Raw genomic sequence first — 72,089 nt, 5'->3', positions numbered from 1 at the left:
GGGAAGTTATAGACTTAGCTCAATTTACATCATTTTTGAGACCTAGATTCCATAAAGGCTAATTTTGGAGAGCAATTTCTTTCCAACTTCATAAGTTAGTAACTTTAACGTATTTTCATTAAATGTTTATTATTTTTTCGTAAATTTCATTATCAAATCTAGGATTTATAAAGTAGAAATTGGGAGTTTTGGTTAGAAATTAGGGATTTTGTAAAATTATGATTTAGACCTCAAATTGAGGTCGGATTTCGAAGAAAATCACATATTCGGACTCGGGGTGAATGTGTAATTGGGAATTGGTATTAATTTTGCATTTTGACCATGTGGGCCCGGTTAACTTTTTCAATTATGTTATAGAACGAACCTTTTTCGTACGAAGGTAGTTTCTAAAGCTTGTTTTGACTTGTTTGAACAATAATTGACTAGATTCAGGTGGTTTGGAGGCTTGTTCAAAAAGGAAAGCCGTGTTGAGTTGTTGATATTGTTCCAAAAAAATATAAGTGTCGTGGTTAACCTTGATTTGAGAGAAATTAGGACTTGATTGGTGTCACAACCCAACTCCCACCGGAGCTACGGAGGCGCCTAGCACTACTTGCTAGGCAAGCCAACAGTCACACAACAACAATAAATTTGAATAATCATGGTTTAATAAACTCAACAGTGGAAATATAATAAAATAACTGGTGAAAACAACAACAATACTACTATAACCATCCCAATAATCAGGTCTTAACAAGTACATGAGCACAACTGAATAACAAAATACAAGGCTGAATCCTCAATACAATTGTCTGGACAATAGATCAGTAATAAAGGAAATAAATGAAAGAGAACTTCAAGGACTTCGGACGACATAACGGCTACCTAGTAGTCTCCCAAAAGCTGGTAGCAACATAACACTAGAAATCATCTCGTCTGGAAGTACCTGGATTTGCATATGAAGTGTAGAGTGTAGTATGAGTACAACTGACCCCATGTACTTAATAATTAACAAATCTAACCTTGGGCTGAAAGCAGTAACAAGCTTAGAAGAAACGGTCAGAGACCAATATCAATAACCAGTAATAGCTCAGATCATAAAGAAAACAATATAAGTAAGTAACTCAATGATATCATGTTAAGCTCATTCACATTTCAGGAGTATAACAGTTAAAGCCCACTACGGATAAAATATTACATTTACCAGGCAGTATGTGGAAAGTACATCTCTGTACGGGTGCCTAAAATAAATGTCCATCACCAAAGCACGTATATATAATATTATGCATGCGCCCATTGGTGGCATGCCAGACTCCGGAGGGGCGGATCCTGCCTGTGACGAGGGCAAGACACCATTTAAATTTATACCCGCTAATCAAATATAGTATAGTATAATATCGTATCCACAGGGATTGGAGTTAAACATTATTCTCGTAGTTTCTAGTTTGATTGCTATCCAAGATGATCAACAGTTGAGAATTATATAATTTATAACTAAAATTTACTAAGAATCTAAACTATTGACTAATAACAATTGAAACAAGGAATAAGCAAAGAAGGTTATCAACGGGAGAAGATAGGGTTTTGATATGATAGGTGCAAGATAATTGTTCGAGATCTAACTCTAGATACTTCACTTCTAATGTTCAAGTGATTATCTCGAATTCATTCAATTATTAGTTCAACCGTTTAGTAGAAACTCCTCTATCAATTAAGTCTCAACCTCATAAGATGAACTAATTTAAGCTCGGTGAAGATATGCAAGTATACGTAGTGGATTGGTCTTTAGGAGAACCTCTCTCGATTATCCTCCTAACTAGGTTTAATCAATGATTCAACTAGCCTATTTCGATTACAAAGATAAATTACTGAACTCAACTAACAACATAAGTCAAAGATATCACAAGTGATGCCTCTCTCGATTACATGAACAAGTGATTATAAATACAACGATTAAATCATCCAAAAATGTATCAATACATAAAACTAGAGTTATCCATCAAACCCTAAAGGGAACTACTCCATAGATATGGAGTAATTCATCACAAATATAATAAAAACATAGGAAAACATAAAATCAATCCAAACTCATGCCTTGAGTGAGGAAGGAATGATGAAATCCTTGTGTTTTTGCTCCTCCCACTCTTCCATAGCCTCCTTAGGTCGAATATGTGTCAAAAGACCAGAAAATAACGTTTTCCATGTATTTATACCAAGTAGGGTCGGGACTAGATGAAACCACCTTCTCCTAGCCGAAATAGGACATTGGCTCTGTAAAAATTACATAGGCGCTCCGCCCCATGCGTCGCCCCACGCGGGGAGCTAGTGGGGAAATCTAGAGAGCTCAACTTCTGTCAGGCAGCCAAAAATACACTGTTGCCTCGCACCCTGCGTCGCACTAGTGCAAATTTCTCAGAGTACGACTCAAATCTTGCGTTTTGACGTCCAGACTTGGTCCTCAACCCCCAAACATGATCCCGGTTTAATCCATTGGGCTTTTACTCTTACTTCAAAGCTCCAAATAGCTCGAATTAGCTCCATAACATCTACATCATTCGGAATCACTCCTACAAGGTATAAAACACAGAATAAGTACAAAACACTAGCGATTAAAGCTCAAACACAATAAAAGTGCAGTGAATTAGAGTGCAATAAGCGACTAAAACACGAGATTATAGCGTACCATCAACACCCCACACTTAAACCATTGCTCGTCCTCGAGCAATCAAACTACACTCTATATAAACACGACCTTTTTAAACAATTCTCCTAACTCATCACACCAAGAATATTTAAAATAGATTAAGCACAATAACGTAACCTCCTTGCCTCAAGATTTGACTCATAAGTACCACGCATTTTTCACAACCCGCTCACTTATTCTAACATAGAGGTCAACGACATTACCTTTCCTTTGTGAATCAACTGCCCTCACATAACAATGGAGAGTAGTTCCACATTCACAATAAAATTCAAGAACACTTAGGAACTCAAGATAGAAAGAATTTGCTCACACTCAGAAACAACATTCATATGCAACAAAAGATGAACCATAGGCTTGCCCGTAGTGTACTACTCTACTAATTGAGCTCACTAAGTCAAGGATCAAGTAGGAATTTAATTGGTTGTAATGTAGGCTGCAAGACGGGTAGGATACATTTAGATATAAGAGTCATTATACCTCCTTAAGTACTTTAATCCATGCACTTCATTGTTCAAAAGCCCATACTTATGTCAAACCAAAACTCCACCTTCACATAAATATACATCAACTCCCTACTTCTTTAAGCACAATTACATCAAGAGTTACCACTTTTAAGGAATATTTGCATAACGATACAACTATTTTTTTCTTCTTTCTTTTTCAATACAAGTGGCTCTTACATTTTTAATACAGTGCACCTTTCTCCTAATTTCATTAGTTCCACAGAAAAGCCAAACTAACCACCCCACACTTCAACTTTTGTAAAGTTCATATCAAATTCAAGTGCTCATGAGAGGTACAAGGTTCAAATAGATAGTCAATTCAAATAAATGGGTAAGGCGTGTAATGTGGTTGCCAAATAAACAGGATTACAGGCTCAAAGGAGCTAACTAAGATACATAGCAATTAGGCGGGTAAAAGCATATAACTGGCTCAACAAGGAAATGTCTATATCACTTTCAAGACTGAATAAAACTACTATTTCGCTTTGCAAACACATGGGGCAAGTTCTAGACATCAAATGCAATGCACAGAATAACACAAAACCTCACACACACATGGCACATAACTCAATCAGGATCGGACTCATCAAGACACTCTAGCCAAAGCAGTTAGTTAAGCATAAGTTAAGATCATACAATTTAAGGTACTTATACAAGAGTCAAAAACTGAGCCTAAGCGTCACAACTAAAGCACTCACTATTCTCAAGGTACAAAAAAGTCAAGAGATATTGCTTCCAATTCAAATCATAGCACAAGGTTTGCTACTCCTAACAAAAATAAAAACTAATTACACTTGGTTCAAATAAAATCCTTGGAAAAGAACCGCGGGACAAAATAAACCAAGGGGGAATTAATACACTATCTAACAAAAGAAAATCTTTTTGTCTTTTTCCTTCGACTTGAATCCCTCAAGAAACCTCGAGAAAAATTGAAAATTTTAAAATTTTAATGTTTTTTTTCAATTTTTTTCTATCTCTAACTACTACAACTAACAAAAGAAAACTAAAACTAATATACACACAACATATAAATATCACCTACCCCACACTTTAAGTTGTGGCATGTCCCCATGACACACAATTAAAAAGCATAAGGTAGAGAAAACTTCCCTGAATTTTCTTCTTTTCCAAGAACTTATGAACTCCACCCCTAATTCTAAATTCATTCCTCGTTTTCGCTCCTTAGGATTCCTTATGGATCTCAATATGCCCAATTCTTTTGAGAATACCTGCAAGACCCGCTCTTTTCTTTCTTTTTGGGCCTCATCTTGAGCGGTGAATTTCTCTTGTAGGATCATCCTTAACATGTTTCTGCATTCTTTCACATGATCAATCCATGCATATTCATGTAAATCCCCAAAAATGAAATCCGCATGATCAAGGTTAGAATAAGAAGACAAAGATGAAAGGTCGAGTGAGTATTCCTCTGGTATGTTCAAGACCATTTGTTTCTCATTCTCTTCTACTACATGTTGCAGATGTGGAAAGGTGGATGGTGGTTTGAACTCTTCTTCCGTTACTTCATATTCTCGATCATCTCAGTTGAATCAAAGTCTTTTTGTACCGTGGAAATCTCCCTCTATAGACGCTCATCCTCTTGAGTAGGCTCATTCTCGCAGTGTATCTCCTCCATATAGTCACCATCACAACGCAAAGATCTTTCTAAAAGTGTACTTATTATTTGACTTACTTGCATTGTTAGGTTGTTAATGGCTTCATCATCTTGTGTAAATCTCTATTCTACCTTATTTATGAACTTATACACAAGTTCTTCTAAACTATTAATCTCCCCCTTAAGGTGGTTGTCTCACTTCGCTTCTATTCCAGTTATAATAAGGGTATTCATCCCAACCAGAGTCAAGATTGTGCCCATATGAATCCCCATACCTGTACGTACTAGAAACAGAGTGAGGCTGTTCAAAATATGAACCATGGGAAGAATACATACCTGCTTGACAGTCAACCCATAGATGATTTCCACCACATTTAAAACACATAGTAGGTCGCTGATAATATTCAGCAGCTAAATCTTCAACAGTTTTCTTAGGCTGGTTGTACTCCATCTTCACAGCATTTAGAGTTTAATATCTACAGTATCTTCTCTAACTTGTTAAGCACTACAAAACAAATCTTGAAAAGAAGTTAACTAATCAAGAAAATAAAATAGAAAGGGAAAAAGAAAAGAAAAAAATAAACTAAAACCTAATTCCTGAATTAGCACCAAAAACTATTTCAAACACCATATATTGCCAATCCCCGGTAATTGCACCAAAATTTGACGAGTGCAAAACACCACTTAAATTTATGCTCGCTAATCAAATATAGTATAGTATAATATCGTATCCACAGGGATTGGAGTTAAACATTATTCTCATAGTTTCTAGTTTGATTGCTATCCAAGATGATCAACAGTTGAGAATTATATAATTTCTAACTAAAATTTACTAAGAATCTAAACTATTGACTAATAACAATTGAAACAAGGAATAAGCAAAGAAGGTTATCAATGGGAGAAGATAGGGTTTTGATAGGATAGGTGCAAGATAATTGTTCAGGATCTAACTCTAGATACTTCACTTCTAATGTTCAAGTGATTATCTCGAATTCACTCAATTATTAGTTCAACCCTTTAGTAGAAACTCCTCTCTCGATTAAGTCTCAACCTCACAAGATGAACCAATTTAAGCTCGGTGAAGATATGCAAGAATACGTAGTGGATTGGACTTTAGGATAACCTCTCTCGATTATCCTCCTAACTAGGTTTAATCAACAATTCTACTAGCATCTTTCGATTACTAAGATAAATTACTGAACTCAACCAACAATATAAGTCAAAGATATCACAAGTTATGCTTCTCTCGATTACATGAACAAGTGAATATAAATGCTACGATTAAATCATCCAAAAATGCTTCAATACATAAAACTAGTGTTATAATCCACAAATAAATATCAATACACCAAATCCATCAAACCATAAAGGGAACTACTCCATATATATGGAATAATTCATCACAAATATAATAAAAACATAGGAAAACATAAAACCAATCCAAACTCGAGTCTTGAGTGAGGAAGGAATGATGAAATCCTTGTATTTTTGCTCATCCCACTCTTCCATAGCCTCCTTAGGTCGAATATGTGTCAAAAGTCCAGAAAATAACGTTTTCCATATATTTATACCAAGTAGGGTCGGGCCCAGACAAAACCACCTTCTCCTAGCCGAAATAGGACATTGGCTCTGTAAAAATTACATAGGCGCTCTGCCCCATGCGTAGCCCCACGCGGGGCGCTAGTGGGGAAATCCAAAGAGCTCAACTTCTTTCAGGAAGCCAAAAATACATTGCTGCCTCACACAATGCCTCGCACCCTGCGTCGCACTAGTGCAAATTTCTCAGAGTACGACTCAAATCTTGCGTTTTGACGTCCAGACTTGGTCCTCGACCCCCGAACACGATCCCGGCTTAATCCGTTTTGCTTTTACTCTTACTTCAAAGCTCCAAATTGCTCTAATTAGTTCCATAACATCTACATCACTCGAAATCACTCCTACAAGGCATAAAACACACAATAAGTACAAAACAATAACGATTAATGCACAAACACAATAAACGTGCAGTGAATTAGAGTGCAATAAACGACTAAAACACGAGATTATAGTGTACCATCAATGACCCAAATTTTCCTCCGTAAGATGTCCTGACGGCACCTAGTCCCTAATACTAGGTAAGCCTAACAAAAGTGCGGAATAACTGAAATAATAACAGAAATAACGACTAAACCTCAACATCAACACACACACACATACATATATATATAAAAAAAAATTGAAAACTGCCGCTCGACATGTACAAGTAAATTTGCAACTTAGAGTAAGAACAACTCCCAAAACCCGGTAGTTATAAGCCACAAGCTCTAAAGGAGATACTAAATATCTCTATACATCAGAGTCCAAGGAGAATAAGGAAAACAACATAATAAGGATAGAGGGGGACTCCGAGTTCTGCGGACGCTGGCAGATATACCTTGAAGTCTCCAAACAGCAACACAATGCTCTACTATCGAGGCTGGTAAGATGTACCTGGGTATGCACAAAAACATGTGCAGAAGCATAGTATGAGTACACCACAACGGTACCCAGTAAGTGCTAAGCCTAACCTCAGTAGAGTAGTGACGAGGTCAGGTCAGGGCCCTACTGAAATATAAGAAAATATGGCAGAAGGTGAAATGATAAAAAAAATAAATGGCAGGTTAATGAAACAATAAGAATGTACGGAAAAGAAACAACACGGGAAAACAAGAAGACACTTATAACACGTAAGGGAACGAACATCTTACAAGTAAGGAACAACAATAACAACAAACAATACGGCAAATAGAGGAAAACAATAACCGCACGGCAGAAACCTCGTGCCACCTAACACTCTGTATGGAAGAAACCTCGGGCCAATAACACTCTGCACGGAAGAAACCTCGTGCCAATAACACTCTGCATGGAAGAAACCTCGTGTCAATAACACCCCGCAAGGCAGAAACCTCGTGCCAATAACACTCTGCACGGAAGAAACCCCGTGCCAATAACACTCTGCACGGTAGAAACCTCATTCCAATTACACTTTGCACGGAAGAAACATCGCGCCATAACCAAACAGTCATCTCAACAAGAATCACGAAAGTCAACACGTAGTAAATGAAATAATGACATTACAAGCAAGGAATCCTTCAATTAAAGAACGAATGTGGAACCAAGAAAGCAGGTGATTCAACTAAGCATGTTGCACAAATTGCAATTAAGAGATGAGACACGTAGACATGTAAACTTAGGTTAAACATGATGACTACACATGCTAGAATAACTCAATTAAGGCATAAAAGGGAAACTAATTAGCATAAACTGGGATTTCAACATTTAGCACGTATATGCACTCGTCACCTCGCCTACACGACACTCTCATATCACAAATTGTTACAACATTACCAAATCCTAAGGGAATTTCTCCCACAAAAGGTTAGACAAGTCACTTACCTCAAACCTCGCTCAATCAATCAATAAGAATGCCTTTCCCTCGACTTTCCGACTCCGAACGTCCCAAATCTATCCAAAGCAATTACATACTATAAATATAACCATAAGAAACTAATCTAAATAATGAAATCATAACTTTAACAAGAAATTAGAAAATCACCCCAAAAAGTCGACCAGGGCCCACATCTCGGAATCGGGTAAAAGTCACAAAATCCGAACACCCGTTCAACCATGAGTTACTCAATTCCAATGCCAAAACATTGATCAAAACCTCAAAAATTTGTCTAACAACTTTACACCTTTTCTCCCCAATTTCTCAACCCAAATCCTTAATTATATGAAGAAATTAATGATAGATTAGTGGAATATAATAACAAATGCGTCAAGAATCCTTACCCAAATGTTTCCTATGAAAATCCGCCAAATCCTCGCCTCAATCTGAGCTCTCTATCTCAATATTGGAAGAAAATGGCAAACGCTCGATTTTAAACCTTTTGCCTAGAACTTTCCGCTTTTGCGGACAGAAATTCCGGTTATGCGGTACCGCATCTGCGGTGAAAACTCCGCATCTGCGGAGATCACTTAAGCTCCCAGACTTTGCACCTGCACACCAAAATCCGCATCTGCGGAAGCGCTTTTGCGGCCACTCGTCTGCTTCTGTGGAAAACCTGACCACCTCAGTTCCCCCACACTTCGCTTCTGCGATCATCCTTCCGCAGGATCAACTCCGCTTCTGCAACCTCCTCGTTGCACCTCAACCACTGGCCACCTTCTTCAGGCCCGCTTCTGTGCTCTCCCTCTTGATTTTGCGAGCTCTCGCCTGCGTTCAAACTTGCGCAGGTGTGATTGCACAAGAATTGGTGCACTTCAGCCATTCTTTAAATTCAAACTCGATCCGTTAACCATCTGAAACCACCCCGAGGCCCCCGGGACCTCAACCAAACACTCTAACAATTCCTAAAAAGCGATGCGAACTTAGTCGAGCCCTCAAATTACATCAAACAACATCAAAAACATGAATCACACCCCAATTCAAGCTAAATGAACTAAAGAAATTCCAACTTCTACAACCAATGACGAAACCTATCAAATCATGTCTGATTGACTTCAAATTTTGCACACAAGTCACATTTGACATTACGGACCTACTCCAACTTCCGGAATCGGAATCCGTCCCCGATATCAAAAAGTTCACTCTTGGTCAAACTTCCCAAAAATCTTCTAATTTTCTAACTTTCGCCAAATAACGCCGAAATGACATACGGACCTCCAAATCAATATCCGGACACGCTCCTAAGACCAAAATAACCATACGGAGCTATTGGAACCGACAAAACTCCATTTCGGAGTCGTCTTCACACATGTTAAATTACGGTCAACTCTTATAACTTAAACTTTAAACTTAGGGACAATGTGTCCCATTTCACTCCGAAACTCTCCCGAACCAAACACCAAGCACCCCGGCAAGTCAAGTAACCATAAAATGAAATGGAGGAAGAAATAAATAGGGGATCAGGGCTCATACTCTCAAAACGACCGGCTGGGTCGTTACACTACCTAAGCGCTAATCATAATCACATAGCCCAAGGGTGGGACATGGTGCACGCATCGCCCTAAATCAGTTACACTTAGCCCAATATGAGCCTGGCATACGCGTCACCTCACAATCATTTTCAAATTGACTCTATGGCCAAAGCTCAGTTAAAACTGCTCAAGTCTCAGTTAACCACACCTCACGGTGCTCAATTCAACAGTGTTACACATATGTGGCATAAACATCATGTAAGGAAACAAATAAGAAAGTACTGAAATAGAGATATCATACACGGATATAGCATCATGATTTAGAGTATGTGTATAATTAAGGAAAATAGCTCAGAAACAACAAGTATAGCCTATCATGTCTCAAACAACTAGCATATAGCCTATGCATGATTTCTAACATGAATCAGAACTCAAATAATCGTACAGGTTTAAAAACGGATATAATGAGGCATGATAGCAAAACAATCCCATAACAGTTTAAAAGTCACCTCCGATTATGAATACTCTGGTGCACGCACACACGCCCGTCACCTAGCGCGTACGTCACCCCAATACCTCTTATATAACATGGTTCCAGGATTAAATACCCTCAAATCCATGTTTAGAAATGTTACTTACCTCAAAACGTGCAAATCAATACTCCAAAAAGCCCTTGCCGCATGAATAGGCCTCCGAGCGATTTAAATCTCTTCAATTAGGATGCAAATCACTCCAAAAATTGCCTTACACCGAGCTCCCAAAATCTAAAAATGAGAAGAACACTCAAACACTCGATGTTATAGAGTCTACTAGCAAGGTTCGACGCCGAGTACCTGCTACGCTGCACCTTCGGATAAATCAATTGCAGGTGCAGAAATTCATTAATTCCCCGACCATGCGCACCTACGGTCCTTCCTTCGCCCTGCGGGACCACATCTGCAATCCAACTACCGCACCTGCAATCCTAGCCCAATGCCCGGCCTTTCGCTTTTGCGGATCCTCCTCCGCACCTGCGCAAACGCTTCTGCGCACAACCATCTGCATATGTGGACTTTCTCTGCCAGCCTCACTCTCCCCTGCTGCGATCAGACATCCGCACCTACGGCCGGTCCCTCTGCAGGTGCGAATACACCAGGTTGAGCAGCCCTTCAGCCATGTAACACAATATCCAAACAAGTCGAAACTAATCTAAAACACACCCGAGGACCCCGGGACCCTATCCAAACATACCAACAAGTACTAAAACACAATACGAACCTACTCAAAGCCTTAAACCACATAAAATAATACCAAAAATCACGAATCGCACCCCAATTCAAGCCTAATGAACCTAATGAACGTCCAACTTCTAAAACTCATATCGAATCACATCAAACCAAATCGGAAGGACGTCAAATTTTACACACAAGTCGCAAATGACACAACGGTCGTATTCCAACTCCCGAAACCAAAATCCGAATAAGATATAAACAAAGTCAACACTTGATCAAACCTATCAACCTTCCGAACTTTTAACTTTCCAACTTTTGCCAAAAAAGCATCAAATCAACCTACAGGCCTCCAAATCCAAATCCGTACATACGCCTAAGTCCAAAATTACCATACGAAGTTGTTGAAACTACCAAAACTCCATTCGGGAGTTGTCTACACAAAAGTCAAACTCCAGTTAACTCTTACAATTTGAGCTTCCAACCTTGGGATTAAGTGTCCCAATTCATTCCAAAACTTCCCCGAAACCAAATCAACAACCGTGACAAGTCACATAACCATAATTACACACAAGTAAGACATCATATAGGGGAAACATGGCTAAAATACTCAAAATAACCGGTCGGGTCATTACATTCTCCCAATCTTAAACAAATATTCGTCCTCGGACGGGTCTAGAATCATACCTAGAATCTCAAAAAGGTGAGGATATCTTCTCCGCATCTCCTGCCCAGTATCCCATGTAGCCTCCTCAACCGGCTAACCTCTCCAATGCACCTTCACCGAAGCTATGTTCTTCGACTATAACTTTCGAACCTGCCAGTCCAAAATGACCTTCGACTCCATAGCATAAGTCACATCTCCATCTACCTGTATTGTGCTGAAGTCCAAAACATGTGATGGATCATTATAATACATCCGGAGTGTCGAAACATGAAACAATGGGTGAACTTCCGATAGACTAGGTGGCGATACAAGTTTGTAGGCTACCTCTCCAACTCTCTCAAGCACCTCAAAAGGGCCAATAAATCGATGGATTAACTTGCCCTTCTTCCCGAACCTAATCACACCCTTTATGGGAGAAACTCTGAGTAAAACCTTCACACCCACCATATGTGCAACATCACAAACCTTCATATCAGCATAACTCTTCTGCCTAGACTGTGCTATATGAAACTACTCCTGAATCATCTTCACCTTTTCCAATGCATCACGGACCAAGTCAGTGCCCAATAACCTAGCCTCCCCAGGCTCAAACCAACCAATCGGAGAATGACATCTCCTCTAATATAAGGCCTCATAAGGTGCTAGCTGGATACTCGATTGAAAGTTGTTGCAGGAGAACTCTGCTAATGGAAGAAAATGATCCCATGAATCTCTGAAATCAATAACACATGCACGTAACATGTCCTCCAAGATCTAAATAGTGCGTCCGGACTTCCTGTCCGTCTAGGGATGAAATGATGTACTCATCTCTACACGTATGCCCAACTTTCATTGCACCGGTCTCCAAAACTGCAAGGTGAACTGAGTGCCTCGATCTGAGATAATAGATCTCACGAATGTAAATCCAAGCCAACTACTTTGAAAAGTAGGTAGTCACAACTAGAATGAAGTGTGCAAACTTGATCAGTTTGTCCACAATAACCCATACTATATAAAATTTCCTCAAGGTCAGTGGAAGTCCAACTACAAAATCCATTGTGATATGCTCCCATTATCAATCTAGAATATCAAGCCTCTGAAGCAAACCACAGGACCTCTGATTCTCGTACTTCACCTCCTGGCAATTCAAACACCAAGCAACATACTCAACATTATCTTTCTTCATCCTCCCCACAAATAGTGCTGCCTCAAATCCTGATACATCTTCGCGGCACCTGGATGAATAGAATATCGTGAACAATGGGCCTCCTCAAGTATCAACTCTCACAACCCACCCACATTTGGAACACAGATACAACCCTGTATCCTCAATACCATATCATCTCTAATAGTAACCTCTTTAGCATCACCGTGTTGCATCGTATCCTACAGGACAAGCAAGTGGGAATCATCATACCGACGAGCCTTGATGCACTCGAACAAAGAAGACTGTGAAACTACGAAAGCAAGAACCCGACTAGGCTCCGAAATATCCAACCTCACAAACCGATTGGCCAAAGACTGAATATCATATGCTAACGGTCTCTTCCCAACTGGAATATAAGAAAGACCCCCCATGCTCTCAGCCTTGTCAAAGCATCGGCCACCACATTGGCCTTCCCCGAGTGATAAAGAATACTAATATCATAGTCTGTAGCTCCAACTACCTCCGCTGCCTCAAGTTTAGATCCTTTTGCTTGAACAGGTGTTGTAGACTCTTGTGATCTGTGAACACCTCACAAGACATGCCGTAGAGATAGTGCCTCCAAATCTTCAATGCGTGAACAATGGCTGCCAACTCTAAATCATGTGTAGGGTAGTTCTTCTCATGGGATTTCAACTGACGTGAATCATAAGCAATAACTCTACCCTCATACATCAACACATATCCAATGCCAATCCATGAAACATCATAATAAACTTTATAAGAACCCGATCCCGAATGCAAAACTAGAATTAGAGTTTTAGTCAAGGCAGTCTTGCGCTTATGAAAGCGCTCCTTACACTCCTCAGACCACCTGAATGGGGAACCCTTCTAGGTCAATATAGTCAATGGTGCAACAATGGACGAGAATCCATCTATAAAATGACGATAATATCCGGCCAAACCAAGAAACCTCCGGATCTTAGTAGCAGAAGACGGTCTCCACCAACTCTAAACCGCCTCAATCTTCTTAGAATCTACCCTAATCCCCTCATTGGACACCACATGCCCCAAAAACACCACTGAATCAAGCCAAAATTCACACTTGGAGAATTTAGTATATAGCTTTTTCTCCCTCAAAGTCTGGAGCACGATTCTCGGGTGCTTCTCACAATCCTCTTGGCTGCGTGAATACACCAATATATAATCAATGAAAACTATGACGAAGGAATCAAGATATGGCTGGAACACACTGTTCATTAAGTGCATAAAAGCTGTTGGGGTATTTGTTAGCCCAAAAGACATCACCCGAATCTCATAGTGACCATAGCGGGTCCTGAAAGTCATATTCAGAATATCTGAATCTTGGATCTTCAATTGATGATACCCCGACCTCAAATCAATCTTCAAAAATACACTAGCACCCTAAAGCTGATCAAATAAGTCATCAATGAGTGGTAGTGGGTACTTGTTCTTAATAGTGACCTTGTTCAACTGCATGTAGTCAATACACATTCTCATAGTACCGTCCTTGTTCATTACAAATAGCACCGACGAACCCCAAGGCGACACACTAGGTCTGATGAAGCCCTTATCAAGTAGTTCCTGTAACTGCTCCTTCAACTCCTTCAACTCTATAGGTTCCATGCGATATGATGAAATAGAGATCGACTTGTTACACCCTATTTTACATGAGTCAAAATAAGATTCAACTAGTGGTTTATCTTTTGTTGATGAAAGATAGTCGTCACCTAATATTTAAAAGTATACTACGGTGCCTATTTAGTTGTTAAATTATTATCCTATTAGTCTGCTAACCAGTGAGATTTGGGTAAGGCTTCTAATGGGAAGGTGTCAGGCATCCCCTAGAATCTACCGGAGGTAGCTCCGTAGGACTTACACTAGATTTAGGGAATTAATGTCTATATTCTACTTTAGTTAGTGCTTAAAAGTGTGTAGCTTACTCTATTTCATGCTTTAAAAAATCATTGTTTTAAAAGAATGATAGTATATGCATTTCAAAAAGAGAGTGTAGGTTTTATTTGTAAAAAGCCATTTAAAATAGCTACATAATTGAAAGAGTTTTGGAAGTGCATTTATAATGTCTATGTTTGTAAACTTTGTGAACATGGCTAGGTTTAAAATACTTTACCTTTGAAATAAAATTGCTATTTGTGCAACTTTAACAAAATAAAGGTTATTTGAAAAGCAAGTTTAGTTATACCTTAGAATTGACTAAAACCTTGTATCCAAGCTTAGAAGAAAGATTGTTTGAGGTGTTCCTTGTCTGCAACTGTATTTCATTTTGTTTGTAGAAAATATGTCTTGGAAATTATTTTTCTCGATTCTAGCTTTTAAAGAAGTGGAGTTGCTTGCTTTTCAAATCTCTTAACTTCAAAGAGTTTCATGAAAACATTTAGTACGAGTGAAAGCAAAAACTGTGTGGTAGAAGACATGTTGAAGTTTTTTAACTAATGTAAGAGACAGTAATTATTTTAGTTTTACCTATGGTTTTTAGCTTGCCTGGGTTTTAAAAGTAATTCAAAGATGATAAAAGAGAAAGCATTCACCCAATATTGTCAGTGTCATATATGTTGACAGTCAATTTTGACCCTCCATATTTAAAAAATAAATTATTCAGGCTTCCTTGTCAAAAAAATGATAATATGTAGTATTTTACACATTTTTAACTATAATGTAATTTATTTATAATTATTCCTATTTTTACAAAATATGAGAATTTTTATCATTTTATTGCAATTGGTTAAATACTACCACTTTTGTGCATTTTTATTTATTTCAAATAATTTATTGATAATTGTCCTATTTTTCAAATATTAGGATATTCTATCAATTTATTGTCTTTTTAAAAAATAAAATAATAATTACTATGACACAATTGTAATAGTTACAATTTTAAATAAATACTATAATATTTCTTGATTAAATGAATATTTTTCTTATATGGCATAGTCTATTAATTACACGAAAGCCAGTAGAATTTATTTCAAAATACGAATCCAGTTCAGTCAAATTAATATTCCGTAAACATTTGACGTGACGAGACATTGAAGTGACATGACATGGCTTTCTTTCATTCTTAACAACATATTTTTATTTTTCCTTTATTTTACTTAAAATAAGAGCCACACATTTATTCTTACATGTATTTGGTATTAAAGATACATACACACACTATCACATTTGTAGAAATGGAATTCTTAATATAAAAGGTCAAAAATCCTAAAAATCAACCTAGTCCCTCATTTTCTGAAAATAGCCGCCCAACCCCAAAATACTGTTCTCTCATCTCTCTCATATGAGAGACACAGCAGTCCCCATCTCCCACAGCTTCCCCTTTTAATCTCTCTCTCTCTCTCTGATTTTTTGAGAGCTCTCAGCTGTCTCATGGAGGAAACCCATCGGCTCTCTATTTTATCTTCACTCTCAAATGGAAAGGGCAATTGTTTCTCTTCTTAGCCATCATCGATGACCTGCAAACTATCGGAGAAGGTGACTCTGGTGAGAGAAGCTCGTTCGTTTTCCTTTAGAGTCTCTAGGCGTCGTCGTCGGGGCACCACCAGTTTCGCTGCTGTTCAAACGCCACAGATCTGCCCAGATCTGGCATTGAACGTCGAACCTTCATTTCATCTCTTTCTCGACCTCACCGGAGTTCAGCGCCGGTGGGCCATTTATGTCTGTTCGAGACTGCTTTTTACTACGTTGTTTACCCTCAAAATCGGATAATAATTGAATTTATATGTGATTTTAAGGATACGTGATACAACTTGACACAAATTAAGAAAACAGATTAGTATTGAAATTGACAATAAAAGAATAAATACAAACCACACGAATTGAATAGCCTTGGCCTTCGAGTTCGATCACCCTCGAACCAAGAAATGCTTCTACTGATGTATGAACAGAATAACAAAATGATAAAGAATTAGAAATGATAGTATATTGCTTTGTGCTGCATATTGCAATGTCGTTTACAAATGACCCTAATGTCGTTTACAAATGACCCCTTTTATACTAGGGGAGTCCTACTTTTGATACAAATCTATATAAGGTAAAAAATCTTATGATTTGCTAACTAATCGGCCTCTCCTTGATAAGTGCCGGAATTTTTGCCGTGATCCCCAACCGATCACGGATACTTCGGCCGTCTGTTATTCGGCTCGGCAAATTTCTCTCGATCTTGTTTGGTCTCGATTTTGTTCGGTCTCAGTGTCACGAGCTCAACGATTTGACTTTGCCCCCTTGGTTCGATATAACCCGAGTTTGAGCTTTAACCTGTCACGCTTCAGTATTGATTAGTCACATAATAGACAAACCCGATTTTGACCGTATACATACGTCTATTTTTACTCATCGCACTACCATTTTTAAGTCGTTGTTAAGACTGTTGTTTGTTGCCGAGGTTCTAACTTTTGTGATGATTTTGGGTTTTTCTTTTAAAATTCGCTGTGTTGCCTTGCTTGGCCGGAAATAATAAAATTCCGGCGACCCCCTGTTATGCTTCACTTTTGGCTGGAAAAAGCTTACCCAGCAGCCCTCATATTTTGTCATGGTTTCACTTCGATCTTTAATTTTCCTACTGATTTAAATCATGAGACCAAAACGATGGTAATAAAACAGACACAAAATAATTTTGGTGTTTGATTATTCTCGGATTTCTGTCGATGTTGGTGCTGTGACTTTTGTTGGTCATTATTTGTTCCCTAAATCAAGAGATGCTTTTGCTGCTTAGAAGTTTAGTTTAACCTTCATATGTGTTTGAGGCCTTTGCTGTTAATTGTTGACCCATGGTTTACTTGCTTCCTTCACAAATTTGCACATCTGATTAAAATGGTACTTTGACATATAAATGTTGCCGCTTTGACTATGTGGTAATGTTATATTTCCGTTGCACCTCTTTTGGCAACTGCTATAATTTGAAGTTTGCAGGCGGATCTGTTTCCTTGGGAAACGTTTTTAGTATTGTTACTGCCCGTCTCTGTCAATTGAGCATGGGGTTGCATTGAACAAAATATTACACTAAAGCTGATGAGAACAATTTTTTGAGGTCACGACGCCCCGAATGACCCTCGGATTTGGCCCGAAATAATGAGGAGATGATAATAAACATCGGACAATAAAAGACAAGGATTGGACAATAAAAGACGAGGATGCGATGAACCAATAAAACCTTCGAAAGGCGATACGATTAGCTACCATAGTCTCAACCAAGATAGTTCCCGACCTTATGTCTAGATGGATATTACACATATTTGAGCTTCCTATATTATTTTTTAAACTATTTTCCAAAAATAATATCCCAAAAAATGTTTTTCCCAAATAATCTTTCAAAAGAAAAATATTTTCAATTTATTCAAAGAGTATCTTCCTATATTATTTTTAACTATTTTCCTAAAGTCTTTCGAAAATATTTTCCAAAAACACTTTCAAAAGAAATCTTCCAAAAATATTTTAAAATCAAAAACCATTTCAAAATATGCCATTTAATTTATTTCACCTTATGTTCTTTTACTAACAATTTTAGTTCTCTTGTCTAGTGAGTTACTATTACGTGCAGTCGCTTTTGGAAGACGACACTCGGAGATAAAACCTACCCCGTCAAATCCCCGCTTCGTGCTTCCCATTATCGGATGTACCAAAACGTAAAGTATAGTAAAAATTGTACATAGAGTTTGTGTTTTCTTACTTGCTTTGATATTATTTTTTTTGCTAAACACTTGGGGAATTGCATCTAGTTAATAATCAGAGTAACTTGCAATATTGTGTGTCAAATAATTCTTGAAGTGTGTATGGGTGTTGAATATATTTTATGATATGGTTAATTAATTTAGGACCGATGCATACTTAACTAATTAGATCAGTCATATCCATAAAAATGAAAACGTGTCATCTGCTTGCAAAAAAAAATAAAAATAAGTAATTCTTTCTTTGTCTTTAAATTATATGAATACATTTTCGAATCACTTTATGTATAAAAATTGTTCTTTAATTGAAGCGTTTGGGAATTGTAGTTGGACTATCATACTATTCTTTGAGAAACTTAGGCCTTGTAGTCATTCGGGTTTGGTCACATAATTTATGTTCCAAGACCATGACTCTAAAAATTATCTTTAGTTACCCATTGAATGATAACTCATTTTTACGTAAATATTTCTTTGTAATGATGGGATAATTTATATGTCATAAATATTTTGACACATTTTTTGTTATACTACATTCACTTTTTATTCATCAAATTAATTCTTCTACTTTATTCATTGTATACTAAGGTTGTTCAAAGATTGTTCTTTTCCACCTTTTGCTAATCATTTAGAGTAAATTCTATTTTTATATTTAGATTTTCACTCAAATGGGTAATCTTTTGTACATAAATTAAATTCTTTTAAAGTGTATTCTCTAATTGATATTCACTTGGTCAATTTGCAAATATTCTATTCATCACTACATGTTATCTTACATTTTTCTTTTCTTTGACAACCTCTTATAGTTGTTGATTCATATTAAACAAATTCTTTCATATTCTATTCATTAAGTTAAAATGCATGATATAGTGTTTGTACATCCTTTAATCTTATCTCGAATTATTAATTATCCTTTTATTGATTTTGTATTTTAGTCAAATCATATATTGTTCCTTTCTTACATAACATATTCTAAAACAAAAATACCAAATTCTTCTCTTTGTATCTTGTGCACTGATTTTCAGAAATATAAATTATTTCATATATTTTGTTCATTTACTTTTACTACAAGTGCACGTAAATATAAATATTTTATTCGCCTGTTTCAATTAATTGTCCTTACGTTAATGTATTTTTGTGAAATATTAAGTTAATTCCTTTCTTACCCTATTCATTACATAAAACAAATTCAAAATAATTCTCTCCTTCTCTTAGCCAATCACTTTAAAGGCAAGTTTTCTTTTCCTTACACTTTAGCCTCTCACTCAAAATAATTTACCCTTACACATAACATGCATTCTTTAAGTGTGATTCCTTTCATATTATTCGACTTATACTAAAATACCATTCTTTAATATCCTTTTTATACCTTCACATACTACATTTTATTGCACATATATTTTTGTCAAATATTTTGCTATTCTTATCTAGAATTTACTTTATACTTGGCTTATCTTTTGGAATATGATTCCCTTGTCTACTTTACATATATTTCATACGAGTCAATATATTTTAATCATTTCATTTCAAAAATACCAAAAATATTTGCATACTTTATCTCCACATAATTCATTACATATTTAACATCATCACTGTTTATTCTAGCAGACATTGATCATTCTTTTATCCTTTGTAAAAATGGTGAGTATTTGTTAATCATTCTTTTGAACCTTCCCTCCCTTTTTTTATCGTATCCGCAGGAATCACATTTTGTGGATCTTGAGGGATGCCTAACACCTTCCCCTCGAGATAACTTGAACCCTTACTCAGAATCTCAACGGTTTCGTAGACCATAGTCGAAGTGTACATCATATAGTGTAATATAGGTGTCCTAGTGTACCTTAAACATTAGGTGGTGACTCTAAACTTTAACTAACCTTGTAGAGTACTATAAGTTGTACATTGTTTTGTCTTGTGCAAAATAGGTTGCAACAACATGGCAACTCTGCTGGGGATACTTCAGGTTCTAACCACAGCAGACTTGATCAATTATGTAAAGACCCGTAAAAAATATTAACCAAAAACTCGAGGTTTCGGACTTTTTGGATTGAACAGTACCCTACGGACTGAGAGGAAAATATTTTGCAGAAGAACGCATTTTTGCGGCCCATTATGCGGCCGCATAATCACTCTGCGGACCGCATAATGGCCGCAAAGTGAAGCAGTAATTTTGGCCAATTTGAGGTCAGTTTTGCGGTCGATTATGCGACCGCATAATTGATATGCGGACCGCATATCGGTAGCATAATTCCTCTTGGGTTTCTGCGGAGGGAGTTCTGTGGTGCATTATGCGACCGCAGAACAAGTATGCGGATCACATACTGGTCGCATACCTGAGCCGAAAGTTTAGGCCCCTGAGGGCCATTTCTGCGGTCACTTTGCGTACCGCATAACCATTATGCGGTCGTATATGCGACCGCAGACCTATGTCGGGGCACCATTTTTTTTAATTTAAAACCCGACCCCCATTCCGTTAAAACACCCCTTAGGTCTATTTTGAGCTCATTTTCTGATACTTCTAGAGTGAGAGAGAGAGGGTTCAAGAGGGATGGCCTAATTTTCATCAATCAATCTTCAACCATCACTCAAAGCTTGGAAATACTCAAGTAGAGCACCCAATTTCTTCATCCAAAAAGGTAAGATTTCATCACCCCAACTCTTGATTTCAAACATAGCTATAATGGGGTACTAGGGTAATACTTCATGGGGTATGAGAGTGGTTCATCTTGCATGCATGTGATAAAGAGTGTGGGAAAAATAAAAAGTGAACTAGAATTATGAATATTTTCCTAATTTTGGGTTCAATTTGTATATTGCAAAAATAGATTGAGGTTGTTAAGGGTTCCGGATAATTGTAGAGTCTAAAGAAGCATAATTGAGGTATGTATGGCTAACTCTCTTCTTCTTAGAATCGAACTCCTGGTGTCCGAATAATTGGTGTAAGTTCCAACTTGATTATACTAGAATTGTTTGCCTTAGTGTGTTTGATTGAAAGATTCATGTTCCCACATTGTTTTAGATGGTTACCATGTCATCATGCTATTTGAGAACGTAATTATGATTTTTCAAGCTCCTTCCCTTATATGTGAAATGCCTTATGTGATGGTACTTATCGACATGAATAATGATGTTATTTGAACAAATAAAAAGGGAAAGACTTGAATTGTAAAATGTGCCCAAGTGCCAAGAATTACTTAATAAATGTGGCTGTTTGTGCCATGTAATGAAGATGGGAAGGAAATATGAATTGAGTGGACAGTTGAAAGAGGTTATGTCTCAAGTGAGATGGCTTAGCCGATCGGAGCCATGTTGTACACATGGTGGCATTTGTATTGGAATTATTGAATTACATTGTGGATATGGATATGTCTCACTTGAGATGGCTTAGCCGGTCGTGCCCAGACCGAACTCCATGTAAAAACACAGTGGCATTGTGAGTTGTGGCTTGGCACTAAAGATTATTAATCTAAAAAGATGGAAAGATTGAATTGGAAACTATGTGATCCTTACTTGGTGTTTTCTTTGTATTTCTATGAAGTACTTATTGATTATTATGACTGCCTTCTCTTTGTTTCACTGTTCATTCTACTAAGATTAGTGTTTGCCTTACATACTAGTACTATTCGACAGTACTAACGTTCCTTTTATCGGGGACGCTACATCTTTGAATGGATGTAGGTGGTTCCATCGCAGGTAGTGCCGATCACAGATAGTGGTGCTCTTTTTCTCTCCTCACAGCAGTTTTGGTGAGCCCTATGTCTCCCCGGGGTCATGTAGTCCTTCTTTTGTATAAATTTTCACATTTTGAGGTATAGTCGGGGCATTGTTGCCGGCATTGTCATGTTGCTCTTTTGTATCCTTAGAGGCTTCGTAGACGTTTTTGTGGGTCATGTATGTTTGTTGGGGCGGTCGTTGGATCGAGTTGTATTTTGGAAACTTAACTATGGCATAATGCATATAATAAAAAATGAACTAGCAACGTTTATATATTTATATAACTGATCTCTCCCCTATTTTACAAATTGTGACGCATTCCCTTTTTGGATCATGAATGAGTCAGGTAGGAAAGGTTTACTAGGCTTGCTCGACCGGGTTCACTCGATTGAGCGTCGGTCGCGCTCCCCGAGGTTGGGGCGTGACAAATTACTTGAGGGATTACAGTTTCTCCATGATGGTAGGCTATAATCGTTTGTTTTAGTCGCTTATTGCACTCTAATTTACTGCACTTTAATTATGTTTGAGGTTTAATTGTTAGGTTTACGTACTTATTGTGTGTGTTTATGCCTTGTAGGAGTAATTCCAAGTGATGTAGATGTTACAGAGCTAATTTGAGCTATTTGGAGCTTTAAAGTCTGAGTAAAAGCCCAAGGGATTAAGCCGAAATCGTGTTCGGGGGTCGAGGATCAAGTCTGGACGTCAAAAAGCAAGATTTAATCCGTACTCTGAGAAAAATTCCTTCTTGGCTAGGAGAAGGTAGTTTCGTCTGGGGCCGACCCTACTTGGTATAATTACGTGGAAAAATGTTATTTTCTGGACTTTTTGACATACTTTCGACCCAAGGAAGCTAAGGAGGAGTTGGAGGAGAAAACGCACGAGGACTTCATCATTTCTTCCTCACTCAAGACCCGAGTTTGGATTGAATTTATGTTTTCCTATCTTTTTATCATATTTGTGATGAATTACTCCATGTCTATGGAGTAGTTCCCTTTAGGGTTTGATGGATTTGGTGTATTTATATTTGTTTGTGGATAATAACTTTAGTTTTATGTATTGAAGCATTTTTGGATGATTTAATTGTTGCATCTATATTCACTTGTTCATGTAATCGAGAGAGGCATAACTTGTGATATCTTTGCATTATATAGTTGGTTAAGTTCATTAATTCTTCTTAGTAATTGAAAGAGGCTGGTTAAATCATTGATTAAACCTAGTTAGGAAGATAATCAAGAGAGGTTCTCCTAAAGACCAATCCACTACGCATTCTTGCATATCTTCACCGAGCTTAAATTAGTTCATCTCGTGAGGTTGAGACTTAATCGAGAGAGGAGTTTTTACTAAACGTTTGAACTAATAATTGAGTTAATTCGAGAGACTTACTTGAATATTAGAAGTGAATTATCTAGTGTTAGATCCCAAATAATTATCTTGCATTTATCCTATCAAAACCCTATCTTCTCCCATTGATAACCATCTTTGATTGTTCCTTGTTTCGATTGTCGTTAGTCAATAGCTTAAGATTCTTAGTTAATTCTAGTATTAATCACATAAATCTCAAATGTTGATTATCTTGGATGACAATCGAGCTAGAGACTACAAGAATACTATTTAACTCCAATCCCTATGGATACGATATTATACAATACTATATTTAATTAGCGAGCATAATTTATATGTGTGTTTTGAGCTCGTCAAATTTTGGTGCTGTTGCGGAGAATTGGCAATCAATAATGTTTGAAATAGTTTGTTGTGCTAATTCAAGAATTTTTTCCTTTTGTTTTAGTTTATTTTTTCCTTTTTACGCTTGGTGTTCTTTGACTGTGCGCAGGTTACATGTTAAGAGTGGTGCATGACTGGAGCTTCCGGGAAAGAAGTGCTACAATATGAATAAGAGATAGAAAAACAACTGCGACAGCTGAGGAAGGAAAAAGATCTCACCCTGAAGTTAGAAAAGGTTGGGCAATCCTCAACCTAAGAAACTATGGCTGGAAACGATGATGATAATGTAGATTTGGCTACAAGAGAGGCAGCCCAACAATGAGAAAACGTCACATGGGATGCTGAGGAAGCAACTATTAGAGATGCACAGATTATCTATGAAGAAGAGAGGGCTCAGAGAATCGCTCAAAATCAACCCTTGGCTACAGACCAGTTCGAAAATATAGCTCCCGGGGCTGGGAGATCACTTGGCGATTATGCTAGACCGGTCTACAACTAAGAATTATCAAGTGTGAGACCACCTCCAATTGCAGCTAACAATTTCGAGTTGAAGCAAGGGTTGCTTCAAACCCTCCAGAACAGTTGTGTCCTCAGAGGAAAGATGCACGAAGATCCAAACACACATCTGATGGACTTCGAGGAGATTATGAACACCTTCTAATACAATGGGGTTGTCACGACCCAAAATGATGGGCCACGACGGGCACCCGGTACCTTACTCAATTAAGTACCAACGTAACGTATCTTTCTTATTATATCATCATAGGTAGGTGGGCCAAAAGGGGAGTCATGAAATAACCAGAGTAAATATGAGAAAATACCCGACATAGAATGACCCAACCTGATATAGAAACTCATACCTATGACATACGGGCCTATAAGGCCAATGTGATCCTTTATATACTTAAACCATAGGCCGACAAGGCCATACAAATATCCGTATACATGAAATATGTCTACAAGCCTCTAAGAGTACATAATTATCATAAAGGTCGGGACAGGGCCCCACCATACCAAACAATACACGTCCAAATCATACTGACCAAACAAGTAACTCCAGAGTAAATGGAGCGCACCAACATCTTCCGCTGAGCTGATAGCCTACTTGGAGGACTCTCTACCTGTCTATCGGGACCTGCGGGCATGAAACACAATGTCCCCAGGCAACAGGGACATCAGTACAAATAATGTAACGAGTATGTAAGGAATGAAAATCAGTGAATAATAGACGTGAGAAAAACATGGAGTAAAAGACTCGACATGTAAGTCCGAATAACTCTGTGAATCATTAATATTTATAATGTCATGCATATGCCTATAAATGTCATACCATGCTTAGGTATATGCGTTCATAACATCATCAAGCCTCTGAGGGCATCCTATCATATCATCTCAGCCACTGTGGGCAAATCATCAACGTATACCCGCTGATCAGGTGGTGGTGCGTATATAACGCCGTAACCTTTTGCCATATCCCATATACATATATATACATATATATATACGCGTATATAATGCCATCTGGTCATGGGTCAATGTGCATGTATAAATGAATGCAATGCATGAGAAGTATGTCAATAAAATCTCTCGGAACGTCATAAGATCATTATGCCTCTAATTAATATCATGAAATAAACTTTATTAACTTATGTATTTTCTGATACCCATGAACATACGATAGAATAATAAGACATATTGAGAATCAAGAACATAGGAACCTCTAGTATTTCTATGAATATAGTCATTTATGAAAGTTATGCATTTGCTCATTTCGTTTATATCGTATGGATCATGCCAAAAGGAAAGAAGGGATAGCCTTAACATACTTGAGCCGATTCTCTTGACAATCCCTCTAACACACGTCTTTTGCGAAAAACATATAACGGTGGATCGAGGTAGGGGTAAATCCGTATGATATTCTTGAGAAAGATTGTACCGTGTTTTCATAAAATTGCATCTCACGCATAATAGGATCTTGTATGAATTTGTTGAAGCTCAACCATTACTTAGAATATGTAAGCATCTTCAATTTGTGAATTAAAGAGAGGCTCCATCATTATAGCATAACATCATCTCTTAATGTGGTAAGAAGACCTCTTATATTTGTGGGTTTGTGGGCCCCACTTGTATAATGACTGAGCCACAAAAAACTCTTTTAATGCCACCTTATTATATGGATTTAGGAGTCATACTTTCTTAAAGCCTTGTCTGCCACATGAGGATGGTGTTCCCCCTTAAGCTTTATCAACCAAAATTCAATTTACAAGTTAATCGCCCACTTAAAAAACCATAATTATTCAATTATTTATATAATTAAGAATTATCTCAAATTACTTAAAATACTTTTTACGTTTAGCACACTTTATACACCTTACTATCATTGTCATGTGGTATCTTGTATGGCACTAGTCCATAAATACAGGGTATTGTAGCTTGGACCGTATTTTATCTCAAAATGTCAAACTTCGACGAAATTCATTTTCTTCGATTTGCTTATCCTCTCACATTCACGAATTTACTTATCACTTGTTTGAAATAGCATAATGCTTATAGTCTCAAAATAATCTCATTTCCGAACTTATGTAGATTAACTTGCGACGAAACATTAACATACGAAAATGCAGGATATAACATCTCATTTCCGAGCTTCCATCAATTTGCTTATGGCGTACTTTCACGTACAAAAATATGGGGTATAACATCATTCCCCCCTTTGGAACATTCGTCCTCGAATGTTGACTGATGCACTTATCATTATCATAACTTATAGCTCTTATGAATACCTTAATACTCTCTTTGCCATATAGACAATTGTTCTGTGAATAAATTCAAAGTCCAGGGTATTCCCACCTGTAGGTCTCTTTCTCATACCACGGCCTGTGGTCGGAATTCTTATAGTCTCGTAACTCTTGCTACCTTCTGTCATGCAGTCTGTACGACTTTTTCCTTATATATGCGCCTATGCGACTCTTCCCTCCAGCTGTTAGCCAATCTCTAGGCCTAACTTTGTAAACATATACAGATCTTAACAAGATGTCCCTCTGGGCATCTATAGGTATACTGAAATTCTTCGCTCGGTACTTTGTTGAACTCACAAATATTGCTATATCTTATCTCACAGACCCGGTTATCCGTGGTAGATTGTAGATCAATATTGAGGTGAATCAACAATGGATGGATAAAAGTTACAAAGTGTTAGATGAGATTGGGCCGTCATTCCTAAGATGAACAGTAATGAGGAAGCATTAAAGGACTTAGACTTATAAATATAGGATAAGCAACGAGAGTAAGCTGGAATTTGGTAGCAGAACTCAGCAACGATAAATCAAAGTAAGAGTTATGGTATAGTATGACCTACCTAGATGCATTAAAGTCATACGGATAGATAACCGGGTCTATGAGATAAGATATAGCAATATTCGTGAGTTCAACAAAGTACCGAGCAAAGAAATTCAATATACCTATAGATGCCAAGAAGGACATCCTGTCAAGCTCTATATATGTTTACAAAGTAAGGCCTGGAGATTGGCTATCAGCTGGAGGGAAGAGTCGCATAGGCGCACATATAAGGAAAAAGTCGTACAGGCTGCATGACAGAAGGTAGCAAGAGTTACGAGATTGGAAGAATTCTGACCACAGACCGTGGTATGAGAAAGAGACCTACATGTGGGAATACCCTGGACTTTGAATTTATTCACAGAACAATTGCCTATATGGCAAAGAGAGTATTAAGGTATTCATAAGAGCTATAAGTTATGATAATGATAAGTGCATCAGTCAACATTCGAGGACGAATGTTCCAAAGAGGGGAATGATGTTACACCCCATATTTTCTTACGTGAATATATGCCATAAGTAAATTGATGGAAGCCCGAAAATGAGATGTTACATCCTGCATTTTCGTATGTTAAAGTTTTGTCGTAAGTTAATCGACGTAAGTTCAGAAATGAGATTATTTTGAGATTATAAGCATTATGCTATTTCAAACAAGTGATAAGTAAATTTGAGAAGGTGAGAGGGTAAGCAAATCGAAGAAAATGAATTTCGTTGAAGTTTGACATTTTGAGATAAAATACGGTCCAAGCTACAATATACCGTATTTATGGACTAGTGCCATACAAGATACCACATTACCATGATAGTAAGGTATATAAAGTGTTCTAAAATTAAGTAGTATTTTAAGTAATTTGAGATAATTCTTAATTATGTGGATAATTAGGTAATTATAATTTTTTAAGTGGGAGATTAACTTGTAAATTGACTTTTGGTGGGTAAAGCTTAAGGGGAAACACCATCCTCACGTGGCAGCCAAGGCTTTAAAAAAGTGTGACTCCTAAATCCAAATAATAAGGTGGGATTAAGAGAGTTTTTTGTGGCTTAGTCATTATACAAGTGGGGCCCACAAATATAAGAGGTCTTCTTACCTCATTAAGAGATGATGTTATGTTGTAACGATGAAGCCTCTCTTTAATTCACAAATTGAAGATGCTTACATCTTCTAAGTAACGGATGAGCTTCAGCAAATTTACACAAAATCCTATTATGCGTGAGATGCAATTTTATGAAAATACGGTACAATCTTTCTCAAGAATATCATACGAATTTTCCCCTACCTCGATCCGCCATTACGTATTTTTCGCAAAAGACGTGTGTTACAGGGATTGTCAAGAGAATCGGCTCAGGTATGTTAAGGCTATCCCTTCTTTCCTTTTGGCATGATCCATACGATACAAACGAAATGAGCAAATGCACAATTTCCATAAATGACTATATTCATAGAAATACTAGAGGTTCCTATGTTCTTGATTCCCAATATATCTTATTATTCTATCGTCTTTTCATGGGTCTCAGAAAATACGTAAGTTGATAAAGTTTATTTCATGATATTAATTAGAGGCATAATGGTCTTATGACGTTTCGAGATATTTTATTGACGTACTTCTCATGCATTGCATTCATTTATACATGTACATTGACCCATGACCAGATGGCATTATATACGCGTATATATATATATATATATATATATATATATATATATGTATATGGGATATGGGAAAAGGTTACAGCGTTATATACGTACCACCACTTGATCAGTTGGTATACGTTGATGATTTGCCCACAGTGGCCGGGATGATATGATGGGATGCCCTCAGAGGCTTGATGATGTTATGAACGAATATACCTCAGCATGGTATGACATTTATAGGCATATGCATGACATTATAAATATTAATGATTCACGGAGTTATTCGGACTTACTTGTCGAGTCTTTTACTCCATGTTTCTCTCATATCTATTATTTACTGATTTTAATTCCTTACATACTCAGTACATTATTTGTACTGACATCCCTTTTGCTTGGGGACGCTGTGTTTCATGCCCGCAGGTCTCGATAGACAGGTCGAGAGTCCTCCAAGTAGGCTATCAGCTCAGCGGAAGATGTTGGTGTGCTCCATTTACTCCGGAGTTGCTTGTTTGGTCAGTATGATTTGGATATGTATTGTTTGGTATGGCGGAGCCATGTCCCGACCTTTAGGATAATTGTGTACTCTTAGAGGCTTGTAGACAGATGTCATGTATACGGATACTTGTATGGCCTTATCGGCCTATGTTTTAAGTATATAAAGGATTACATTGGCCTTATAGGCCCGTATGTCACAGGTATGAGTTTCTATATCATGTTGGGTCATTCTATGTCCGGTATTCCCTCATGTTTACTCTGGTTATCTCATGTTTCCCATTCTGGCCCACTTACCTATGATGATGTAATAAGAAAGATACATTATGTTGGTACTCGGTTGAGTAAGGTACTGGGTGCCCATCGCGGCCCATCTATTTGGGTCGTGATAGGGGTGTTACAAGATGCAGTGTACTTAAGGGCATTCCCCTTTACACTTAAAGATGATGCAAAGTAGTGGCTTCGAAGCCTGCCGACTGGGTCGATTGTAACATGGGATGATCTACCAGAAAATTTCTTGATAAATATTTCTCCATTACTAAGACGGGCAAGTTTTGAAGAGAAATCCATAACTTCTGCCAGAAATAGGTTGAAACTGTTTTTGAAGCATGGGAGATGTTTAAGGAGATAGTCAGAAAGTGTCAACGTAGCAGAATTGAACTCTAGATGCGACTCCAGGACTTTTGGGATGGATTGACGTCGGCCTCACGTTGAACATTGAGCAATGCAGCTGGAGGCCCATTGATGAAGAAGACTCCAGAGGAGATAGTTGTAATTCTTGATGAGTTATCTGAAAATGCAAATCAGTGGCCCTCTGAGAGTGCTGAAAGAAGAAGATCAAGTGGTGTTCATCAAGTGGATGCTAATACATCTGTGCAAGTACATCTTGATGCTATGGCTAAGGAAATACGGAAGCTGACCTTAGCCACGATAGAGAGTGAACCTCATGCGGCTTATGACATATATGGAAGAGGACACCCTACTCATGAGTGTCAAGCCTCAACTGAGGAAGTGAATGTTGTGGGAAATTATAATTTTAATGCAATGGGTCAGAATCATCCCGATTTTTCATGGAGTTCACCCGGGGGCACTGCAAATGCATGGCACTAAAACAACTCAAATTCCAGGGACAAGGAGCCCCGGGTTTTGTGAATCAGCAAAGGCAGTAGTTTTAGCCACAACAACCCAATCATCCTGGTCTAGAAGATCTCATGAAGGACTTTATTGTGAAAACTGATGAAAGATTTGAATTACAAGGGGCAGCAATTCGAAATCTATAGAAGCAAGTGGGAAAGATTATAACAATATTATCTGAGAGAGTCCCATGTACTCTTCCCGCTGATACTGAAAGAAACCCCAAAGAAACAGTGAATGATGTAACCTTGAGAAGTGGGAAAGTATTGAAAGATCCCACCCCAGTCCAAAGAGATGTGGAACTTGAAAAAGAAAGTGGGGAGCAGCTGAAAAGTGATGTTGAGAAGAAGAAGAAAGGCAAGAAGGCGGCTGAGAAAAAGGAGAAGAAAGAAGATTCGAGAAGGGAGGAACCTGAAGAGAGCAAACATATGCCTGCTTTACCTTTTCCCCAAAAGCTATATAGAGAAAAGCTGGGCAAGCAGTTTGAGAGATTTTTGGATATGTTGAAACAGGTTCATGTGAACTTACCATTCACAGAAGTGCTCTTACAAATGCCGGCTTATGCCAAATTCTTGAAGGAGGTCCTGACAAAGAAGAGGAGGATAGAAGAAACCTCAGTGATCAAGCTCACAGAGCATTGCAGCGCGATATTGCAAAATAAACTCCCATAAAAGTGTGGAGATCCAGGAAGTTTTACTATACCTTGCTCTTTAGGCACTATTAATTTTGAAAAGTCTTTATGTGATTATGGTACCTCAATTAATTTAATGCCTTTATCTATTTACAGGAAACTGGAGAAGGATATTGGAGAGATAAGGTCTGCACCAATATCTTTGTAGTTGGTAGACCAAACGACTCTAATACCCGAGGGGATAGTTGAAGATGTGTTAGTTCGGCTAGATAAGTTTGTATTTCCTGTGGATTTTATAGTGGTGGAGATGAAAGAGAACAAGGAGGTCCCCCTCATCCTAGGAAGACCATTATTAGCAACGGGCAGAGATATCTTAGATATATAAGAAAGAAAATGCATGCTTAGAGTGGTTGAGGAGACTGTAACTTTCAAGATGGATGTAGAAAAATGGGCACAAAAGGAAAAACCAGCTGCAAGTGTTGAGTGGAAAGTGAAGGGGTCGAAAGAGAAGGCTGCAGTGAGTGAGAAAGATAAGTGTGGGGTGTACACCAAGAAGGCTAAGAAGAAGTTGTTTGCATGGATGTGTGTATTAGTTCGGGCGCGAGTAACGGAGCCCGCCTTCGACTCAGACCCCGACTAGATATTCAGAGAAGTTTCCTTTACCTTATATTTTTTTAATTGTGTCATGGGACATGCCACAACTTAAAGTGTGGGGTGGGGGATATTTTTATGTTGTATGTAGATTAGTTTAGTTTTCTTTTTTTTAGTTGTAGTAGTTAGAGATAGAAAAAAGTGAAAAAACATAAAAAAAAAATTAAAATTTTCAATTTTACCTGACGATAGATATCATATCGACAGGTTTCTTGAGGGATTAAAGTCGAAGGAAAAAGACCAAAAAGATTTTCTTTTGTTAGGTTGTGTAATAATTCCCTCTTGGTTTTTCTTTGTGTTGCGGTTCTTTTTCAAGGGTTTTGTTTGAACCGGGTATAGTTAGTTTTTATTTTCGGTAGAAGTATAAAACCGTGTTCTATGATTTGAAATGAAATCAATATCTCTTGACTTTGCTATACCTTGAGAATAGTGAGTGCTTTAGTTGTGACGCTTAGGCTCAGTTTTTGACTCTTGTATAAGTACCTTAAATTATATGATCTTAACTTTGCTTAACTGCTTTAACTATAGTGTCTTGATGAGTCCAATCCTAAGTGAGTTATGTGTCATGTGTGTGTGAGGTTTTGTGTTATTTTGTGCAATGCATTTGATGTCTAGAGCTTGCCCCATGTGTTTGCACAGTGAAATAGTAGTTTTATTCAGTCTTGGAAGTAATATAGGCGTTTCTTTGTTGAGCCAGATATATGCTTTTGCCCACCTAATTGCAATGTATCTTAGTTAACCCCTTTGAGCCTGTAATCCTGTTCCGTTGGCAACCACATTACAAGACTTACCTATTTGTAGAATTGACCATCTATTTGAACCTTGTACCCCTCTTGAGCACTTGAATTTGTTATGAACTTTGTAAAAGTTGAAGTGTGGGGTGGTTGGGTTGGCTTTTGAGTGGAACTATTGAAATAAGGAGAAAGGTGCAATGTTGTGAAAAAGTAAGAGCCACTTGAATTGGATAAGAAAAGAATGGAAAATAATTAGTTATATTGTTGTGCAAATATTCTTTGATAAGTGGTAACTCTTGATGTAATTGTGCTTAAATAAGTAGGGAGTTAATGTATATTGATGGTTTGACATAAGTGTGGGGTTTTGAATGGTTAAGGTATATGTATTAAAGTGCTTAGGGAGGTGTAGTCACTCTTATATCTAAATGTATCATACCCGTCCTGCAGCTTACATTACAACCAAATAAAGTCCTACTTGATCCTTGAGTGAATGAGCTCAATTAGTATGGTAGTACACTATGGGCAAGCCTATGGTACGTCTTTTGTGACATATGAATATTGTTTCTGAGAGTGAGCAAAATTCTTTCTATTAGAAATTCCTGATTGTTCTTAAATTTTATTGTGTGTGAAACTACTCTCTGTTGTTGTGTGAAGGCACTTGATTCATGAAGGAAAGGTAATGTCGTTTACCTCTATGTTTTAGTAAGTGAGAGAGTTTTGAATAATGTATGGTACTTTTGAGTCAAATCTTGTGGCGAGGATGTTACAGTATTGTGCTTAATCTAATTTAAATATTCTTGGTGTGATGAGTCAGGACAGTTGTTTAAAAAGGTCGTGTTTATATAAAGTGTAGTTTGATTGCTCGAGGATGAGCAATGGTTTAAGTGTAGTTTGATTCACTCCACTTTAATTGTGTTTGAGCTTTAATTGTTAGTGTTATGTACTTATTGTGTGTTTTATGCCCTGTAGGAGTGATTTCGAGTGATGTAGATGTTACGGAGCTAATTTGTGCTATTTGGATCTTTGAAATCTGAGTATAAGCCCAAGGGATTAAGCCGGGATCATGTTCGGGGGTCGAGGATCAAGTCAGTACGTCAAAAAGCAAGATTTAATCCGTACTCTAAGAAAACTTCCTTGCCGCGGTGCGTGAGGCACCGTGGCTGTAAACAAACCTACTGCTTGACAGAAGTTGAGCTCTATGGATTTCCCCACTAAAGCCCCACATGGCGCGTCGCCCCATGCGGCGTGCCTGAGTAATGTTTACAGAGTGAAAATCCTATTTCGGCTAGGAGAAGGTGAATTCGTTTGGGCCCGGCCCTACTTGGTATAAACACATAGAAAAACGTTATTTTCTGGAGTTTTCGACATACTTTCGACCTAAGGAATCTAAGGAGGAGTTGGAGGAGCAAAAGCACGAGGATTTCATCATTCTTTCCTCACTCAAGACCCGAGTTTGGATTGAATTTATGTTTTCCCATCTTTTTATCATATTTATGATGAATTACTCCATGTCTACGGAGTAGTTCCCTTTAGGATTTGATGGATTTGGTGTATTGATATTTGTTTGTAGATAATAACTCTAGTTTTATGTATTGAATCATTTTTGGATGATTTAATCGTTGCATCTATATTCACTTGTTCATGTAATCGAGAGTGGCATAACTTGTAATATCTTTGTATTATATTGTTGGTTGAGTTCATTAATTCTTCTTAGTAATCGAAAGAGGCTAGTTGAATCATTGATTAAACCTAGTTAGGAGGATAATCGAGAGAGGTTCTCGTAAAGACCAATCCACTATGCATTCTTGCATATCTTCACCGAGTTTAAATTAGTTCATCTAGTGAGGTTGAGACTTAATTGAGAGAGGAGTTTATACTAAACGTTTGAACTAATAATTGAGTGAATTCGAGAGACTCACTTGAACATTAGAAGTGAATTATCTAGAGTTAGATCCCAAATAATTATCTTGCATCTATCCTATCAAAACTCTATCTTCTCCCATTGATAACCTTCTTTGCTTGTTCCTTGTTTCGATTGTCATTAGTCAATAGCTTAAGATTCTTAGTTATTGATCAATCTTGGATAGCAATCGAGCTAGAGACTATGAGAATACTGTGTAACTCGAATACCTGTGGATACGATATTATACTATACTATATTTGATTAGCGAGCATAATTTAAGTGTATGTTTCAAGCTTGTCACTCCAATACTCCAATTTCTATTCTTTTTGTCACATGATACAACTCGTATATTCTTCATGTTGTATATTCTTTGTTTCAAGTTGTATACTCTTTGCTTGAAGTTGTATATTTTGTGCTTTAAGCGGTATATTCGCTTCTTTAAGCGATATATTCTTTGTAATGCGTCTGCTCCAAGTTGTATATTATATTCCACACACTTCAAACTGTAAATTCTTTGTCATGCTCAAGTTATATATGCTTTTACACATGCCTATATTGTATATGCTTTCGCAGATGCCCATGTTGTATATCCTTAGTCATATGCTTTGGTGCTCCCTTATTGAACTGTCATCACCTTTCTGTCGACACTTAGTCGTACACAATCACATACAAGTCATGCGAGGGTTGACTTTACACCCCTCCAAACTTTCTTTCAAAACTCTCTAGTTTCAGAGATTGGCAGACGAGATTAACTACGTACCATCTCGCAGTTGTCCTTAACTCATGTCTGAATCAAGGTAAATCTACTCTTAAAAGTCCTAGGTCTCTGTACACATAATCTTGTAGCTTGCTTAGCTGGATTAATCCTTCCATATCTTTTACTTGTTACATATTCTTTGTATGTTACCCCTTCATTGTGTGTTGTATATTCTTTATCTGCTATCGTATGTATTCTTTATCTGATATTTGCCCTCTACTTGTTGTCCATTATTATGCTCTCTTTGTCTGACTAAAGTCAAGTTGACTAGTGTTGAACCTTGGACCTTTCAAAATACACATACTCATTTGGTCTTTATGACCATCCTCATAACCATACCATTATCCGGACTCTACTATCCTTTTCAAAGATATGTCAATCTAGCTTGGTACATTCATTTGGTCTTTATGACCATCCTCATAACCATACCATCATCCAGACTCTACCATCATTTTCAAAGATACGTTGATGGTAGGCTATAATTGTGTGTTTTAGTTTCTTATCGCACTTTAATTGAGTTGAGCTTTCAATCGCTAGTGTTTTGCACTAATTATGTATTTTATGCCTTCTAGGAGTGATTTCGAGCTATATAGATATTGTGGAACTAAATCTAGTTATTTGGAGCTTTGAAGTCTGAGTAAAAGCCCAAAGAAATAAGCCAGGATCGTGTTCGGGGGTCGAGGATCACTGTTGGATGTCAAAATTCAAGGAAGAATCAACTGCTGAAAAAATACACTAGTGCGACGTAGTAGTGTAATTTTATGTCAGAAATTGGCAAAGTTCAGAGGCCACACAGGTGTGCGAGCGCGCACTGGGCACGCAAGTTAGGCAGAATATTGTCCAAAGTGCGCGGACATATCCACAAGCACACTCCTAGGTGCGCGGCCATATGCACAAGCACACTCCTAGGTGCGCGGCCACGCACGTCCAATGCCGGAAAGTGTCCTATTTCGCGTAGAAAAAGATGTTTTCGCTTGGGTCCCGACCCTACTTGGTATGTATACATGGAAAAATATTATTTCTGGAGATTTGACACATCTAAGACCTAAGGAGGCTAAGGAGAAGTGGTAGAAGCAAGAGCACAAGCATTTCATCATTCAATCCTCGGTGACGACAATAGTGTGACAAATTACTCCATATCTATGGAGTAGTTCTCTTTAGGGTTTGATGGATTTGGTGTATTGTATGCTTGTGGATTATAACTCTAGTTTTTATTTAGTGAATCGATTTTGATGATTTAATTATTGCATCTATATTCACATGTTCATGTAATCGAGAGAGGCATAACTTGTGATATCATTGCATTATATTGTTGGTTGAGTTCATTAATTCTTCCTAGTCACCGAAAGAGGCTAGTTGAATTATTGATTAAACCTAGTTAGGAGGATAGTCGAGAGAGGTTCTCCTAAAGACCAATCCACTACGAATTCTTGCATATCTTCACCGAGCTTAAATTGGTTCATATTGTGAGGTTGAGACTTAATCGAGAGAGGAGTTTCTACTAAACGTTTGAACTGATAATTAAGTGAATTCGAGAGACTTACTTGAACATTAGAAGTGAATTAACTAGAGTTAATTCCCAGACATTTATCTTGCACCTATCCAATCAATTCCTATTTTCTCCCATTGATATCTTCCTTGCTTACTTTTGTTCAAGTGTCATTCGTCAATAAGTTAGACTCTTAGTTAATTTTAGTTTTAAATCACATAAATCTAAATTGTTAATCATCTTGGATAGTAATATAGCTACAAATTATGATAATACTGTTTAAATCCAATCCCTATGGATACGATATTATATTATACTATATTCGACTAGCGAGCATATTTATGTGTGTATTTTGCGCTCGTCAAATTTTGGCGCCATTGCCGGGGATTGGCGATTAATAGTGTTTAAATTAATTTTCAGTGCTAATTCAGGAACAACTTTATTTTATTTTTCTTTTTACGCTCTTCTCATCTGTGTGCAGGCAACAAGTTAAGTTCAGCGGTGTATGACTCAATCCTCTTCAAAGGACTTGGTTCCATATGACCCAGAGTTAGACAAGCACCTGAGGAAGTTGAGAAGAGAGAAAGGATTGAGTGGATTGTTGTTGGGTCAGCCTTCAACTCAAAATACAATGGTAAACAATGAAGAGGTAGTGGACCTAGTTGTGAGAGAGGCGGCTCAGCAACAGGAAACATGGTTAGCAGCTTAAGCAGCCAGAATTGCGGATAAAATGGTCGACGTGGAGCGAAGGTTCAATCCCAATCGAAACGTGATAGAAGATAAATTTGAAAATACAGCTCCTAGACCTAGGAGGTCGTTAGGAGATTATGCTAGACCGATATATAATCAACATTAGTCTAGTGTGAGACTCCCACCCATTGATGCCAATAATTTTGGACTCAAACAGGGAGTCATCCAGACCATTCAGAATAATTGCATATTCAGAGGGAAACCCAATGAAGATCCCAACAACCATCTGATGGACTTTGACGAAATTATGAATGCATTCCGTTACAATGGAGCATCACATGATGCCATCTACCTCATAGCATTCCCGTTCTCTCATAAGGATAATGCAAAGTAGTGGTTGAGAAGTCTGCCCATTGGGTCAATCCGTACGTAGGAGGAGATGACTACCAAGTTCTTAGAAAAATATTTCTCTGTCGCTATGTCTGGACGAATGAGGAAAGAGATTCACAATTTCAGCCAAAGTGATGGGGAGACAGTGTTCGAGGCATGGAAAAGATTCAAGGAGTTATTGCGGAGGTGCCCTCATAACAGAATGGAGCGATGGATGCAACTCTAGGACTTCTGGGACGGTTTAAACCTGTCATCAAGGAGATTGCTGAATAGTGCGGTTGCAGGTCCTCTGATGAAGAAAACTCCTAAAGAGATTGTCACTCTTCTGAATGAACTATCTGAAGACGTAGAACAATGGTCCACTGATCAAGGGGACCAAACAAGATTAGCAGGGGTGCAACGAGTAGAATCGTCGGTAGCAATGCAGGCCCAAATTACAGCTATGGCTAAGGACATCAAGCTACTGACGCTAGCTCTGGTGCAAAATCAACCACATGTGGGATGTGACATATTTGGATTGGGACACCCGACACATGAGTGTCAAGCTACAGCCGAGGAAGTCAACGCATTGGGGAACTTCAACAGAGGCAACTACCAAGGAGGTGGTAATTTCAATTCTTTGGGATAGAGACATCCAGGGTTCTCATGGAGTTCTTCAACTGGTAGTTTGAACTCCTGGCAGCAGAAAAATCCCAGAGCACCAGTGCAAGGACCTCCTGGTTTCCAAACTCAACAGAGGCAACCATATCAACCTCTACAGCCTAACAACTCAAGTTTAGAAGATCTAATGAAGGCATTTATAAATAAATCCAATAAGAAACTTGAGACTCAAGGGACCGCTATCAGGGAGCAAGGCACAACCATCCGAAATCTGGAAAGACAAATTGGGCAGCTTGCAACATTATTGTCAGAAAGGGCGCCGGGGACTTTGCCGGCAGACACTGAAAGCAATCCAAAAGAGACAATCATAGTCGTGTCTCTCAGGAGTGGGAAAATATTAGCAGAGCCAAAGGTAAAACCAAGGGATGAGAAGGAGATCAACTCAACCAAGATAGCTGAAGAATAGAAAATCGATGAGTCTTTGCCCAAGGAGAATGTAAGCAGCAAGGATGTTGATAATCAGAAGGTGAACAACACAATTGAGGAAAGCAAGCACATGTCATTATTACCTTTTCCTCAAAAGATGAAGCGGGAGAAATTAGACAAATGCTTTGGAAAATTCTTGGAGATGCTGAAACAGTTGTATGTGAACATCCCGTTCATGGAGGTTCTCACACAGATGCCAGTCTATGCAAAATTCTTAAAGGAAATCCTCTCAAGCAAAAGGAAGCTCGAGAAAACGAAAGTGGTCAAACTCAATGCCTACTGCAGTGCCATTATACAAAAAAAAATTCCAAAGATGTGTGGGGATCCTAGCAATTTCACTATACCTTGCTCGTTAGGTAGCGAAACTTTTGACAAAGCCTCGTGCGATTCAGGAGCATCCATTAACTTGATGCCATTATCGGTGTTCAAGATATTGGAAGGAGAGCTAGGAGTGATCAAATCTATGCCAGTATCCTTGCAACTGGCTGATCAGACCACGATCATACCAGAGGGCATAATCGAGGACATTCTGGTAAGGGTAGACAAATTTGTTTTCCTAGTAGACTTCATCGTGGTAGATATGGAAGAGAATAAGGAGGTACCTCTAATCCTGGGGAGACCATTTCTTTGCACTGGCCGGGCTATTCTTGATATATATGAGGGGCAACTCATGCTACGAGTGGAAAACAAAAAAATAGTGTTTCAAATGAAGAGAATGATGAAATACCCATGTGATGAGGCATTTGCCTATGCTTGTCTCAAGCTAGATGTGGTGGGAGAGTTAGCTGAACAGCACAAACTGGATAAGCTAGTAGGTGACTCACTAGAGAGATGCATTAGTCAATCAAGCACAATAGAGGATGAAGATACTGAGATCAAGAAGGAAGTTGAGGCACTGGAAAATGAGAACCAGGTGGTAGATGAAGAAGAATTCGAGAAAGAAAAGAGCAAGCCGAAGCTGGAATTGAAAGTAATCCCGACACATTTCAAATATGTTTTTTTGGAGACTAACAAATTTCCTGTGATTGTTGTTGCTGAATTGACAGGTGAACAGGAACACATGCTTGTGGAGTTACTACAAAAGCATAAAAAGGCAATCGGTTGGAGTATAGCCGATATTCAGGGGATCAGCCCTACAATCTGCATGCACAAGATCTTGTTAGAAAAAGGGAGTAAACCAGTGGTGTAGCCCCAGCGCAAATTGAACAAAAATCTTAAGGAGGTGGTTCAAAAAGAGATACTCAAATTGCTGGATGTAGGAATAATATTTTCCATCTCTGACTGTCAATGGATCATCCCTGTTCAGGTTGTGCCAAAAAAGGGGGCATGACAGTGGTAAAAAATGAGGACAACGAGCTAATTTCTACTAGAACAGTTACTGGGTGGAGGATGTGCATTGACTACCGGAGATTAAATGATGCAACAAGGAAGGATCACTTCCCTCTTCCTTTCATTAATCAGATGTTGGAGAAGGTGGCAGGGCATGGATGTTATTGCTTTTTAGATGGATATTCAGGGTACAATCAAATACCTATTGCTCCTGATGATGTTGAGAAAACCACCTTTACATGCCCGTCCAGAATCTTCGCATACCGGAGAATGCCTTTCGGACTATGCAATGAACCAACTATTTTCCAGAGATGCATGATGTCAATATTTTCAGATTTAAATGCAAAGTATCTTAAGGTGTTCATGGATGACTTTACTCTTTTTAGAGATGACTTTGAAGATTGCTTGAGGAACCTCGAACTTGTTCTGAAACGATGTGAGGACACTCACCTAGTACACAACTGGGAAAAGTGTCACTTCATGGTTAAGGAGGGGATAGTCCTGTGCCATAAAGTCATAACTGAAGGTATTGTAGTTGACAGAGCTAAAGTAGATGCGATAGCCAAGATCCCGCTACCGACCTTAGTGAAAAGCATCAGGAGTTTTTTGGGGCATGTCGGTTTCTATAGAAGGTTCATTAAGAATTTTTCCAGCATTACCAAGCCCTTGACTGCATTACTTGCCCAGGATGTAAAATTTGTATTTGATGTAGAGTATCTCAGAGCATTCGAACTGATCAAGGAGAAGCTAGTGAGTGCCCCCATAATGATGACTCCTAACTAGAGTGAGCCTTTTGAGATAATGTGTGATGCCAGTGATGTGGCAGTAGGAGCAGTGTTGGGGTAGAGGAGAGATAAACTATTCTGACCCATTTACTATGCAAGCTAGACCTTGAATGATGCTCAGGTGAACTATGCTACCACGTAGAAGGAGTTCTTTGCAGTAGTCTTTGCTTTCGACAAGTCCAGATCCTATTTGGTGGGAAGCAAGATAATAGTGCATATTGATCACTCAGCACTGAAATATTTGCTGAGTAAGAGACATTCCAAACCACGTCTGATGCGGTGGGTATTGTTGTTGCAAGAATTTGATCTAGAAATCAAGGACACGAAGGGCACGAAAAATCAAGTGGCTGACCACTTGTTGCGATTGGAGAAACTATCTGTTGAAGCGGTGGATATTCGGGAAGAGTTCCCAGATTAGCAGATTTTTTCCATTGCAGCAGTTTCTAATAGACCACCATGGTTCGTCGACATAGCCAACTTCTTGGCTAGTGGGTGGCTACCGTACAACTTAACCTCAGATCAGAAAAAGAAGTTGCAAGGTGAGGAGGTAAGATGTTATTTTTGGAATGACCCTTTCTTGTTTAAATTGTGTGCAGATGGTGTGATTCGAAGATGTGTACCTGAAGGCGAAATGGAAAGCATTCTGTCTCATTGCCATGATGGAGCAGTTGGAGGACACTATGGCAGGAATCGCACTGCAAAGGTAATGGAAGCCGATTTCTTTGTCCTACCTTGTACAAAGACGCGAGAGCATATGTAGCTACATGTGACAAGTGTCAAAGGGCAGGTAATATTAGCAAGAGGGACGAAATGCCTCTCAACTGCATTCTGGTATGTGAAATTTTTGACGTTTGGGGCATTGACTTCATGGGTCTGTTCCCATCGTCACACTCTTATAAGTATATCCTAGTAGTTGTTGACTACGTGTCTAAGTGGGTCAAAGAAATCCCTACTAGGACCAATGATGCTCGGGTGGTGTGTGAATTCTTAAGGAAAAACATCTTTACCCGCTTTGGGACACCTAGAGTGATTATCAGTGACAATGGGTCACACTTTATGAATAAGCAGTTTGCTGCACTGCTGTCCAAGTATGGGGTCACACATAAAATGGGAATCCCGTACCATGACCATACTAGTGGGCAAGTCGAAGTGGCTAACCGTGAACTTAAACGAATTCTAGAAAGGACTGTTAGTGCTTCTCGTAAGGATTGGTCGGTAAAGTTGGAAGAAGCTCTATGGGCGTACAGAACTGCGTTCAAAACAACTATAGGGACTTCACCATTTAAACTACTGTATGGAAAATCGTGTCACCTATCTGTTGAGATAGCACATAAAGCTTATTGGAAAATTAAGATGCTTAATCTTGATCTTAGTCTTGCAAGTGAACATAGGTTGGCGTAGATGAATGCATTGGAGGAGTTTAGACTGGATGCGTATGAAAATGTGCAGATTTTCAAGGAAAAGACTAAAAGGTGGCATGATCATCTGATTAAGCTAGAAGAGTATCATGAAGGGGATAGAGTGTTACTGTACAATAGTAGACTCAGATTTTTTTCCGGGAAAATTTAAGTCTAGATGGACGGGACCGTATGTGGTGAAACATGTATCACCATATGGGGCAATTGAGATCCAGAACCAGGACGAAATGGAAAGTTTCAAAGTGAATGGGCACAAACTAAAACCGTATCTTGCTGGAGGGTTTGCTCAGCAATCCTCGAGCATCAAAATCAGTTGAGGATGCCCGGTTGAGTCAAGCTGACGACTATAACTCAGAACTACTTCTAACTCTTCTATTAGTTAGATTTTTCTCTTTTATTTATAGTGTTGAATAGGGGAAAATTAGTGTATAGTATGATGTGGTAGGTGCAGGAAGGTACATGTCGCGGAAGGTAGGAATTAAGGTGTCTAAAAGACCCCTTTTGAGTGTATCTGTGCGCGACCGTGCACCTGGGGGGACACCTCGCGCACCAGGTCACGCAACAGGAAATGTTATACGAAGCGGGATGTGCGCGGCCGCGCATCTGATGGGGTGAATGCACACCTACCGCGCACCGAGGGAGTTAGCCCCCCATATCATCCCCTCTCTGTAAGAAAAACATCACCGCACCACCCCCTTCTCTTCTCCCTTCACCTAATCTCATGAGTTTTCTCTCCCAAATCCCCTCAGGTAAGTGAGATGATTTCTCTCTCTCTTTTCTTAGTTTATTGTATTATATTTTTCTTGGGTATTAGCTGATTTTTATGTTTGTTTTCTTTCTTTTTATGCTCCTTTTCTTGTGGGGTGGAAGGCAAGTTTCAACATGGAGACTGAACATATAGTGGTTGGGTGTGACATTGGTGTATCCTTGGTCTAATTAGGGGTGAAATTGATTTGTGGGGGGTTAGGAAGAACTGTACTTGTTATGTGTTTGTGTAATTGCCTCAATGAGATTGTGGGTATAATGTTGTGACCAAGTGTAAGGGTGAAGTCTGAGTAGCCTCTCTTAGTTCACCATGTGATTCATTAGCTAATAGTTGGCAGTTTGTTTCAGGTACTATGGCGCCATCCAAGAAACAAAAAACAATAGGTACCTCCACAAGTGGTCAAGCGCGCACATCCCGGTCCCGAGCTTTGGCTTCTGCTCGCATGTATGATCAGAACAAATTTGTTTCTTAGGAATCCCAAGAACGATTCCAACAAAAGGCAAGCAAAAAGCCCATTTCAGAGAGGGGATTTTATATTGGGTCCCTCCAGAATGAATGTCCCTGTGTGTATCAGGAATTGGTCAGGCGCAACTTGAGGATTTCTTTGAAGAACCTAACGAAGCGAACTTAATGGTTGTTGGGAGTTTTATGAAAACTGACCGGAACATGATGCCCATGTCTGCACAGTCAGGAAGAAAAGAGTGGACTTCTCCAAAGAGGCCATCCGAAGGGCTTATCATTTCCCGGAATTCGTGGAAGATCCGGATATAGTTGACTACTATTCCACGTACAACAGAGAACCATATTTGTGGCGCCTGTACTTCTCAACCATTTGTGTACCTAGCAAGGAGGTAGTGTGGATAAAGGAGGGGCAAAAATTTCACTCGGCTTCGCTGACCTTTGAAGGAAAGTGTTGGCTTTACATTATCAATAACCGCCTGCTGCCTTCAGGAAACACCACTGAGGTGAATGGTCCTCTGGCGGCTCTAATTTGATGCTTTGTCAATGGCCACGATTTTGATGTGGCTTAAATCCTTCAAGCCGAGATGTGAATTCGATGTCATGTGCAAAGGTATGGGTTCTTTTTCCCATCATTAGTCACTCCGTTATGCCGGGGGACACGAGTACCGGAAAATAGGGACATGGATGGAAAAGTAAAGCGCGAACATAAATTCTAGGGTGATAAAGTTGTGATCGAGAAGGACCCTGCTGGGCCCACTAAGGCGGATAGCGAGGAATCTGATGCACCCGAAAAAGGCAATGAGGATGTCGCTGTTTCTCCACCGAATGAGTCGGGTGTTGGGGTAACTTCAGGTGGCGGTTGGGAAACAAGAATGGGCGCTTTGGAGTAGGAAATGGTGGGGATGCGTACCTCTATCACTGACTTGGGGGCTCGAGTGGACGCCCTTGCTACACATAATGCCAAATCTGAGAGGAAGATCGTGTCATGGTTACGTTCACTTGGCCGGGCTTGTCATCTGGACCCTGGAACCGTCTCTGATACAAACTGACTTGATCAGGGGAGTTTTTTTCACCTTTGTATTTTTTTTTTGTGTGGCATGGGGACATGCCACTATTTAAAGTGTGAGGTGGGGAATATTTGTATGTTGTATGTATATGTGTTTTGTATAGTTTGTTGTTGTTAGTTGCAGTAGTTAGAGATAGAATAAAAAACAAAAATACATAAAAAATTTAAAACTTTCGATTTTTCCCGACGATGGATATCATTCAACGGGTTTCTTGAGCGATTAAAGTTTAAAGAAAAAGACAAAAAGATTTTATCGTGTTAGGTAGTGTATTAATTTCCTATTGGTTTTTCTTTGTGTCGCGGGTCTTTTCCAAGGGTTTGATTGAACTGGGTGTAGTTAGTTTTATTTATTTATTTATTTATTTTTGTTAAGAGTATGTACCCTTAGCTCTGTTTTGAATGGAAGGCAACATCTCTGGACTCTATTATGCCTTGAGAATAGTGAGTGCTTTAGTTGTGACACTTAGGCTCAGTTTTTTACTCTCGTAGAAGTACCTTAAATTGTATGTTCTTGACTTTGCTTAACTGCTTTGACTAGAGTGTCTTGATGAGTCTTATCCTGAGTGAGTATGTGTCATGTGTGGGTGAGGTTGTATATTATTCATTGCATTGCATTTGATATCTAGAACTTGCCCTGTGTGTTTGCAAAGCGAAATGGTAATTAATTCAGTCTTGGAAGTGATATAGGCATTTCTTTGTTCAGCCACTTATATGCCTTATCCACCTAATTGTTATGTATCTTAGTTAACCCCTTTGAGCCTACAATCATATTTCTTTGGCAATTACATTACAAGCCTTACCCATTTGTTTGAATTCACCATCTATTTGAACCTTGTACCTCTCATGAGTTGGTTTGTATTTTGAAGAGGAACTAATGAAATAAGAAGAAAGGTGCACTGTTTTGAAAAAAAAGTAAGAGCCACTTGAAAGAGAAAAGAATTTTTTTTTATATAGTTGTATTATTGTGCAAAATATTCTTTGATAGTGGCAACTGTTGAAATACTTGTGCTTAAAGAAGTTGGGAGTTAATGTATATTGATGTGAATGTAGAGTTATAGTTTGACATAAGTGTGAGGTTTTGAAAGGTTAATTGTATGTATTAAAGTGCTTAGGGAGGTGTAGTAACTCTTATATCGAAATGTATCTTACCCATTTTGCGGCCTACATTACAACCAATTAAAGTCCTACTTGATCCTTGACTGAATGAGCTCAAATTAGTAGAGTAGTACACTACGGGCAAGCCTATGGTTCATCTTTTGCGGCATATGAATGTTGTTTGTGAGAGTGATCGGATGTTTTCTATCTTGAGTTCCTAATTGTTCTTAATTTCTATGGTGTGTGGAACTACTCTCTATTGTTGTGTGAGGGCACTTGATTCATGAAGGAAAGTTAATGTCATTGACCTCTAAGTTAGAGTAAGTGAGTGAGTTGTAAATAATGCGTGGTACTTGCGAGTCAACTGTTGAGGCTAGGATGTTACACTATTGTGCTTAATCTATTTTAAATATTCTTGGTATGATGAGCTTTGAGAGTTGTGTAATGAGGTCGTGTATATATAAAGTATAGTTTGATTGTTCGAGGACAATCAATGGTTTAAGTGTGGGGTGTTGATGGTAGGATATAATTGCGTGTTTTAGTTGCTTATCGCACTCTAATTTACTTCACTTTAATTGAGTTGAGATTTCAATCGCTAGTATATTGCAGTAATTGTGTGTTTTATGCCTTGTAGGAGTGATTCCGAGTTATGTAGATATTATGAAACTAATTCAAGTTATTTGAAGCTTTAAAGTCTGAGTAAAAGCCGAAAAGAATAAGACGGGTTCGTGTTCGGGGATCGAGGATCACTGCTGGACATCAAAATTCAAGGAAGAATCAACTGCTGAAAAAATACACTAGTGCGATGCACTGTGCGACGCAACAGTGTAAATTTATGTCAGAAATTGGCAAAATTCAGAGGCCACCAAGGTGCGCGAGCGCGCACTGGGCATGCGAGTTAGGCAGAATACTGTATAAAGTGCATGGCCATATGCACGAGCACACTCCCAAGTGCGCGACCGCGGACGTCCAACGCCGAAAAGTGTCGTATTTTGCGTAGCAAAAGGTGTTTTCGCTTGGGCCCGACCCTGCTTGGTATATATACATTGAAAAATGTTATTTTTTGGGCTTTTGACCCATCTAAGACCTAAGGAGTCTAAGGAGAAGTGGGAGAAGCAAGAGCACAAGGATTTCATCATTTAATCCTCACTCAAGACAAGAGTTTGGATCGTTTATGCTTCCCTTAAACTTAAACTTATTTGTGATGAATTACTCCATATCTATGGAGTAGGTCTCTTTAGGGTTTGATGGATTTGGTGTATTAATATTTGTTTGTGGATTATAACTCTAGTGTTTATGTAGTGAATCATTTTGGATGATTTAATTGTTGCATATATATTCACATGTTCATGTAATCGAGAGAGGTATAAGTTGTGATATCGTTGTATTATCTTGTTGATTGAGTTAATTAATTCTTCTTAGTAATCGAAAGAGGCTAGTTGAATTATTGATTAAACCTAGTTAGGAGGATAATCGAGAGAGGCTCTACTAAAGACCAATCCACTATGAATTCTTGCATATCTTTACTGAGCTTAAATTGGTTCATATTGTGAGGTTGAGACTTAATCGAGAGAGGAGTTTCTACTAAACGTTTGAACTAATAATTGAGTAAATTCGAGAGACTCACTTGAACATTAGAAGTGAATTAACTAGAGTTAAGTCTCAGACATTTATCTTGCATCTATCCAATCAATCCCTATTTTCTCCCATTGATATCTTCCTTGCTTAGTTTTGTTTGACTGTCATTTGTCGATAAGTTAGACTCTTAGTTAATTTTAGTTTTAAATCACATAAATCTAAATTGTTAATCATCTTGGATAGAAATCTAGCTATAAACTACGATAATACTGTTTAACTCCAATCCCTGTGGATACGATATTATATTATACTATATTCGACTAGCGAGCATATTTATGTGTGTGTTTTGCGCTCGTCATACGTCAATCTAGCTTGGTACATCTTCCACTGATTTGACATATTTCTTCTCAATCATACCTCACACTTTCACTAACTTCCGTCATTTGAGACAGATCCATGCGCTATGCTACCGTTTATCTCTTATTCATGATCTACTAGTTTCCACCCACCCACCCGAGAATTCACACTTGTGATCACACTTATTCTCGAGGAACAATCAATCATTCTTGTCGGCCCGAAATATGTTTTGACCTGATTCGTGCTTTGGCAAGATACGTTGGCAACCCTACATAAAGGTTCGGTCTCCCCATTATTTCAAATTAATTTCCTCAGTACTGGAACCAGGGCAGTTCTTTTGGAACAGTACGATGACGCTCTCAACCTAGAAATCTCTGAGAGCGTCAACATAATTTCACCAAAAAATCCAAATATCAAAATACCATGCCAACTTTACTCTGACCCTCACCCGACATAAATCCTAACATATGGGATGCAAGTCCTTTCTTCAAATATCTGACTATGGAGTCATGGTGTTCACTCCCACTTCCCAAGTTCAAAGGTTCAATACAAGTCAACCAATTTTGTTACAGGGGCAAGTTGTTAGTCAGCTTTTGAGGAGTGTCATTCACGCACAACTCAGATAAAAGAAGAACGAGCAAAGCCTCAAGTCAACACAAATCAGTTTCCCTCCCTCGAACTAAGAATTTTTCTTTAGACGCAGAAGGGACAACATCATCTCTGAAACCATCATGGAATGCTGACATTGCTTTCCCAGTAACAATTGGGCACACCACTGGCTACACGTCCTAACTATACATTCTCTCAATTCTGTAATAATATTCTGGAGGCACTCTAACATATTCTCCTCTGAGTTTTGCAGGTACGTCATCCTGGGAATTCCACGGGAGATAACGTCTGGTCTCAGACTTGGTGGAGCATCAGTCACATAATCAAGGGAGTAGTAGTTCTACAATGAACTCCATCATTTTTTATGACTTTGCTGCTCTCACCACTTCTATATTCAGATCATAACATCGTTCCCAGTTGTCAACCGGGGATGATCATTAAATGGTTCTTGTGGACGGCCGAAAGGTGCATCATCCTGGAACTACACGGAAAATAGCATCTGACATCGAACATTGTGGAACATCAACCGAACAATCAGGGGATTATTAGTCACAACTCTCACTATATTTTTATATCTACATCAGATAATTGCCCATGCTAATAGCCAGGGGCTATCGCCAAAAGGTTTCTTTGGACAGCTGGAAGGTCACAACAAAACATCCATGCAGTCAATTGGGAGACAACCAAAACAATTGTCTCACAAACAATCAGGGGCATCAAGCCAGCTATTCGAAGGAGCAGCTGGGGCACATCTTCTGCAGGGAGACACTCTTCAACTCCAGAGGCATCGCTCCAAGTTTGTCTATACCCCTTGCAGTTAATACATATCTTTGATGCAATTAATATATTTAGTTGCAATTCCTTGAAATAAGATAGTAAAAGAAGTGTTGAAAATCATACATCTCATACTTTTAAACCTTCACGAACTACGCGTACCTGATTATTGACTTTATGTCAAGATACGTAGGAAACCCGTCATGGGTCCGGTCTTTCTCGTCCTTAATTGGACGAGTCGGTCAAGTCTGGCCACTTGGGTCACAGTTGACCGAAGATCCTTGCGAAAAGGTCATATCTGGAAAAAAAAAAGTATATATATTCCCTTTTTTCTTCGAAGTCTTTTTGTAGACATCAAAGGAAAATCAAAATTCAAAATATATTCCGACATAATTCCTCCTTGAGGAAATTCAAAAAATTCAAAACGTCTTCCTCTATTTCCTCCTTAAGGAAATTCAAAAAAATAAATCCGAAATATCTTCCTCTATCCCTAATTTTCACGGACTACGCATGCCTGATTCTTGACCTTGTGTCAAGATATGTAGGCAACCTGTAATGAGTCCGATTTTTCTTGTCCTTAACTGGATGAATCGGTTGAGTATGTCCACTTGGTTCATAGTTGACCGAAAATCCTTATTCACACACACACACACACACACACACACACACACACACACACACACACACACACACACACACACACACACATATATATATATATATATATATATATATATATATATATATATATATATATATATATATATATATATATGGTTTCATCTCCAGAAGTCTCCTCGTGAGACATCAACATCAAAATCCAAAAAATATCATCTTCTCTCCTCGAGGGAACTCAAAATCCAAAGCATCTACCCTTTATCTCTAATCTTCCTGAACTACGCCTGACCGGATTCTCGTTTCGACGAGATACGTAAGCAACTTGCGGGTTCGGTCACATTTTTCAAAAAAATCAATTAAGGACCCTTCCCGGGTTCGATCTCATTTCTTAAAAAAATCAAAACAAATCATCAATCAAAGACTCTTCTCGGGTTCGATCACATTTTCCAAAAAAATAATAATAATAAAAAATCAATCAAGGACCCATCACGGGTTCGATCTAATTTTTTTTTAAAAATAAAATAAAAAATCATCAATCAAGGACCCTCCCCGGGTTTGATTTTATTTTTGAAAAAATCAAAAAAATACTTCCATTGTGCAGAGATTTCAATTCCTATCGCTCCCATTGTGCGAAGATTTACTTTCTTGTCCCTCCCATCGCTTGGAGATTTTACCTTCCTTTCAATTCTCCAAGACGGAACGGTACACAGCCCGTCATTTTACTTTCTTGTCAGCGCTCCTAAACAGAACGGTACTCTGCCCCGTACTAACAATGCTCCTATACGGAATGGTACACAGCCCGTCATTCTACTTTCCTGTCAATGCTCCTATACGGAACGGTACACAACCCGTCATTTTACTTTTCTGTCAATGCTCATGTACAGTACGGTACACAACCCATCATTTTACTTTTTTGTCAATACTCTTATACGGAATGATACACAGCCCGTCATTTTACTTTTCTTTCAATGCTCCTATATGGAACGGTAACTACAAAGCCCGTCTAACATTCAATGCTCTGACATCGCTTCGGAACGATAAATACAAAGCCCGTCTAACCTTCAATGCTCTGATATCACTTTGGAACAGTAACTACAAAGCCCGACTAACTTTCATTGCTCCGATATCGCATCGCAGCGGTAATTACAAAGCCCGTTTTACATTCAGTTCTCTTTATCAAAAATCACAAAAATTGATTAATTCAAAAATTAATTTTTTTTTTATTGAAATAAAAATCTAAAAATATTTTCTTCACACGCTTCCGGAACTACGCTTGACCTGATTCTCGTTTCAACGAGATACGTAGGCAACCTTAGGGTTCGATCTAATATTTTACAAAAAACCACAAAACATTTGATTAGGTAAAAAAAATAGAGAAAAACAAAAATAATTTGTTGTTAAGTCAAAATCCAAAAATCCAAAAAAAAAAAAGGGAATCCTTCCTCGGGTTTGGTCTCATTTATCAAAAACAAAAAAATCATCAAATATTGACTTGCTTGCTACCAACGTAGTTAGGAGTGTGCATGGGAAGAACACGTATTTAAGTAGTATGATGGAGAGGATCAACTTCGGGTAAACCATAGACTCTTTTGGTACATCTCAATTATACCTTAGTGATGCTTGAAAAATCACGTGCTTACAGTTAGGGTAAGAACAAAGCCGACCTCATTGTTTCTTGTGCATTGTGTGGTGAGCTTTAGATTAAAATTCATTGCATTGCATTGTAGATCTAGAACTTTTCCCGAATGTCTGTTGAAGCAAAATCCTGAGTAACTCTTGGTTTAGGAAAGGACCGTAGGCCTTCTTTGACCCGTTTGAGCCTTTCTAGCCTACTAAATGATATTAATCCCTAGCATAATCCCATTTGAGCCTTAAGAATTTTTTTTGGATAATCACATCTTAACCCATACCCTTTTTATGCTTAAATGCACTACCCCTCTCTTGGCCGAACCTCCTTGCGCGCACTGAAAACGAGTGAAGGCGACAAACATGAAAAGGCGAAAGATGCAAAGTCCAAGACAATCAGAGACATGACTTTAGGAAAATAAGGCAGAAACTCCACTATTGAAAATGGGGATCCAACCAAAAAGAGAAAACTTCCACAAATTCAAAGGAAAAAAAAGGGAGTAAAAGGAAAAAACTTCACAAATTCAAAGGGGAGGAACACTGATGAAAACAAAAGAAGGAAAAAGCTCTTGCAAAGCAAGAGAAACCTCAAAAGAAAAGAAAAGACAAAAAAAAAAATCAAAATGGAATAAGAACCTCCTACCAGTTCAAAGGAAGTCAAAGCAAAAAAAGGGACATCGAGCCAAACAAGATCAAGCGCCAAAGCATGGTTTGAGCTCCGAAGACATGAATATAGTGCACTGCTTATGGATGAATTAGTCACTTTCAACCCAAATAAATATCCTACCCGACCCTAAGCCTACATGACAAGCCAATGATAAAGCCCTACATGATCCTATTTCAAGTGTTCTCACATTAGTAAATGTCAAGCATATGGTATCTCAATCCCATGCATTGAATGTCATTCCGAATGTGAGTTTGCTTCGCAAAATGTCCTTTAAAAAATAACATAAATACATCAAATATGTGTGAAAATTAGGACTTTCTTCGTAGTGAGGCACTTGAAACATGAGCTAGGCAGAATTTAAACCTTTGATTGAAGAAAGACGAACAAATCTTGTTGAACCTAGGTATATCTGAGATACCACTCGAAGCTATAAGAATTACCAATAAGCTGATCTCGATTTGCCGGAAAGTATATGATGGAAATTCTTATGCACAAAACTAATTGTTGGTACCAACCAAAGTCATGTCAAAAAAAGAGATGATGATTGATAAATAAATCACAGTCTTTCTCTATTGTTCAAATTTTTAAATATTCTATACAAAAAGCTACCAAAACAGCGGAAAATGCAGAAAACAAAAGAGTCAAATTTGTTGACGGTAGAGTTAGGTTTTGTCATAACAGAACTACATTCCGACCTGACATCCCATGGTGGGATACGTAGGCAATCCACGTAGGATCCGGTCCCACTTTTGTAATAGAAAACCAAAAATTATTCCTATATATTCGGAACTACGTTGCGACTTGATTTCCTTTGGTAGGAATACGTAGGCAATCCACATCGGATTCAGTCATCCTTTGTCATCGAACTACGTCTTGGCCTGATTCTATTGGGATACATAGGCAGTCTGAGTCAGACTTGACCATATCATTTCAAAATTCTATGATTGTGCATCTATTACCTACATGAATCATTAATAACAGAACCATTTCTATCAATTTTATATATATATATATATATATATATATATATATATATATATATATATATATAGCTTATATACTTTTCCATGCGCCCTTTTGAATAATGGGCATTTCATTTCAAAGTCAATCTTCCAAGCGTCCTCCTAGACAATGGGCATTTAATTTCTAAGTCACAATTTTCAGGCGCCGTCCCGAACAATGGGCATTTCATTTCTAAGTCACAATCTCCAGCCGCCCTCCTGAACAATGGACATTTCATTTCAAGTTCAAATTTTACAGGCGCCCACCTTCCAATACGGGTATCTTTGATTTAAATGCTCCGATATCACTTCGGACCGGTACTCAGCCCAGATTTTCTTCAAAAATCAAAGTGCTCTGATCACTTCGGACCGGTATCTAGCCCGGATCTCTTTCGAATTAGAGTTCCAACTTAGGACCCTATTTCATTCAAAAAATCATATATCCATCTTCTCAAGCCAAACAGAAGCATAGTCCACACTTTGTCAACTCTACTGATCAGAGACGCGACACAACGTGGGATTACTTCTAGCAAATAAATTGGGACAGATTTTGAGGACGGACGTCGAACTTTCCAACAGCAATCGACGACATGTCCCAAGTATCATTCTTATTTCCTATTTGACATGGGGTGTGTAGGCAATCCGAACCCCCATTGTTAAAATAAAACACCCAGTGTCATCACAACTTGATGCTGGGGAAACTTTCAAAATTAAAAATTCAAATCATCCCATCGCTTCTCGAACTACAACCGGCCTGATTCTTGTTACATCCGAGATATGTAGGAAAACTCAACACAGAGCCCGGTCCCATTCACATCGAAATCCATTCAAATCAATCCATCCATCATCCAACATCCACGTCCCAGTATTACCACAGTCCAATACTGGGGAAATTTTATAAACAATATCGAGATCACACGAACCTTTTCGTCCTCGTCTATCATGTCGGGTCAAACAATTTATTAATAATTATACTATTTTTCAAATATTAGGATATTCTATCAATTTATTGTCTTTCCAAAAAATAAAATAATAATTACTACAACACAATTATAGTAGTTACAATTTTAAATAAATACTATACGATTTCTTGATTGAATAAATATTCTTCTTATATGGCATAACCTATTAATTACACGGAAGTCAGTATAATTTATTTTAAAATACGAATCTAGTTCAGTCAAATTAATATCCCGTAAACATTTGACGTGACGAGACATTGACGCGACAAAACATTGACGCGACATGACATGACTTTCTTTCATTCTTGACCACATTTTTATTTTTCTAGTGTTTTGCTTAAAATAAGAGCCACACCTTTATTCTTACATGTATTTGATATTAAAGATACATACATTATCACATTTATAGAAATGGAATTCTTAATATAAAAGGTCAAAACCCCTAAAAATCAACCTACTCCCTCATTTTCTGAAAACTGCCGCCCAACCCCAAATGTTGTTCTCTCATCTCTCTCAAATGAGAGACACGGCAGTCCCCATCTCCCACGGCCTCCCCTTTTAATCTCTCTCTCTCTCTCTCTCTCTCTCTCATTTTTGGAGAGCCCTCAGCTGTCTCGTAGAGGAAACCCATCGGCTCTCTCTTTTATCTTCACTCTCAAATGGAAAGGGCTACTGTTTCTCTTCTTAGCCATCATCGCTGACCTGCAAGCTACCGGAGAAGGTGACTCCGGTGAGACAAGGTCGTTCATTTTTCTTTAGAGTCGCCAGGCGTCGCCGCCTAGGCACAACCGGATTCGCTGTTGTTCAAACGCCACAGATCTGGCATTGAACGTCGAACCTTCATTTCATCTCTTTCTCGACCTCACCGGAGTTCATCGTCAGTGGGTCATTTGCGACTGTTCGAGACTGCTTTTTGCTACCTCTATTTTAACTCATCGCACTTCCATTTTTAAGTCGTTGTTATGACTGTTGTTTATTACTGATGTTCTAACTTTTGTGATGATTTTGGGGTTTTCTTTTAAAATTCACTGTATTGCCTTGCTTGGCCGGAAACAATAGAATTCCGGCGACCCCCTGTTATGCTTTGATTTTGACTGGACAAAGCATACCCAGCAGCCCTCATATTTTGTCATGGTTTCACTTCATTCTTTAATTTTTCTACTGATTTAAATCATGAGACCCAAACGATGGTAATAAAACAGGCACAAAATAATTTTGGGGTTTGATTATTCTCGGATTTCTACCGATGCTGGTACTGTGACTTTTATTTGTCACTATTTGTTCCCTAAATTAAGAGATGCTTTTGCTGCTTAGAAGTTTAGTTTAACCTTCGTATGTGTTTGAGGCCTTCGCTGTTGATTGTTGACCCATGGTTTACTTGCTTCCTTCACAAATTTGCACAGCTGATTAAAATGGTACTTTGGCATATAAATTCTTCCGCCTTGACTATGTGGTAATGTCATATTTCCGGTGCACCTCTTTTCGCTATTGCTATAATTTGAAGTTTGCAGGCGGATCTGTTTGCTTGGGAAACGTTTTTGGTATTGTTATTGCCCGTCTATGTCAATTGAGCATGAGGTTGGTATTGAACAAAATTTACACTAAAGCTGATGAGAACAATATTTTGAGGCCACGACGCCCTGAATGACCCTCATATTGGGCCTGAAATAACGAGGTGATGATTATAAACATCTGACAATAAAAGACAAGGATTGAAAAATAAAAGATGAGGATCCGATGAATCAATAAAACCTTCGAAAGGCGACACAATTAGCTATCGTAGTCGCAACCAAGGTGGTTCATGTCCTCATGTCTAGATAGATATTACACATATCTGAGCCTCTTATATCATTTTTAAAACTATTTTCCAAAAATAATTTCCCAAAAAATATTTTTTCCAAACAATCTTTCAAAAACTAAAACATTTTCAATTTATTCAAAGAGTATCTTCCTATATTATTTTTAACTATTTTCCTAAAGTCTTTTGAAAATATTTTCCAAAAACACTTTTAAAAGAAATCTTCCAAAAATATTTTAAAATCAAAAACCATTTCAAAATATGTCGTTTAATTTATTTTACCTTATATTTTTTTACTAACAATTTTACTTCTCTTGTCTTGCAAGGTATTATTACGTGGAGCAGCTTTCGAAAGATGACACTCGGAGATGAAACCTACCATGTCAAATTCCCGCTTCATGCTTCCCATTCTTGGATGTACCAAAACGTAATGTATAGCAAAAATTGTAGATCGAGTTTGTGTTTTCTTGCTTGCTTTGATAATGTTTATTTGCTAAACACTTGGGGAATTGCATATTATTAATAATCAGAGTAACTTGCAATATTGTGTGTCAAATAATTCTTCAAGTGTGTATAGGATGTTGAATTCTAGACAAGCCTCAATGGATACTGGAAACAAAAGGAGAGTTCAGTGTAAAGTCAGCATGGGAATACTTGAGAAGAAGAAATGAACCTGCCAATGCTTACAAGAAAATATGGGTGAAAGGTTTGCCTTGCAAGATTGCTTTCTTCATGTGGAATGTGGAAAGTATGGAGAAATAAGCTGCCTTTTGATGATTTTTTCAGAAGAGTGGGATACCTAATGGCTTCTAAATGATGGTGTTGTACTGAACCAAAGGAGGAGACAAGGCAGCATCTCTTCTTTACATTATATGCTGCTAATAGAGTGAAATTATTTTCTTGGGCATGCAGGTATTGCATTGGATGGGATTACATTTCATCAGGATGTGACTTAGGTGCTAGACTGTTGATGTGATTCCTAGATTGCAGCCTATTCTGCAAGCTTTACTAGCTGTTATTGTGTGGGAGTTATGAAAGAGAAGAAATAGCTACAAATATGGAGATGCAGTATCTATAAGTAGAGTTATCTATCAAGTTTCCACGACCATGCAATCCTTAGTCAGAGTTAGAAAGACAGGCCTGCAGAATGTGCCACAAAAATAGCCAGAACTGTTGAATATAATGGAGGCCTATATACCTAAACTGAAGGTTAGTAAGGTGATGTGGGAATATCCAAGTCCAGGGTGGATCAAGGTTAATACAGATGTGGCTTATAGGGGAAATCCTGGAAGAAGTTCCATTAGTTTTGTGCTACGAAATGAGGAGGGCGATGTAATATATGGATGTGGAAAGGAGGTACAGGAAAGAACAAATACTAAAGCTAAAGCAAAGGCAATTTTGGAAGCCTTGAGGTTTTGTGTGGAAAATGCCTATGTGCTTATTGAGCTTCACGCTGATTCAATGATGCTCAAAAATGTGATAACTGGAGAATGGAGTGTGCCATGGGCCATTACTGCACAGGTAGAGGAGATTAATGAAATGATGGCAAGGATCAACGTAACGGTTGCTCATACATTAAGGGAAGGAAATAGATTGGCTGATCATCTAGCTAATTATGCATTAGATGTTGGATCTATTCAGGCTTACTATTTTTGGAGCTAGAGAATTAAGGGAGGAGTATAGTGAATAATGACAAATTACAATGCTCGTATCTAAGAGTAAAAGTAGCAAGAAATTAGGAGGAGAGGAGATAACAAGGTGGAGTAGCAGGCTGAAAACAACTGGAGAAGTATGGTTACTTGAAGCAATGAGGATTGAATAGAGTTTGGAGTTAATAGGATCAAGGGGTGTGTTGTGGAGAAAGATAATGCACCCAATAGCATTGATACCACATACAGGGAGCCAGGCGAATAGCTGTGCAGAATAATATGTTGCTGCTAATCATCATACTCAAGTCCTTAGGGAGGAGGAGATGATGATCTTTTTTATACTAACTCTGTGTTCTTTTTTGCAGGGATCTTTACTATATCCATGTCCTACTATCTGCTATAAATTCAAAGGGTGGTATTAGCAGTTGATGCTCATTCCCTTTAAAAAGTAGTATTAATAGTAGGCATAAGCATGGAAACATGTAAAATTCTGCCCAGAAAGTTAATCGACATAAGATTTTGGCAGTCGAATATGGGAACAATGGGTGCATTGTGTTGCAAAAAACCAATACACCTCATTAGTTATACATCCCAAGAATGGTTCCAATCAATGGTTACCACAGATTACTATTGGAGATCACGCGATCACACGTTTAAATATGGGATATGCAAGAGAAAGCTGCCCAGAAGCTTGATCGATTTACTACATGACTTGGGCTTTTGGAACTCAAAATTGGGAGCACTGGATGCATCGTGGAACATCACCCTAATGAATATCAGTAACTCTACATCCCAAGAATGGTGCCAACAATTGACATCAACAGATGCCTACTGGAGATCACACGACTACCTGCTCAAACAGTGTATGCTCCCACATGCTCGAAAATGCTGAAACTTAGTCTCATTGAGAAGCAAGTATAACTGTCCAAGAAATTGTGAGAATGCAGTTGCATTACTGGATACTAGTCATCATGACAATCAAATAATACCAAGGGATAAGATGGGCAGAGGTAAAGATAGTCACGATATTTTTCTGGAAAGACAAGGGCGTTCCAAGACAGTAGGCTTTACAATAGAAGTTGCTACAGATTATATGGATGATCGTAGGAGTTACACAATTGAGGAAGATGCAGATGCAGGTTTGCAAATCAATTTGAAAGATTCATTACTGGTTTCATTAAGTTCACCGTTGATACAGCAAAGGGAAGATAGTCAAAATTGCAACAAAAGAAGGCTACATATGGGCTTCAATTGTGAAGATTTAGCATGGCTAGTTTTTATAAAACAGTTTCACTGCTTTATTAGCCTACTTTTTGTGATATCAGTGTTGAGCACATTTCCCAACATTGATAATAGAAAGTATATATTCGTCAAAGTATATTTCTTTCATCTTGTAAGACCTCCTTGCACTTTGTTTTATTTTGAGTTTTATATATATAAAAACTAGCCCTAGGCACCTTGCCTAGTGGATTTGCTAAAAATAATATTTAATATATTTTATGATGTGGTTAATTAATTTACGACTGGTGTATACTTAACTAATTAGATTAGTCATATCCATAAAAATGAAAACATGTCATCTAATTGCGAAAAAAATAAAAATAAGTAATTCTGTCTTTGTCTTTATATTATATGAATACATTTCGAATCACTTTATGTATAAAAAATGTTCTTTAATTGACGCATTTAAGTAGAGAATTGTAGTTGGACTATCATACTATTCTTTGAAAACCTTAGGTCTTGTAGTCATTCGGGTTTGGCTCACATAATTTGTGTTCCAAGACCATAACTCTACAAAATTATCTTTAATTACCCATTGAATGATAACTCATTTTTGTGTAAATATTTCTTTGTAATGATGGGATAATTTTATTTCTTATACGACATTCACTTTTTATTCATCAAATTAATTCTTCTACTTTTTTCATTGTATACTAAGGTTGTTCAAAGATTGTTCTTTTCTACCTTGTGCTAATCATTTAGAGTAAATTCTATTTTGCATTTAGTTTTTCACTCAAATGGTTAATCTTTTGTACATAAATTAAATTCTTTTAAAGTGTATTTTCTAATTGATATTCATTTGTTCAATTTGCAAATATTCCATTCATCGCTACATGTTATCTTACATTTTTCCTTTCTTTGACAACCTCTTATAGTTGTTCATTCATATTAAACAAATTCTTTCATATTCTATTCATTAAGTTAAAGTGCAAGATATAGTATTTGTGCATCCTTAATCTTGTCTTGAATTGTTAATGATCCTTTTATTAATTTTGTATTTTAGTCGAATCATATATTGTTCCTTTCTTACATAACCTACTCAAAAAAAAAAATCAAATTCTTCTCTTTGTGTCTTGTGCACTGATTTTCAAAAATATAGATTATTTCATATATTTTATTCATTTACTTTTACTACACATGCACGTAAATATAAATATTTTATTATTCGCTTGTGTCAATTAACTGTCCCTTCTTCAATGTATTTTTGTGAAATATTAAGTTAATTCCTTTCTTACACTATTCATTACATAAAAAAAGTATTCAAAATAATTATCTCCTCCTATTAGCGAATCACTTTAAAGGTAAGTTTTCTTTTCCTTACACTTTAGCCTCTCACTCAAAATAATTTACCCTTACACATAACATGCATTCTTTAAGTGCGATTCCTTTCATATTATTCAAGTTACACTAAAATATCATTCTTTAATATCCTTTTTATACCTTCACATATTACATTTTGTTGCACATATATTTTTGTCAAATATTTTGCTATTCTTTTCTAGAACTCACTTTATACTTGGTTTATCTTTTGGAATACGATTCCCTTGTCTACTTTACATATATTTCATAAGAGTCAATATATTTTAATCTTTTCATTTCAAAAATACCAAAAATATTTGCATACTTCATCCGCACATAATTCATTACATATTTAACATCATCACTGTTCATTCTAGTAGATGTTAATCATTCTTTTGAACCTTCCCTCCCTTATTTGATCGAGTCTGTATGAATCACATTTTGTTGATCTTGAGGGTTACCTAACACTTTTCCCTCGAGATAACTTGAACCCTTACTCAAAATCTCAACAATTTCGTAGATCATAGTCGAAGTGTACATTATATAGTGTAATATAAGTGTCCTAGTGTACCTTAAATACTAGGTGGTGACTCTAAACTTTAATTAACTTTGTAGAGTACTATAAGTTGTAGTTTGTTTTGTCTTGTTCAAAATAGGGTGCAACAATATACACATAAAAGCAACATCAAATTTATATAAAGCGATAAAGGAAAGGGAATTGGACTCATAGTTTGGGCCTGAAGAATGTTAGGCCCAGCGGGTGGCGATCAGTTGCGGCAGCTTCAATGACTTCAGACTCAAGGTTGGAACTTGGGCTTGAGTTCTTGAGAACTCAACAGGCTCAGTTCAATCATATGTGGAAAAAAAAAGACATTAGTGATAGAGCCCAATATAATACTTAAATACAAATAATACCAATATAAGGCCCAAAGTAACTGTAACAAGTGCTGGTCATTAAGAAGGCAATAAAATTAATGTAAGGTCAAAATAGAGCAAACAAATGTACAGTGAAGCCTTTATTTCATTTAGCACTAATCCTAAATAGATTAACAAATGTCAATGATTAAGAGCTTAAGGTAAAATTCCATCCATGGACAAGACATCCTTTGGATCCCTATCACTTCAGAGTTTACAAGGGTCTCAGGGACCCCGAGAAGTGCTTGTGTCCGGGAGGGTATCTCATTGACAAACTAAATCTTACTCCTAAATACCCTTAATCATTCACACTTGCTCTTCCCTATCGTCTTAAATGCCAATGAGGCCTTCACTGTAACTTTCAATAGAGTAGTAGAATCAGGCGGTGTTGTGGTTGGGGGAATATCCCCACCCCTCGGGTGCTCACCCGCATCATCAAGTATAGAATCAACTTTCACTCCTTGGGTGGCATTGTCTCCTTGGCCAATTCATGCTTCTTAGGCACCATATACTGAAAATTAGAATAATGCACGAGTTATAAAGAGGATAGTCTTACAATCAAGCTCTATCACACGATGTAGAATATCAAATAAGGGTGACATTCCTAAATGCTCAAACAACCTCCTAATTATAACAACAAATTATACCATTGAGACCACAATCCTAACACAAGTGTGTGGTACACAGTTAACATATTCAACATGCTCAAGAATACTCAAAGAAACCAATTATAGGTACAAACAAAGAGAGGGAACACCAGCAAATTATTTTAGAAGTCCAAACATTAAGTCATGTGACTTAGGGAGTAGAGAAGATACATAGTCCAGGTTTACATGAGTCCTTAATTGAGTTTGCAGTACTTAAACAGCTTATCAAACTAGATTCTAACTTAGCAGAGATTCACACATATAGATCAAATCCTAACTTCCGAGTTAACAACCGTATTTAGGATTCCTAAAGAGTACTAACGGGGTGTCTATCCAAGAAAGCTAGTTTACTATAACTTAAGCAAATGACATGATTACTTTCTCTTAAAATTACATAGCCTCATATTCATACTAGACTCATTAAGAGTTAAGGCACTCGTATAAACACCATGTAATACTTGAGCAAGGCAGACAAACATCAGGAAACTTGTCTTAAGTTCACATGTGAGTCACAGTTAACTTATATAATCTTTGTAAGGTTCAGTTTCCTTTATATAACAATACAGCATGAGAGCACAAGCATAGGTATGAAGGATAAACAAGAAGTTTGTTTAAGAAACAGGAATGAGTGCAGAAAACCAAAAAGGAGATAATCAGGCACATACAAAAGATATTCTTAAAGAGTGCAAGGCTACAACATGGTAGAGTATCAAATAGCACAGTATCAGTCCAGAACAATGGAAATTTCATATTAAGGAGGCATAGTTCTAGTAGCAGGATAATCAGTCCAGTTATATAGGTTAAGTGTGATAATATAGTCATGATGAAGTTCAGCTTAGCATAACCAATTCAACAGATGAAACTCAAACATAACAGACACAATTTTAGTCAAATTTCTGGGCATAACTTAGGCTAGGTGGATATCATCTAACAGGATACACACACGACTAACTACATAAACTCATTAGAACTTAGTCTAGTTACTTTAGGGCATTATTTTATACAGTGAAACTCATAGATATGATCAAAAGTCACGAAGGTTATCAAAAGGCCTTTACAATGATCTTTCAAGAGGTCTCAGAATCACATAAACACATTTAAAGAAAGAAGAAAACTCAAACAACATAAGCTGATATATTTTAACTACAATGACAGCCGTGCACTTAATCCTTATGTATTCATAACTACTCTAGTTTAGTCTGTCACACAAACAACCTCAAGTGTATCATATAGATCAACAAGTAACATTGAGGCAAAATCAGTATAGCAGACATGAAGGCCATAATAGATTATCAGGGAAGTCTAAAGTTAGAATAAGTGTAGAGAGTCATTAAGGTTCTTTGGTTAGTTAAATATAATGACCCGACCGTTCGTTTTGAGTATTTTAGCCCCGATACCCAAAATAATACTTTCACTATGCTGTATTATGGTTATGTAACTTGTCGGAGTGTTTGGTTTTGGTTTCGGGTGGGTTTCGGAGTGAAATAGGACACATAGTCCCTAAGTTGGAAGGTTAAGTCATAGGAGTTGACCGTAGTTTGACTTGCGTGAAAATGACTCTGGAATGGAGTTTTGATAGTTCTGATAGTTCCGTATGGTGATTTTGATCTTAGGAGTGTGTTTGGATGTTGATTTGGAGGTTCGTAGGTCGTTTCGGCGTGATTTGGCGAAAGTTAAAAATTGGAAAAATTTGGAAAGTTTGACCCGGAGTGGACTTTATTGATATCAGGGTCGGATCACCGATTCCGAAAGTTGGAATAGGTCCGTAATATTATATGACTTGTGTGTAAAATTTGAGGTCAATCAGAGTTGTTTTGGTATGAATAGGCGTTGGTTTCGAAATTCGGAAGTTCATAATTGTTTAGGCTTGAATTTGGGTTGTGATTCTGTTACATCCCGCATTTCGTACGTTAAAGTTTCACCGTAAGTTAATCGATGTAAGCTCGAGAATGAGATTATTTTTGAGGTTATAAGTATTTATGTTATTTTTAACAAGTGATAAGTGAGTGTCGTGAAGATTAGAGGGTAAACAAATCAAAGAATGAGTATTCGTTGAAGTTAGTCAATTTGGGATAAAATATGGTCCAAGCTATAATTCCCTGTATTTATGGACTAGTACCATACAAGGTACCACATCACCATGATAGTAAGGTATACAAACTATGTTAAAAGTGATTAGTATTTTAAGTAATTTGAGATAATTTTTAATTATGTGAATAATTGCTTAATTATGGATTTTTAGTGGGAGATTAACATGTAATTAGAATTTGTGGATAAAGCTTAATGGAGACACTATCCCCACGTGGCGGCAAGTGAAATTAGGGACCCAAAATCAAATGGTGACTCTTGGGCTATATGAATATGTGGCATGTTTAGGGGGATTTTGGCAAAATAATCCTTACAAAAGTGGGGCACACAAACCCACAATTACAAGAGATCTTCTTATCTCATTAAGGGGTGACATGAGGTTTGCTAAGTAACGGATGGAGCTCAAATAATTCATATAAAACTTCATAATATGATAGCAGCGTGAGATTTGTGGTTCTAAGGGAGTACGGTACAATCTTTCTCAAGAATATCATATAGAGTTTTCCCTACTTCGATCCACTGTTACGTGTTTTATCGCAATTGACGTGTGTTAGATGAATTGTCAAGAGAATCAGAATAGGTATGTTAAGGCTATCCCTTCTTTCCTTTTGGCATGATCCATATGATACAAACGAAATGAGCAAACACACAACTTTCATAAATGTCTCAATTTCGTAGAAGCACTAGGGGTGCCTATGATCTTGAATTCCCATGTTTCTTCTTATTATATCTTTTGTTCTTGGGTCTCAGAAAAATGTGTAATCGATAAAATTTATCCGAAGACATATTGATTTTATGACATTCCGAGAAATCTTATTAACTTACTTCTTATGCATTTCATTCATTTATACATGTACATTGACCCATGACCAAATGGCATTATATACGCGTATATTATATGTATATGGGATATGGGAAAAGGTTACGGCGTTATATATTCACCACCACCTGATCAGTTGGTATATTTGATAATTTCGCCCATAGAGGCCGAGATGATATTACGGGATGCCCTCAGAGGCTGGATGATGTTATGTACACATATACCTATGCATGATACAATATTTATATGCACATGCATGACTTTATAAATATTTCAGGATTCACAAAGTTATTTAGACTTACGGGCGGATTCCTTTACTCCATGTTTTATTTATGTCTTTTATGTACTGAGTTTCGTGACTTACATACTCGGTACAATATTCGTACTGATGTCCCTTTTGCCTGGGGACGCTTTGTTTTATGTCCACAAGTGCAGGTAGGTAGGCCGACGGTCCCCCTTTTTAGTATCCTTGATCAGCGAGAGTTGGTGTGCTCCACTTGATCTGGAGCTGTTATTAGTTTTGGTACACTATTTGTGTATGTAGATATGGGTACGACGGGGCCCAGTCCCGTCCTTTATACAATTGTATACTCTATTAGAGGTCTGTAGATAGTCATGTATAGTTAGATAGCGTGTGGCCTTGTCGACTTCCAGTTTTGGATATATAGTTGTCTATAGCAGCCTTGTCGGCTCGCCCTACCGTATTCCGCATGTATATGTATATATATCTTTTGGACATATTTTCCTCACGTATGTTATTCACGTGATTCAGCAGTTCATTGACAGATGTTATTCATGACCTACCCTCAATTCATGTTTATATCTTAGACGCATGCTTAGGGGTGTTCGACAGGTAGGACTCGGGCACTCGTCATGGCCCATCGATTTGGGTCGTGACAAAAGTGGTATCAGAGCAGTTCTATCCTAGGGTTGTCTATAGACCGTGTCTAGTATAGTCTTGTTTATGAGTGTGTTATGCACCACATTTATAAACAGGAGGCTACGAGACATATATGATGTTATCCTCCCTTCTTATCTTGGATCGTGCGATATAAGAATTCATTTTCCTAACGATGAGTTATGTTTTCAGCGATGCCTAAGAAGGCTACTTCCGCCTAGAAGGGCAAGTCCATGGCTGATGAGACTGCTAGTCAAGCGCCACGAGTTACCAGGGCTTAGGGAGAGTCTCATAGTGAGATTCCATCTCAGACTTCACATACCCCGCCCTCTCCAGAGGAGCTCCGAGGGCACCAGCTCCAGCGCCTACCCCTATACATTGGTTAGGAGATGAGAGATGTTATGAGAGATGCTATTCAACTATTAACTCGATTAGTAGCCGCACAAGCTAGGCGTTAGAAGGTAGGTATTGGTCATGCAGATAGGGCCATCAATGCGAGGGTTCATGATTTCATTAATTTGGACCCTCCGATATTCACTGGAGCAGATCCAAACGAGGACCCTCAAGTATTTATCGATAGGATACAGAGGACTTTGAGGGTAATGAAGGCCACTGCGACTGAGTGAGTTGAGCTAGCTTCCTATAGACTTCAGGATGTTGCAGTTAGTTGGTACAAGTCTTGGGAGTTGTCCAGCGGTGAGAATGCCCCTCCAGCGTTATGGCAGGAGTTTACATAGGCTTTTCTTCGTCATTATCTGCCACCATAGCTTAGACGGGCCAGAATTGATATGTTCTTTACCCTTTGACAGGGTAACATGAGTGTTCGGCAGTACAGTCTTCAGTTTGATTCGTTGGCTAGGTATGCTCCCACTATTGTATCTAAGATGGAGGATCAGGGGGACCTGACCTCCTCACTACTCTACCGAGGTTAGGCTTGGCACTTATTGGGTACCGTTATAGTGTACTCATGCTACTCTTCTGCACATGTTTTGTGTGCATATCCAGGTGCTTCTTATCAGCCCCGCTATTAGCTGAGAGTTCTTGCTGTCGTATGGAGACTTCAAGGTACATCTGTCGTATCCGCAGACCATGAAGTCCCCCTCTATTCTCTCCTATGTCATTTACCTTTGGTACTTCTTTTATTAGATTCTGGTGTATAGAGATTCTAATTTCCTTCTGTAGCTTGTGACTTATGATATTTCAGGTTTTGGGAATACTGTGCATTACTAGAGTGTTGGTTATTGTACATGCCGAGTGGCATTGTTACCAGTTATTTATTTATCTATTGCATTTAGTATTTGAGTTTTACTTCTATTTTGTTATTTCCGCATTTTGTTAGGCTTAGCTAGTTGTAGAGACTAAGTGCCATCACGACATCTTACGGAGGGAGAATTGGGTCGTGACAAGTTGGTATCAGAGCTCTAGGTTCATAGGTATCGTGAGTCACAAGCTGGTTTATTAGAGTATTAGGGATCGGTACGGAGACGTCTGTACTTATCTTCAAGAGGCTTTGGATATGTTAGGAAATTTTCACTACTCTGATTCCTTGTCGTGCGAAAATTGTTGACTTCAAAAAAAAAAATTCTAAACATCTGTATTCTATTCTCTCACAGATGGTGAGAACACGTACAGGCGGATCTGATGACCAGGCCACCGCGCCCCCTGCTAGAGCCGCGAGAGGCCGGGGATGGGGACATCTACGCGGTGTAACCAGAGCACCCGCATGAGCTGCTACAGAGGAGCCCCCAGTAGCTCCAGCTGGAGGGCAGGCACCTGAGGTACCCGTTACTGCACTAGCCCTTCAGAAGACTCTAGCCCAGTTTCTGAGCATGTTCAGCACCTTAGATTAGGCTGGATTGATTCCACTTGCTCTTGCCACATCTCAGGCAGGGGGAGGAGCACAAACTCCCGTCGTCAGTACCCCAGAGTAGCGAGTTCAGGTAGACTAGGATCTAGAGATTATACCGGTACAGCCGGTAGCTACAGTATAGCCCGAGGTTAGGGTAGTAGTTTCTAAGGCGGAGAAGCTCAGACATGAGAGGTACAAGAAGTACCACCTCCTACCTTCAGTGGATTGGCGTCAGAGGATGCCCGGGGTTTTCTGGAGGAGTGTCACCGTATTCTCCGTACTATGGGTATAGCGGAGTTGAGTGGGGTTTCTTTTACTGCATTCCAGCTTAGAGGAGCAGCCTATCAGTGGTGGCGTGCTTATGAGTTGAGTAGTCCGGCTGAGCCAGCTTCACTTACATGGACTCAGTTCTCAGACATATTCTTGAGGGAGTATGTTCCCCAGAGTCTCAGAGAAGCATGGCGCGCGGAGTTTGAGCAGTTGTGCCAGGGTGCTATGACTGTGTCAGAGTATGCAGTTCGCTTCAATGATTTAGCCCGACATGCACCGGACATGGTTTCCACAGTTCGAGAGAGGGTTCATCGGTTTATCGAAGGACTCCACCCAGTATTAGGCTTAACATGGCCTGGGAGTTGGAGACTGATATTTCTTACCAGAAGGTTGTGATTATTGCTAGGAGATTGAAGGGTATGCTTGCTCGGGAGAGAGAGGAGAGGGAGGCCAAGAGTTCTCGAGAGTCGGGAACTTATAGTGGTACTCGTTCCCCACCTGCAGTTCTCCATGGTAGGGGCTATAGGAGTCGCCCCGTTAATTCAACTCTTCTAGCCTCTAGTGGTATTTTGGTACCTTCTAGGCCCAGGAGCCTTATTATGCACCGCTAGTATCTAGTGTGCCTCATCCACGGGGTGCTTTTAGCGGCCAGCCCAACAGACCTATGGCCCGAGCCGGTCACAACAGCCACGCTCTTCGAGAGCTTGTTTTGGGTATGGCAACATTCGCCATATGGTGAGGAATTTCCCGAAACATAGGAGGGGTGCACCTCCACAGACTTCGAAGCCACCGTGTGCTCCACCGTGTCCCCAGGCTATGATTCCAACACCATGTAACACCCCGGAAAATTTCAAAGTACTTAAGTGTAAAGCCCGGTAAAATATGCAAAGAAAATAAAGTTTCATGGTGCCGGACTAGGCTTACGTGTTTGGGGATTATAGAAATTAAAGGTTGAACAATGCATAGGAATGTAAAGGAAATTTTTTGCCGGAAAAGTGCGTTTATGCGGTCCATTATGCGACTGCATAATCACTCTGCGGGCCGCATAATGGCCGCAGAAGCAGGAGAGGGCTATTCTGGAAGCAGCTATGCGGTCGACTATGCGACCGCATAACTGTTATGCGGTGCATTATGCGACCGCAAAATAGTTATGCAAACTGCATAGTGACCGCATACACATGCAGTTCTTTTGACTATTTTGTAACCAATTATGCAACCGATATGCGGTCCGCATAACCATTATGCGGTCACATATGCGACCGCAGAACCTGTTACGGAGCTTCATTTTTGGATTTTTAAAACCCGACCCTATTTCATTAAATACACGCTTTGGATCATTTTTGAGCTATTATCTGACATTTTAGAGTGAGAGAGGGTTCCCTAGAGTGAGAATGTGTTCTCCAATAATTGTTCTTCAATTCTTGCCCAAGTTTTGGAAGATTATGAAGGGAAACTTACTAGGTCTTCATCCTAGAGGTAAGATTCTACACCCTAACCCTCAATTTCAATCTTTGTGTAGAAATGGATAACAAGCAAGATAATTTCTGGGCAAGCGGGTTGGTTATTTTACATGCATGTGTTATCAAGGGGTGTAGAATTATTGTTGAGCTAAAAATGGTAAAGGTTGGGTTGTGGGATGATGGAATCCTCCATAAAAGGATCTTGAAACCTTAATGCACATCTAGTGTTTGATAAAATGCTTAAATGAGCTAGAACCATGATCATCTTCCTAATTTTGGTTTAATTTGAATATTTCTATAATAGATTGAAGTTGCTAAAAATTTCGGAACATTTAGAGTGTAAGGAAGCTCAAGTGAGGTATGTTGGGTAAACTCTTCTTTGAGAATTGGAATTCCCATTATCCTTGCAAGTTCCGAGATGTTGTTTATAGATCGAGTATCCCGATAAGTTCTGTGATGAAGATGTATGTTCAATCCATGTTACAAATGCTCTTATCATATTGCATTATAAATTGAGGATGTGTCCCAAACTATGGATTATGTATCCACATGTTATAATTTCTAGTCGTGATTTATGTGAAAGTTATTATGCCAAATTGTGTAAAGATTGTGATTGTGATACACCTCCACCCGCATATATTGGGGTGAGACGGCATGACCTCTTTGTGTGAGGATTGTGGTATAAAGATTGTGATTGTGATACACCTCCACCCGTATATATATATTGGGGTGAGGCGGCATGACCGCTTTGTGTAAGAATTATGGTATTGTGGGACTGCACCTCCACCCGCATACATTGGGGTGAGGCGGTACGACCGCTTTGTGTATGGTTTTGGTATTCTTGTGGAACCACCACCCGCATACATTGGGGTGAGGCGGTATAGCCGCTTTGTGTAGGTTCTTGGTACTGTGGTTATACATCCACCCGCATACATTGAGGTGAGGCAGCAGGGCCGCTTGATTTGAGTTGCGGTACTGAACGTCCACCTCCACCTGCATACATTGAGGTGAGGCGGCGGGGCCTCTTTGTGTGAAGATTGTTATAGAGGATCTCATCTTAAATCCTATAAATGTTGTTGATAGCTTTTAATAAGCTTGCTATGGTTGAGACGGTTATCTATATTATACTATTGCCGCACTGGTCCATCATATTCTTCTTGTATTTATGAATTCTTAAATTGGCGTTTAGTTTTCATACTAGTACTATTCGATGGTACTAACGTCCCTTTTACCGGGGGTGCTGCATCTTTAAATGGATGCAGGTGGTTCCACAGTAGGAGACATTGATCAGTGATAGCAGTACACCTTCTTTCCAGCGGACTTGGTGAGCCCCTCTTCATCCCGAGGTCATGCACCTTTTGTTCTTTGTGTATTCTATTTGAGGTATAGCTGGGGCCTTGTTGCCGGCATTATCATTGTACTCATCTTTATCTATAGAGGCTCCGTAGACATAGTGTGGGTTCTGTATTGGTGTTGGGGAAAGACAAACTATGTGATATTGTGGTTGTATTACTTGTCCATTTGAGACTTTAAAAATGATGAAACTATTGGTAAGAAATTGGTAATTACAGACATGACCACTTTATTGTTTAATTAAGGAAAACATATATTCTCTTTATTCATGAATGAGTTTGGGTATAAGAAATCTAACAGGCTTGCTCGGTCGAGTTCACTCGGTTGAGCGCCGGTCGCGCTCCCCGATTTTGGGGTGTGACAAACTTGGTATTAGAGCCTTAGGTTTTAAAGTGTCCTAGGATGTCTCGGAGCCGTGTCTAGTAGAATCCTTATTATTGGTGTGTTGTCGACCACATCTATAATTAGGATGCTGCATGGGCATTTAGGAATAATTCCCTTCTTTCATGTTCTTGATCGTGCGATAAAGCTGGTTGTAAGATTGTTCCTCCTTTAACTCCTACGTTGCTCTAATTTTTAGTACATGGCACCTAAGAAGAAGGCAAGAACTGGCCAAAGAGCCAATGTCACCCTAGGAGTGACAGTTGACCCTATAATTGATGATGCGGGTGAGCACCCGAGGAGTAAGGATATTCCTCCAGTTACTACAACTGATCAGACCACACCTGTCCCTATACCTACTGAAGGTGCAACAGTTCCTCCAACTGCTATACCAGTTCCACCTCCAGCTATAGCTTCCAATTCTGGTGTGTCTGATATTGATATTAGGGGAGCCATACAAATGTTGACACAGTTAGTGGCTTCTTAGGCCCAGATATCGAGTGTTGGGCCTACTTCTTCTAGTCATCCAGGGGAATCTGCTAGTTCCAGGGTGAACAAGTTTATTCAGTTAGATGCTCTAGTGTTTACGGGTGCTGATCCCGAGGAGGACCCCCAGGACTTCATTGATGAGATGCACAAAACTCTCCGGATTATGCATGCTACAGAGACGGAGGGAGTAGAATTGACCTCCTACCGCCTTAAAGGGGTGGCCTACTTTTGGTTTGAGTTGTGGGAGGAATCCCGTGAGGAGGGAAGCCCTCCAGCAAGGTGGGGTGAGTTCACATATGCCTTTATGGATCATTTCTTGCCTGCCGAAACTAAGGCAGCTCGTGCCGCTGAGTTTGAAAGCCTGAAGCAGGGTAGTATGAAAGTGTGGGAGTGCCATATGAAGTTTGCGCGCCTGTCCAAGTATGCTATTCATATGTTGCCCACTATGGAGGCTAGAGTGCGTCGGTTTGTATAGGGCCTTAGCCCCTTGGTTATCAATGAGGCCTCTACAACTGCCTTGAATTCCGATATGAACAATGGTAAGATGGTGGAATTTGCTCAAGACACAGAGACCCGCAAATTGAAGAATAGAATGGAGCGTCAGAATAGCAGCAAGGCCCGGTCTGCTGGCAACTTTGGTGGTTCTTCCGGTGGTGGTTGTGGTAGGTTAGCATTCAGAGGAGCGTCATCAGGACCTTCCCAATCATTCGCCCAGTCTTCGATGGGTGCACAGTCATCTGGACCCAGTCAGGGCAATAGGGGACCCCACCACCAGGATCGGCCCAACAGAAGGTTTCAGCAGCGGAGGCTTTCATGCCCTAAGTGTGGGAGGATGCACTTTGGGTCCTGCTTCATGGACCTACCAGTATGCTATGGGTGTGGTGTGAGGGGTCACATTCAGAGAGATTGTCGCTCTTCCCGCCGAAATATGGGCAGAGGTACGACACAGCCAGCTAATTATGCAGCTACTACATCCACAGC

At 38.5% G+C, this 72,089-nt stretch overlaps 1 protein-coding gene, 1 long non-coding RNA gene and 1 pseudogene across 2 annotated transcripts; 2 read left to right on the top strand and 1 right to left on the bottom strand.

Annotated features, from left to right (window-relative positions):
- Window positions 1-29,882: 29,882 nt before the first annotated feature.
- Window positions 29,883-29,981, bottom strand: LOC142164481 (small nucleolar RNA R71; annotated as a pseudogene).
- Window positions 29,982-38,895: 8,914 nt separating this feature from the next.
- Window positions 38,896-39,987, top strand: LOC107783087 (uncharacterized). The gene has a single exon (XM_016604055.2). It carries the CDS (start codon window positions 38,896-38,898, stop codon window positions 39,985-39,987), a length of 1,092 nt encoding a protein of 363 aa, XP_016459541.2.
- Window positions 39,988-54,366: 14,379 nt separating this feature from the next.
- Window positions 54,367-58,839, top strand: LOC107783088 (uncharacterized). Its single transcript, XR_012694889.1, has 2 exons — window positions 54,367-55,705; window positions 56,036-58,839. It is a non-coding gene; the product is annotated as an uncharacterized LOC107783088 (long non-coding RNA).
- Window positions 58,840-72,089: the final 13,250 nt, after the last annotated feature.

This window comes from Nicotiana tabacum, chromosome 9 (assembly GCF_000715075.1).
Source record: "Nicotiana tabacum cultivar K326 chromosome 9, ASM71507v2, whole genome shotgun sequence".
NCBI lineage: Eukaryota > Viridiplantae > Streptophyta > Magnoliopsida > Solanales > Solanaceae > Nicotiana > Nicotiana tabacum.
Note: the sequence above shows the minus strand (reverse complement) of the source record. Positions and strands in the feature narration are given on the sequence as shown.

Bases quoted from the DNA above. Each gene is read 5' to 3' on its own strand.
- LOC107783087 (XM_016604055.2), top strand. From the start codon at position 38,896: ATGAAGCGGGAGAAATTAGACAAATGCTTTGGAAAATTCTTGGAGATG.